Source organism: Argentina anserina, chromosome 5, assembly GCF_933775445.1.
Source record: "Argentina anserina chromosome 5, drPotAnse1.1, whole genome shotgun sequence".
NCBI lineage: Eukaryota > Viridiplantae > Streptophyta > Magnoliopsida > Rosales > Rosaceae > Argentina > Argentina anserina.
The window spans coordinates 642,801-700,949 of record NC_065876.1 but is presented as its reverse complement, the minus strand read 5'-3'; the positions used below and the strand labels follow the sequence as shown (position 1 = coordinate 700,949).

The 58,149-nt window shown below is 39.7% G+C and overlaps 10 protein-coding genes, 1 non-coding gene and 1 pseudogene across 12 annotated transcripts; 6 read left to right on the top strand and 6 right to left on the bottom strand.

The window, feature by feature from the left end:
• Window positions 1–1,098: 1,098 nt before the first annotated feature.
• Window positions 1,099–3,878, bottom strand: LOC126795952 (uncharacterized). The gene is made up of 4 exons (XM_050522681.1): window positions 3,542–3,878; window positions 2,314–3,444; window positions 1,613–1,693; window positions 1,099–1,517 (listed from the first exon to the last, which is right to left on the bottom strand). The coding sequence occupies exons 1-4, from the start codon at window positions 3,725–3,727 to the stop codon at window positions 1,356–1,358; spliced, it is 1,560 nt and encodes a 519-aa protein (XP_050378638.1). The 5' UTR covers window positions 3,728–3,878; the 3' UTR covers window positions 1,099–1,355.
• Window positions 3,879–6,514: 2,636 nt separating this feature from the next.
• LOC126795960 (loganic acid O-methyltransferase-like) lies at window positions 6,515–7,930 on the top strand (annotated as a pseudogene).
• A 1,016-nt stretch (window positions 7,931–8,946) lies between these two features.
• On the top strand, window positions 8,947–13,396 carry LOC126795945 (golgin candidate 2). The gene is made up of 9 exons (XM_050522673.1): window positions 8,947–9,114; window positions 9,293–10,414; window positions 10,752–10,862; window positions 11,021–11,080; window positions 11,716–11,773; window positions 11,998–12,143; window positions 12,417–12,542; window positions 12,835–12,882; window positions 13,020–13,396. Exons 1-9 carry the CDS (start codon window positions 9,061–9,063, stop codon window positions 13,356–13,358), a joined length of 2,064 nt encoding a protein of 687 aa, XP_050378630.1. The 5' UTR covers window positions 8,947–9,060; the 3' UTR covers window positions 13,359–13,396.
• Window positions 13,397–13,651: 255 nt separating this feature from the next.
• LOC126795969 (ras-related protein RABA6b) lies at window positions 13,652–18,252 on the bottom strand. Of its 2 annotated transcripts, none has more exons than XM_050522703.1 (3): window positions 18,111–18,252; window positions 15,174–15,414; window positions 13,652–14,269 (listed from the first exon to the last, which is right to left on the bottom strand). In XM_050522703.1, the coding sequence occupies exons 1-3, from the start codon at window positions 18,133–18,135 to the stop codon at window positions 13,825–13,827; spliced, it is 711 nt and encodes a 236-aa protein (XP_050378660.1). In that variant the 5' UTR covers window positions 18,136–18,252; the 3' UTR covers window positions 13,652–13,824. The 2 variants fall into 2 exon arrangements, with proteins under 2 accessions (XP_050378660.1, XP_050378659.1); XM_050522702.1 differs by lacking the exon at window positions 18,111–18,252 and adding an exon at window positions 15,684–15,722 and having other exon boundaries at window positions 15,174–15,421.
• On the bottom strand, window positions 18,132–18,688 carry LOC126795972 (probable calcium-binding protein CML27). Its single transcript, XM_050522706.1, has one exon. The coding sequence runs from the start codon at window positions 18,639–18,641 to the stop codon at window positions 18,132–18,134; it is 510 nt and encodes a 169-aa protein (XP_050378663.1). The 5' UTR covers window positions 18,642–18,688.
• Window positions 18,689–20,938: 2,250 nt separating this feature from the next.
• LOC126793838 (pentatricopeptide repeat-containing protein At3g18020) lies at window positions 20,939–22,982 on the bottom strand. Its single transcript, XM_050520470.1, is given in 10 exon segments — window positions 20,939–21,330; window positions 21,333–21,367; window positions 21,369–21,646; window positions 21,649–22,188; window positions 22,190–22,264; window positions 22,267–22,656; window positions 22,659–22,740; window positions 22,742–22,804; window positions 22,806–22,880; window positions 22,882–22,982. Coding segments are annotated over 10 exon segments (1,941 nt in total). The 3' UTR covers window positions 20,939–21,028.
• Window positions 22,983–23,116: 134 nt separating this feature from the next.
• Window positions 23,117–23,188, top strand: TRNAG-UCC (transfer RNA glycine (anticodon UCC)). Its single transcript has one exon. It is a non-coding gene; the product is annotated as a tRNA-Gly (tRNA).
• A 971-nt stretch (window positions 23,189–24,159) lies between these two features.
• LOC126795968 (thaumatin-like protein) lies at window positions 24,160–25,215 on the bottom strand. Its single transcript, XM_050522701.1, has 2 exons — window positions 25,098–25,215; window positions 24,160–24,986 (listed from the first exon to the last, which is right to left on the bottom strand). Exons 1-2 carry the CDS (start codon window positions 25,162–25,164, stop codon window positions 24,304–24,306), a joined length of 750 nt encoding a protein of 249 aa, XP_050378658.1. The 5' UTR covers window positions 25,165–25,215; the 3' UTR covers window positions 24,160–24,303.
• Window positions 25,216–29,763: 4,548 nt separating this feature from the next.
• LOC126795957 (WUSCHEL-related homeobox 1) lies at window positions 29,764–31,928 on the top strand. The gene is made up of 4 exons (XM_050522686.1): window positions 29,764–29,983; window positions 30,088–30,396; window positions 30,745–30,851; window positions 31,398–31,928. Exons 1-4 carry the CDS (start codon window positions 29,764–29,766, stop codon window positions 31,926–31,928), a joined length of 1,167 nt encoding a protein of 388 aa, XP_050378643.1.
• A 7,763-nt stretch (window positions 31,929–39,691) lies between these two features.
• LOC126795956 (tubulin beta chain-like) lies at window positions 39,692–41,867 on the top strand. Its single transcript, XM_050522685.1, has 3 exons — window positions 39,692–40,085; window positions 40,748–41,017; window positions 41,185–41,867. Exons 1-3 carry the CDS (start codon window positions 39,692–39,694, stop codon window positions 41,865–41,867), a joined length of 1,347 nt encoding a protein of 448 aa, XP_050378642.1.
• A 6,418-nt stretch (window positions 41,868–48,285) lies between these two features.
• Window positions 48,286–49,560, top strand: LOC126793833 (uncharacterized). Its single transcript, XM_050520464.1, has 5 exons — window positions 48,286–48,302; window positions 48,585–48,826; window positions 48,921–49,043; window positions 49,140–49,256; window positions 49,348–49,560. Exons 2-5 carry the CDS (start codon window positions 48,623–48,625, stop codon window positions 49,558–49,560), a joined length of 657 nt encoding a protein of 218 aa, XP_050376421.1. The 5' UTR covers window positions 48,286–48,302; window positions 48,585–48,622.
• Window positions 49,561–50,729: 1,169 nt separating this feature from the next.
• On the bottom strand, window positions 50,730–54,338 carry LOC126795955 (phosphomethylethanolamine N-methyltransferase-like). The gene is made up of 12 exons (XM_050522684.1): window positions 54,101–54,338; window positions 53,882–53,997; window positions 53,378–53,515; window positions 53,142–53,279; window positions 52,726–52,869; window positions 52,505–52,615; window positions 52,274–52,415; window positions 51,725–52,005; window positions 51,437–51,598; window positions 51,301–51,354; window positions 51,128–51,202; window positions 50,730–51,038 (listed from the first exon to the last, which is right to left on the bottom strand). The coding sequence occupies exons 1-12, from the start codon at window positions 54,120–54,122 to the stop codon at window positions 50,943–50,945; spliced, it is 1,479 nt and encodes a 492-aa protein (XP_050378641.1). The 5' UTR covers window positions 54,123–54,338; the 3' UTR covers window positions 50,730–50,942.
• Window positions 54,339–58,149: the final 3,811 nt, after the last annotated feature.

The following is a 58,149-nucleotide window of genomic DNA, read 5'->3' as shown; positions in this document are numbered from 1 at the left end:
TGGAGCAAGCTATGTTAGTTCTCATAACTCAGTTGTGGAAGCTGAGGCTATGGCTGCTTTGGTTGGGCTCCAAAAGGCGGCAAATATGCATCAAAAGAAGGTTGTGATGGAAGGTGACTATTTGGAGGTGATTGGTGCTCTCAAGGATGACTCTTGTGCTCACGGGAGGTCTGTCATCAGTTTGAAAAAGACTGCTCAGCTCAGTTTGGATTTTGATGAGGTTTTGTGAAATTGGATTTCGTGTGACACTAACCGTTCAACGGATGCTGCAGCAAAGCTTGCAATGGTGGAGTTGTGCTCTTCGGAGTGGGTGGAAACACTCTCAACTTCCCTCTCTCGAGTGTTGAGAAACGATGGCCTGCCAGGTCCGCCCTAATGACTTGGCGCTCTGTTAGTCTGGTTGGAGAGTGTTTGTTTAGTTTTCTTCTTTCTGCTTGTTGCTTATGTTACTCTGTATTTTCCTCTTGCTTGGGCTTCTGTCCATTTTTCTTAATGAAGTTTCGATTTGACCAAAAAAAAACTTTCAAGCTAGAATAATATACGGCTTGAGCAATCCTCATTCCACAACATTCATAATGGAATGCGCTAATACGCTTATTTCATATGTTACAACCATCTTTAAGCCGGCCTGCAACAAGAACCTAGAACGAGGAACCATTTACTCGCAGACCAATGCTCAACACGAGCAAACACCATGGCCTCATTGTGTGTGTCAAATTGAAGCATCAGGAAAAGAAACTTAAATCATTTCATCTGTTTTGGAACTAGGTGCCTCCTACAATTGTCCCTATAACCCTCTCCAATTAAGATGGAAAACCAACTTTCTCCACTAATGGCATAAGTCCATACCTCCCAAAAATTCTGGACCAAATTCCTCTTTAGTTTCGAATTGTCTCCACTTCATCTCATTCACAAGCATTTAGGCATGTGTGCGCGCACACCTCAGTATGCTGTGAAATATTGCATTCATTACACCAATAGATAAATCAAAGTAAACCCTCTCTAAGATTCTAACCCTGCAGATAATATTTTAACTTTCTGAAAAGAGCCTACCAACAATTCTAATAACAGCAAAGGCCTCGAAATTTTATTCAATCAGACAGTAAGATCTTGCATATAAATTGAACCAAAGATGATCAAATATTCTCAAAGTGAATAAAAATCATAACGTACAAGGAACAAATGAGTCGTGGGTCATTCTAAAATTGCACAAACAACAAACTAAATGGACAAGGCCATAATCTCTACCAATAAAGACAGTTAGTTATGCTAACCTCCTATTCGCTTTACAGACCCGTTTTACCTCATATGTGTGTTTCATCTCACAAACAGGTATAACATAAGCAAAGGCTTTCTCAACTTTGGAGTGCCGGCTGCTGAGTTGCAATAATTAACGGGGCACTGATGTCCATGGTTGCAAGCCCTTCTAATTCTTGGATTGCAGCAGCAGCATCAACTGCGCTTCCACTATTCAAGAAAGGTTTTAGCACACCAACAGCTTGAACCACTCTTGATTGCTGCAAACAACGTAGTAATAGCACAAACAACACTGTCATTATAATCAAAACATTCAGGCTGCATATGCAATAGATATTCAGATTACTCCACTTACCAAGTATTCCAGTTTCCTCTTCAATTCTGCGTTTTCAGCTATATATGGATCAGGTGCTGCAGTTATTGCTAGCGATGCATCCTGCGGTCATATAACAAAACAAAAAAAACAATAGCATTAAATTTCAATTACGCAACAGGAGACCAATAATATTCTCACAAGACGAGGAAAAAAAATTAAGAAACAAAAAGATGTATATCAAGTTTCCCTACAACCACGTATAAATGTTGACATTTTTGGATATTATTGAGGTTACAACTGTCAAACTCAACCTGTACATGAGCATTATACGTACACTCCTTACCAAAATGAACTTTCAAATGTCCCTTTCATTGTCTATTTGATCGAACAAAATAATACACACACACACACACACACACACACACATATATATATATATATCACAAACTACAGGATATTATCGACTACTACATTTCTTCCTCTTTTGCTTACTCTCTTCAGAAACATTACATTCCTATTGTCATGTTCAATACCAGCCTAATGTTCATTTCACCAACCACATAATACATTATTAATGCCTCGTAAACCATCAACAATCTTTCTGTTAACTAAATTTCATATACAACTAGCACTAACCTCATGTAGGTGTAATTTATCAAAACAAAAAACTTCACACATTATGGGAACACAACCAATGAGAATTAACAGCTTGGGAAGATAAATAGATAGGAGAGGACTACCTTCCTGGGCCTGCCAACAGGCCTCCCACTCCTACTTAACTTGGGCCGGTCCATCCCGGGAACCAGAGGCGGTCTGCCCCGCGGCTTACCACTGACCCCAGCCACACCAGAAGAGGCAGCAGCTGACTTATCCTTCTTGGGCCGACCTCTGGGCCTTGGTGCCGGTTGTGGCACCACTACATTGGGCCCATTGCTTTGATCAAATGCTCCAATTATAGGCACATTGGTAGCATTATATGGAATAAACACAGTCCTCGGCTCAGCTTTAGAGGGACGTCCTGGCCTCCTCTTCACAATCCCGTTAGGACCCGAAACACTCGAAACCGTCTTGGGTTTAGGAGGACGCCCTGGTCTCTTCTTCGACATCCTAGACCCCGGAGGACGACCCCTGCCCCTCTTGGCTGACACAATTGGGCTGTTCTGCACGATCGCAAGGGCTGCCGGAGCTTTACGCGGCCGGCCAGGTCGCTTCTTGGGCTCCTCTGCGGGCCCCGGGGAAACTAGCATGGGCTGAGAATTGGGCTGCTGCTGAGCAACGGGCTCGGGCAAGGTCTGCGGCAGTGTGGGCTGTGGAAAAGCCTGATAATTGGGCTGGACAATGGGGTGCTGTGGAATGGGAATCGGCATTTGTGGAATAGGAATCGGAATCGAAATCGGCTGTTGGGGAAATGAAATTGAAATCGGCTGCTGAGGAATGGACATTGAAAACGGCTGCTGAGGAATGGGAATCGGCTGCTGGGGAATGGGAATCGGCTGCTGCTGCTGCTGTTGTTGTTGTTGCAACATCTGTTGCTGCAAAATATACTGGTGCGGAATCTGCTGCAGTTCCGGCTTGGGCTTGGGAGGACGGCCGCGGCCACGGGGCTTGTCAGGAGAGGCAGCAGAGGGAGGAGGAGCAGAGTCGATAGGGAGAGGAGGGGGCGGAGCGTCAGATCTGGGAGGACCGGGGATCTTGTAGGACTTCTTGACCATTTCAAGATGACCAGAGTTTTTCAGTCGCTTAAGATGTTGAGTCAACAAGAAATCGTGAGTAGGTGGGAGGCTCGGGTAGAGGTGCTCGATGTACTTAGCTATAGCTCTCCTGCTCGACCCGTCCCTCTCCTTCAACGCTGCAATAGCTCCGTATATCATCTGTATCCATACAAATCAAAACAATTAACAAAAAAAAAGAGAAAAACAGGTTAGAGCTGAGGGGAGTGATGTGTGAGCGAGCTAGCTCAGTGGGTACCTCAGCATAAGGAGGGTGGGTGAAAGTAGGGGCAGCTACTTGAGTGGGGTTGGCAGCTACATGGGCAACCGGGGTGGTGTTGTTATTGTAGTTCGCGGGTTCGACGGCAGTTGGGACGGCGGAGATGGCGGTGGCGGTGGGGAAGGGCGGCTGAGGATAAGGATTGGGAGGAGGTGGTGGGTCCATGGAGGTAAAGTTTAGGACTCTGGAACTGGGACTGGATCGGAGAGGAGCAGAGTAGACTCTTCAGAGAGAGGAGAGAAGATGATGAGTTCGATGGGATTGGGGAGGAGCGTGGAGTGGGGAAGGTCCAATCCCACCGTTGAAATTTGGCTTAGTTTGATTACCCTCTTCTGTCTTTGTCGTTTCTTTTCTTCTTTACTTCATAAAATCTCCGGACAATCTTTATTTTATTGTCTTTGCATTTCGGGCCTTATACTCCAACCCTATTTCTCCACTCTTATCCTTGTGTTTTTGGGATATCCTAGACTTGAGGGTGCTTTCCAATTCTGATGATATTTGGGCCAAAATTCTGTTTTCACTTTCTTAAATTTCTTTCCGTAATAAGGGAAATACAGCCAACAAGCTTAATGAAGCTATAAGATTGAGTGTATTTTGTGGGAATGATGAGTATTAAGTTAACTTACTTTTACTTAAGTGCGTTGTTTTTATTTGGCTACTTCGATAAGTCACTCTAAACATGCACAAATGGAAGAAAAAAAATCAGTGTTCCCAAAGAACCACGTGACAATGTCTAGTGGTCCTCATTACCTGTTATATTTTAACACATGGATTTATTACACTAAAATTATAATTTTATATATTTTTATTATTTGTGAAATGACCTTCATGAGTATTGATAATTTTGAACTATAATTTCAGGTTTATAGTTTAGGGTTTAGGGTATAGGGTTTTAGAGTATATGGTTTAGGGTTTAGGGTGTAGGGTTTTAGAGATTATGGTATTAGAGTGTAGGGTGTATGGTTTTAGAAAGAAACCCAAAATAGTATTTGATAAAATAGCTTAAATATAATTTTTTTTAGTTAGTGTCAAATGTTGATTGAAATGGAATACTAATAAACATTGTCATGTGGTTCTCCGGAAAAACTGAAAAATTCCTGGCACAAATGAACGTGATGTAAAGCATTTTATTATGGCATTTTAGTTAAATTTGTTAATTGTTACTTTCTTAGTAGATCGGTTGTAAAATCAAATATTGACATTTGATTCGCTTAAAGAGGCTATCATAAATTTGTAATCATAGCTACACCATTATAAATGAGTAAAAATATTTGCTTGTATAGGTCTCCTTACGTTGATAGGATAAATAATTTTTTTAAAAAATCAATCTTAAAAAAAATTCAAAATTTAGAGTTTAGAGCTATCAAAAAAATAAATAACTTTATAGCGTTTAAAGTTTATAATTTAGAGTTTAAAGATTATAGATTAAAACTTAAGAGGTTAGAGTTATGATATGATAAAAAATAAATAATTTGATAACACTTAGCATTTAGAGATGTTAGAAAGATACTGTCACGAGCACCAAAATGTACTATTGTCGACAGTAAAAGCTATTACGATGAGATTTTCTGGCAATCTCTGACGATGTCCCAAAAGCTACTACCGAGCCACATAAAATCTACTACTGGGCCAAACAAAAGCTATTATGTATGTCTACTAAAACTACTATTAATCAGAAACAAAACTACTATCAATGAGAAACAACGTTATTACCGTACAAAGCTACTTCCGTACAAAGCTATAGCTACTATCATCATTATCACTATCACTATCAAACAAACCTACTACCAATTACAAACAAAGTTACTACCAACAACAACAAAAGATACTGCCACACGCAAAAAATGATACTAAAAAAAACAAATGTTATGAACAAACAAAGTTGTTTTGCATAGTCACACCGTTGTTAAGAAATCTAGGGGTGGGCAATGGCATAAACCGAATTAAACGAGAAAAACGACCTAATCGAACTGAAAAGATAAAGTTTGGAGAAGGAAGAAAACCGAACCGAAAGTGAGTTAAACAGTTTGAATAGTTTAGGTGATCAAATTGACCGATTTAAAACCAAATCAATTGAATTTAATTTAATGATTTGATAAATAATAAATATTAGTACAAAAAATAAAAAAACATAATATATATAATTATCTAGCCAGTTAATAGAGCGCATGGTTGTTAAGTTCTGGGTCAAGTTTTGAAATTCCAACATTGACATTTTGATGTTTTATTGAAAATATATGCAATTCCCTAGGGGAATATGATATTGTAGTCATTTATTGACATTTTTGATGTTTTGTTGAAAATATATGACATTCCCTAGAGTAATATGAGATTGTAGCTATTCATATGAAGACTAATACAAGAATTGCATTGACATTTCGATGTTTTATTGAAAATATATGCCCCTCCCTAGAGGAATATGAGATTGTAGCTATTCATATGAAGACTAATATAAGAATTGAAGGTAATGTACTGTCCGTGCCATAGGCCATATTGAAGAAAAATTATTATATAATTAGTTACTTATATTTAAATATATATATATATATATTTTATCGCATGCATGTTTACTACAATATTGAAAAATATAATTAGTTGAGTATACTACATGATAATATTAGGTGGTGTTCCGGGGGGAAATTATATTATGTAGTGCTGCATACTATGTAAACTATTTTGTGTGTATGTGCAAAAAAATGTCAATAAAAAAAATTGACCTCATAATATCATAATAACCACGAGATTTTAAAATTTGAATTTAAATGTCAGATGATTATGCAGTCAATCTGCTACATCATCGCCAATCAAACGGAAAAGTCAGAGGATATCGACTTCAAATTTGGTCTCTCTCTCTCAATCACGTGGGAGGTTCTCAATTCATGTTAAGACGGTCTATATATTTGGCTTTGCCTGTAATCACATCTACAAAGAGAAACGTGGTGAGACAGAGAAACAGAAGAACCAAGATGGCAGCAGAGGAAACCGGTAAATGCTCTGAAGCCTATCCAATGAAACCTGGAGATGGCCCCAGCAACTATGCCAACAACTCCATCTTACAGGTTTTTCTGTAATCTCTTTGTAATTAACAGTAACACTTAAACGTGTTCATGCAGTTGTTAGTTTACTAAAAGAATTAACACTGACACTTAACTGGGTTGATTTCCAGAAAGGAGTATTGGATGCAACAAAAGAGATTCTCAATAAGGCAGTTACAGATAGTCTTGACATGGAAATATTTTCATCTGTCAACTCCTTTCACATCGCTGATTTGGGTTGCTCCGTTGGGCCTAATGCATTTTTCGCGGTTCAGAACATACTTGAAGCTGTGATATTCAAGTATCAAAGCCAAGGGCTGAATTCCCATATCCCTGAATTTAAAGTCTTCTTTAATGATCATACCTCTAATGACTTCAATATGCTCTTCAATTCCCTCCCTCAGAATAGGCAATACTATGCTGCGGGTGTCCCTGGTTCTTTCTATGGTCGAATTCTCCCCAGTGCTTCCATCCACTTCTTCCATTCTTCTTGTTCCCTCCATTGGCTTCCTAGAGTGCCAAAAGATGTTACAGACAGCAACTCCCCGGCTTGGAATAAAGGAAGAATACATTACATAGGATCCAAAGATGAAGTAGTGAGGGCTTATAGAGCTCAATATGCAGATGACATGGAATGCTTTTTGCATGCCAGGGCACAAGAGACAGTACCTGGTGGATTGATTCTACTTACTGCTCCAGGCTACTGGGATGATACATCTCTGTCTCATTCACTGTCAAGTGTCATCTATCAAACTTTCCAATCTTGCCTCTTTGACATGGCTAGGAAGGTAAGCATTCACAACCTTTCAAGTACTTGTGGAATTCGGCAGACATTTTTTGTCGCAGCTATAAACGTATCGTTTGTTTATGCAGGGAATTGTCAGCGAGGAGAAAATAGATTCATTTAATGTACCTATTTACTATGTGCGTCCCCAAGACATAGAAGCTGCGGTAGAACGAAATGGATGTTTTAGCATAGAGATATTGAACCACAGAGCTTCTATGATCGAACCAGACGCTATTCCGAAAATAGCAAAGTCTTCGCATCTCATATGAGAGCTGTTTTTGAGGGACTCTTCAAGCAGCATTTCGGAGAAGAAATCTTAGATGAGCTATTCAACTTGTTCCGCAAGAAATTTGAAGATCAGATCTCTGTTATTGATTGGGAGAAGAGAGTGGACATCGTTATTGTTCTTAAGCGCAAGACAAATTGATTTCATCATGCTGTTTTTGATGTTATATAAGTTCTGAACTTCTGTTTTCTAAATATTTGAATAAGTGGCTATTTGCTAATACTTTTCAAAGTACGTTCTTAAATAATTACCCCCTCGGATGTTTCAACTATCTCTTAATGTTCCTATGCCAACTTCATCGTCATTGTGTTCATCATCTTTTCATGGATTTTGACTGATGTTTCCTATGTCATCCTATGACAAACCATTTATGTAAAAGAGTCGGACGACAATGAATTGCCAGATGCATGCAGCTAAACCATACGCTAAAAAACATATGATGAACGCTAAATTGCCTCCGTTGCGTCGAGGCTTTGAGTCTCCATCTTTGACGCTTCACCAAAGAGAGAGAGAGAGATAGCTAATCAGAGGGGATTGTCAGAGGAGATATAGTCGAGCACAACGGCGGCGAAGTTAATAAAATGTCACTAATTAAAATCTCGACTCATAAACCGCATTTTGTTCATTCTTTGCATGGTGCACATGTTTTTAAGTTTTTTACATTTATTTTCATCATACCTCATTAAGGGCGGAGTCAAGATTTTATAATGGGTTGGGTTAGAAGAAAATTTACGATTATTTATGAACTATATATAGAAATTTGACTAATATTTAAAATTTAAATTTTTACACTAAAATTTAGCTAGAAAAACAATTTTTTAGTAATTTAAGGTAGGCTATAGCCGACCGTAGCCCGTGTGTAGCTACGTCCTTGGATCTCACACACTTAATAGTATCAAGCAAAACGATGGTTTCTTAATGCATTGTAAAATTTGAAATCTCTGTTTGTTGAGTTTCTCAAGGAAAACAACCTTCTTTATCTTGATCAAACAAACTGAGATTAATTTTTTTTTCTAGTTAATAAACTGAGATTAATTTGGAAATAAGATGGAGGAAGTGAAGACTAATCAATTTTGTGATACCACGGCGACGTTGGTTTGTTGTTCCATCGTTATCACAGTAGCACACGCGCGTTATGTCTCCCTCGATCTTTAATCCAATACGACCCACCCTAAAATACATGAGTGCATCCCTCTTAATCCAACGGCCACAATACCTCTAAACTTACCCGCCAGTCGCTCTTACCACCCTTCACCCTCCTTCTTCCTCCCAAATCTCAGACCTCCCCTCCTTGATCTCAACAGCGCCAAAACGCTGCGTTTCATACACAATGCTTCTCCAATAGAGCTAGAGCTAGAGCTATTGCTCTCTCTCCTAATTAACTCCGATCATGGCGAATTGGATCTCCTCCAAACTCAAAGCCGCCGAGAGCATCCTCCAACAGGTACGACCACCGCCACTCTCTCTTCCTTCCTTCTCCGATTAAGCGACTCGAATCGGCAATGTTACATTTACTTTCAGTTAGATTTGAAATTCTAGATTTACTATTTTCGTTTTTGTTTTCGGAATAATTACAATAATGATAATGTGAAATTCGCGTGATTCTGCAATCGACGGTTCAGATCGATCAGCAAGCGGCGGAGTCGTTGAAGAAAAACGACAAGCCTTTCGCCGACGGCGACTTGAAGTTGGGAGCTCCGGCAAAAACCGGAGGCAGCGTGCCGCTCAAGGACCAGTTGAAGAAGAAAACCCTAGAAATGAGTGATTATACTGGAAAATTAAGGAGCGATCCGAGTTTTAGTTATGTTAATAGCAGCAATTATAGTAGTATTGTTAATGGAAGCACTAGTAGTAGTAGTAGTAGTAGTAAGGATAAAGAGATTGTTGGAAAGGCGAATTCGAAGCCTCTTAGTGATAGTGACTGGACTCAGCTCCTTAGTGCACCTAGTCCGGCAGCTACTTCTACGTCGAGCCGCGGCAATGGCTTGCCCGGTGTTCGGGGTTTGAGGACGGATAATCGGAGGCAGGGAAGTGCAGGTTCTGGTGCGAATTTGTCGGTGAAGAATCAGAAGATTGGTGGTACTAGTAATGTTGTGAAGTCGGTGCAGAGGGCAGGTTTTGGGGAAGGTAGGAAGCTGAATGGGAGAGTGAGTGATAGAGAGGAGTCTGGTTTTTCAGATTCAGCACGGCGGTCTTCAGCTGGTGGATTGAAGAGTGACGGTAAGGTTGTGAAAGGAGGTGAGCTGGACTATAGGGATGTGGGCGTGGACACTTCAGTTGAAATTAATGGTAAGGGAAGTGAAGACAATGTTGGAGCGTTTGATACAAATGAGCGTTCTTTGGAGGGTCCTTTAGAGTTGGTGAAGAAAAATGAGGAGTTGTCTGACAAGAAGATTGTTGCAGATAATATGAGCAATCAGTTGAGAAGTAGTGCTGTCAGGGGTAAGCATGAGTCCAGTGAAGCGTCTAGGAGTTCTACCTCTGAAGACTTAAAGAGAGGTTTTACTTCAGTAACTGATGGCAGCTCTGAGTCTGACTTGGACTCAGGTTCAAGTTCTGATTCTGAAAGTGAGCATGAGAAGGAGGAAAGGAGAAAACAGAGGCAGAAGATTCTAGCTGAGAAAGCAGCTGCTAAAGCTGTAGAGGCCATTAAAGAGCGGGAAAATACTGTTGCCAGATTGGAAGGGGAGAAGCAGAGCTTGGAGAAAACACTTGAAGCTCAAGTGAAGGAACAAGCACAAGAGGTACCAAATTTATTGAGATCTTCTTGTTCTCATCCTTAGGTTTCTTATTTCCTCTTGTTCCCATGTCAAATTAAGTATTTGGAACTGTTTTGTGTGTGCTTAGAACTGTGCATATCATGTTGATCAGTTTTCTTTCTTAACAAATCAATCCAAGTCTTGAATGTTTCATATAACTATGGTCACTTGTTGATAAGTCTTACATTTTTTTTTATTGTTAATGTGATGTAACACAATGCCGTTTCCTTTCTCACTAATAATTTGTTTACTTGATGAATTCTTGTTGGCTTATCTTATCCCATGAAATGTTAATCCTTATATTAAATCCTTACTGCTTCAGGCTTCAAAGCTACAAATGACTATGATGGAAACCATGGAAGCAGCTGATATAGAGAAGCAGAAACACAATAGTACAAGAATGGAAGCCTTTGTGCGTTTGGCTAAACTTGAGGTGCGACAACCTTTTTCCATCACCTGTATTTTATCTTTTACATTCTAATATCACTGGCTTTTCCCTACATCCAGAAGTAAAAGACTCTTACTCTGTTGAAACTTCAGTTTCTGTATTTAGTTGAATTTTCTTATTACTGAGTGTGAGAATGTTTGCAGACTGCAAATGCTGACCTTGCGAAATCCCTAGCCACTGTGCAGTGGAATCTTGAACAGGAGGTATGGTTATATCTTCATAGATGATTGCTATGGTGAAATAAATATCTGATCATATGTTAAATGTTGTAGGTGAAATAGTATTTGAAAAAACATTCTTACTTATGCTTGGCCCTAAATCCTTACTTATTATTAGCCTCAGTTTTTGTTTGGGGTGTTGAACCTTGCTCTGTTGTATTATGAATGCTTGAATGCAGTGTCTTATACATGTCTCTAAGTCAAAGTGTTGGTAATGTAACATTACTGAATATCTGAAATTATGCTTGAAGGCAATCTTTTTATTTAATATTTGACACGAAAGATAGATTTTCCCAATCCACCCAACTGTTTTATGTTCATATTTTTGCTAGTCTTGTTGGTAATTATATCTGTGTCAACTTATGGTTTTACTCTGTTGTAAACAGTGATAATAATTATATTCAGATTCAGCATTAAAATCAACTTACCGTCTCATAAATTTTCATGTTCTCTTGGTTACACCTCCTGCATTTACAATAATCAGAAATGGTGCCACTTAGTTGGTCAGATTAAACATATTTATCCTTGGGCATGTTCGCAGCTTTATTTAGTCTTATGCAATGTATCATGAGTACTTCTCATAGTTGTGAAATCTTTCCTATTTTATTTGTCTGGTCTAGGTCAATCATGTAGCAGAACTTCGGCGGCAAGTTGAATTAAAAGAAGTTAGCCATGAAGGTATTTTCTCTAAATTAGTAAGTAATGGTTTATGCACAATGGCACTTTGCCCCATGAAGGTTTGGTGGAACGTGTTTCTTTTCCTTCAGACGTGCTTGCAGGGTTCCATCAATGAAACATAAAGCACATAAGACCATGTATAATTTGCATAGAGCAATTTTTTTTTTAAATTTTCTGTTACCGTTATGAACTTATGATAGTATATTTCCTTGAAATTATTGTAGAACTCAAGAGGAAGATCGCTGATATTCATTGGATTGAAACACCGTTAAAGAAAGTAGGAGCCCCAAAAGGACTTGAACTTGAGCGGGAGATTTTGGAGGCAGAGTATGCTATCATAAATGATAAAGTTACAAAGTTGCAAGATAAGGTTTGTGTATTTCCATATAGTTGTGCAAAATTCGCTCATGTTTTTCCCTATCTCCCTTGGTGCTTTGTCTATGTTACATTTATGTAGTTATAGGAAATACGATACATAATCTTGATCCTTCAGTGTGGAATCATGTGTATCTTAGTTGAATTGTCATTTACTCTGATTGGTTTGAGTTTAACCTTTGTATTAATATTTCATATGTTGTATAAATTCGTGATTTTCCATATCACTATCTTAAACAAAGATTTTATCTGTACCTGTACATTTTAGGCAAAGAAGATGGTAGCAAACATTGAAATGGCAAGAAAAGAGATGGAGGATCCAACCGAGTTAGAAATTGAGCTCAAGCGAAGACTTACTCAGATGACTGACCATTTGATTCAGAAACAAGCCCAGGTTTCTGAATTTCAGTGTATAAGTCAATTATTCGTTGATAGTAAAGTCCAAAGTAATCGAAAAATAATGATGTACAAAGTACACCACAGACAAATATTATAGAAGTCAGAGATGCAACAAGATCATTCTATGAAACACCACATGCTAGTATTTACAAAGTATTACACAGCTCTGTCACTTTAAGTGGCCTGTTGTCATTTCGATATTTCTTCTTCTCACGTGAGTCTAGATTGTAATGTACATATCTGTGATTTATTGAAAGAGTATAATATTTTGTTCCTTATTAAACCAGGTTGAGGCTCTCTCCTCAGAGAAGGCAACTCTTCAATTCAGAATCGAGGTATTTCGATTATGCTGATTACTCTCCTGCCGAAATTTCTGCAGAAATTTTGATGTGCAAAATGTGTGGGATAGAAGTATGCTGATAAAATAGAAACAAGACTGAACATCTTAACATGTGATTGTATGTATATGCAGGCAATCTCAAGGTTGGTGGATGAAGGAAAATCAATGACCGACGTTTCTGCTACGTCATCAAAGGACATAGAATCAGGAAGGCCACTATTTGAAGACAGATTCCGTTCAGGCCGGGAGCACCTAGGTTCATTGCTTCAGCAATTGGAGTCCATTTTCATGGCCGGAGCAGTGTTTTTAAGGAGGAATACGACTGCAAGATTATGGTCCTTGGTGTACTTTGTTTGCCTCCATTTCTGGGTTATTTATATTCTTATGTCCCATTCTCAAGCATCAAATGAGATCAAATCTGGGGCAGTCATATCCTTGGAAAACATTAATAACAACACTTCAGGTGTATAGTATTAAGAGGTCTTTCCCCTTCGATTTAAGAGGTCTCTCAAAATGAGTATGGTTTCGTTGCGAAAAGCCTGCATTTGCCGTTGTTGTGCGTAACCGTTCACACTTTTACCGGCTTTCTCGTCCGGAATGCAGATGAAATCATTAATTCTCCTCCCTAAAATAAATCATTGATGGTACTAAGTACTGATGGAACCAGTCACATCTTACATAATTACATTATACTTTTAAACTAGACAGAATATGAACAAATTTGTGTTTGAAAATTTTGTAAGCTTGAACGGGGCCATCATATATAAAGAAGTAAAACCGGAAAATAGGAATCAATAAATCGGATATGAGTATAACCGATCCGAAAGAAATCAACATCAAAATTCTTCCAGTTCTATACAAGCTCTCTCTCTCTCTCTCTCTCTCTCTCTCTCTCTCTCTCTCCACATGGAGTGTATATATGAACTCAGCAAAATTATCATGAGCAACAATAACTAGATTGTTTAGTAGATGTGACTTCATTATCATCATCAATACGTATGATTACTTTTGCAGAGTGAAGACTTGCACTAGTTTGATCGTCCATTTTGGTGTCCATACTCTTTTGGCTCGTTATTTCGTGAATCTTAGAGATCATATCTAAAAACAGTCTCTCAACATTCACATTCTCTAGAGCTGAAGTTTCCATGAAACATATCCCTTCTGCCTCTGCAAAATTTTTACCTTCTTCCTCCGTGACCTCTCTCGAGTGGCTCAAATCTGATTTGTTTCCCACAAGAACAATAACCATATCGGAACTACCATACTCCCGGAGCTCACGCAACCATTTCTCCACATTCTCAAAGGATCTACGCCGTGTTACGTCATACACAAGTATCGAGCCTAGTGCTCCGCGGTAGTATGAACTGGTGATTGCTCTGAATCTGCATCATACATACATTGTTTAGGAAGCAAGAAATGTAAAATGTAAGCTTCCCCAAGTTGGTCTTTCTGTTTAGACTTTAGAATGATGAGCTTGAGCATGCCTATTACATTGGATTAAATTAATACCAAGGCCATAATTCTGTTTCCCATTAGTCCAAAGTGAAAAGAACATGCTTCTACCTCAAGAATCGAAGATCAACATCATAACAGAAAGCAGATGGAAAGTACAGAGAGTTTACTAAACTAGTATATATCCCACGGGTGATGATTTCTTCTTTTTCGTGAACTTATTTTGTTGTCATCTCTTGGCACTTGCCAGTCATCACTAGCAACTAACTAATGAAAGACGTCCTAATCCAAGAAAAGAGAAAATCAAAGGAATTATGTAATTTGCTTTTGAGTATTTAATATACCAATCTTCTTGTTGAACCTTATATGTTCATATTTGCAATTAAAAAAGAATTGAAATTTATCTATATTAAGCAGCTGGTCCCGAGCTGAGAGTGGATTGTATAGTATATTATGTTCAAAGTAACAATAATTAGTATCTTTGAATACTTAATGGGACGAAAACTAAATCATCAAAAAAGGAGGCACGGTTGAGCAGTAGGGTTCATGACTATAATTCACCAGTTGCTTCCAAAGATGGGCAAATCTTTCTGCTGCTAACAGATTTCAGCTAACCGACTAGTGTACGCAGTGATCTAACTTGTTTGATCCAAACAGCAGAGGTTACATAACATAGATCATGAAGGAGGTTGTTTGATGCTTATTAGCTAATATTTGATCAGTTATGCATGGTGTTCATACTTACAACTTGCAAGAAGGTTTTTTGACATACAACTCTGCAACCTCATGAATGAGTACAGAAATTGAACACGATCAAGTTCATGTTTAGCTTACCTTTCTTGGCCGGCAGTGTCCCATATCTGAGCTTTGACGAGTTTATCACCAACCTTGACATTCCGGTAAGCGAATTCGACACCGATGGTTGGCTTGGAATCCAGCCGGAATTCATCTTTGGAAAACCTGGACAGCAAGTTTGATTTCCCAACTCCAGAGTCCCCGATCAAAACCGCCTTGAACAGATAATCACAGTCTTCGTCAGCGGAATCCGCCATGAACACAGATGAGTTCTTCATAACTAATTCCTTAAGCAACAAGAATAAGGAATTAATGAAAGAAGAAGGATATATGAGCAGTTAAGCAATAAATTGTGAAAGGGGAAGAAGAAATGCGTAGGGAAATGAGCTAGAGTCGTGCTCGTTGCTCAAATATATAGATTGTATATATATATATATATATATATATATATATATATATATATATATGTATATATGTGACATGTCCAAATCGAAGCCATGAGGAGGTGAAATCCATTGGCAATAGCTTTTGGAGGTTATTGAGTCGTACATGTGAAACCATCGAAAACGACATTATTGCTGCTGCTCTCATGTTGTCGACCTCATTAAGCTATATCTCTAGCTTAGTGCTCTCCTGTCATGAACAAATTAGCTAATGAAGCAAACAACAAAGCTTCATCTTTACCTAAAGTCTATATTTTCACTGTTCCTAATTATAACTACTTATCCGTCTGTATGTTGGTAACTTGGTATTATATTTTGAAGTTCATAGATGGGATCTATTCATCCAGGTTCCTCGGACTTCATTTTGAAAAAAAAACTAGATTTTTTAAATAAAGATTAGTGATGTTCATTCAGTTATCAATGACCAAAGATCTTCTCATGATGCACTTTTCAATTCAGAATGAAGAATTGAAATTAAATGAATAAATTTTACGTGTTTCAGTCTCAACTTTCAAAATTGTTTGGATTGGTTGTTGCCTTGTTGGATTGCTCTAACTTTCTTACTAAGCAGGAGTTTGGACTGTTATTGATTACTCTTTGGTTTGGTTGGAAGGAGAGGAATCCGACTGTGGTCTGGTGAGTTTAAGTCTCTCTTATGTGGTTCTCTTTTTAAGGCCTGCTAGTGCCTGGGAGAAGGGTGTGAAATCCTCCCTTTGGGGGTGATAGCCGCATTGGACAGAGCTTATAAAAGTAGATATGGGCCTTTAAAAAGATGGGCTGGTTTCTAAACCGGGTCTCCTGGCTTTAATAGACTAATCAAACTTGTTCAGTTTTTCGATCCTTTGCACCCTGTCAGCTGTCTTCGGTTGATCATCATTGTGCTTTAGTGTTCCATTCCGGTGATGTTAATTTCTAGTCGAGGTTCTTCTCTTTGCGGAACTGTGGATTACAATACTTGTAACGCTTCATTCAATATCATCAAAATAATCGTCACTTCTTTACCGAGAAAAACACACAAATAGAAGTCCTCGTCGACAAGCGAACGTGAAACAGAAAGGAACCGGACCACCATCGGTGTTATAGGTTATATCCGGGTGATCTAGATCTCATGGGCATGTGCTGGTACTTCCAAATTCACGATCAGTGTCGCAAAGTTTTGTTTTCATGAGCTAAGGCATTCAAATTTGGGGTCATTATCATTATCCTACTAGCTAAGAAACAAATGGTGAATGCTTCCCTAAAGGCACTTGGTTTAAGCAAAACCATAACCTCTTTTCCCTACACTCCAAATTTTTATCGCAATAAAAGGACCACGATGGTCCCCGGGAATTTCCTTTCCTGGTAAGACCGGGGTTGCCTCAGGATACTACAAAGTACAAACTCTCCACTTGCAAATCTACACCACGCTTTCAAATGTGCCTTCTTTGAACAGCCATAGCCTTATTCCACAAAGATGGCCTATAAAGGCCACCGCTGCCGCATTTGATAAATTCGTCTCAACTATATTTAGAAAACGCTACCAACCCTTTTGACAGTAATAATTCAAGCCAAACTGGTCAAGTGGAACTTAATAAAAACTAGAAGGCTAGACCAAGTCTCTGATTAGAACCTTTTCTACTGAAAGTCTTCTTTTTGCCATCAGTAAAACCGAAGGCAGGGTTCTAAACAATAGATTAGCTATCATAGCATCATCAAATTAGGCCCCCTAAACTATATTGGCAAGATGAGAAAACAACACGTAACTCGCTTGTTCACATATTTGACCCGCATATCACAACTATTGCACATCACTGCCACTAATCCCACAAACTCCAAACACCTCTTTACTTCTCCCGTTCAAAATGCTCAACCTCACCAAATGGAATCCTTCCCACCCCTACACCCAATTGGTACACGAATTCACGAACATGTGCAGATATGAACCCAATTGGAACAAACATTTGCTACGTGATGGGTGACTTGGTTTCTATCTCAACGAATTACGAACTGAAACTACTACCTAATGACCCAATGGTGAAATTAAGAGGCAAACAACGTTGCAATGGCAATGCAAGACGGTCAAAAAGTACTAAGGTTGCAATGCAATGGCAGTTTTGTAGATAAACAAAAGGAGAAGGGTTTCTATGTAATATAGGTCGGTCGACCAATGACATGTTCCTCAGAGTCCCCTATATTACACACAGTATCCAAGGCTCACCGTCCACCACCTTCTTCGGCTCTTCTCCAAAATTAAAATAACAGGAATAAAATCCACAACGCAATAATACCCATCCAACAAAATCACACTCCCAAAATTCAAAGCCACATTTTTAGAGAAATAGTGATTCTGAGTAAAACCATAGGAGATTGATCCACATAACCACATGAACAGAAGGAGCGATTAGTCCCTATTTTTCCAGATCTACGAGAGTATATATACATATATCAAAGCCAGTACCACTATTATTTTCATAGCATTGCGAAATATAAACCCTAATTTCACCGATCGAGTAGTTTCTTGAGATCTAAATTCATCTAGAGATTTGACTACTACCTTGTGGTATGGAGAATAAGCTCATGCGCCGTTAGAAGTAACGGTGCCGGCGGCGTTGTTGCTCATCATCACCTTGAACTCCTCGAAATTCACATTGCCGTCGCCGTCGCCGTCGACGGACTTGATCATGCGGCTGCAGTCCTCGACGGAGCACTTCATCTGGAGGCGGTTGAGGACGAGGTGGAGCTCCTCGGCGGAGATGAGGCCGTTGCGGTCCTGGTCGTAGAGATCGAAGGCGTCCTTGAGCCCGGCGGAGCTGCCGTCGGGGGAGCCGGCCACCCAGAAGGCGTTGAACTCGTCGAGGCAGATGAAGCCGTCGTGGTCGGTGTCGAGGTCGACCATCACGCGCTCGAGCTCGTCCTCGGGGACGTTGGAGCCCAGGGCCTTGAGGACGTTGCCGAGCTCGGAGACGGAGATCTTGCCGTCGCCGTTGGCGTCGAAGCTCTGGAAGACGCGGCGGACCTCGTCGGTGACGACGGGTTTGGAGTGGTCGGCGGCGGCGGCGGGGGTTGGGGTTCCGTTGGAAGCCATAGATGGAATTTGAAGCTCTGAGAAATTGGGTGATTTGGGAGAGAGAAATGAGGGGAGGTTGGGTATATATAGGGAGAGGGTAGAGGTTAGAGGTAGCGCGTTGAGAGGGAAAGGAATTTTGAGCCCCCTGTAAAAGTGCCGCCAAATTATAAATATGGAAAATAAAATAAAATAAATGAGTAAAAGACATAATTTCTCTATTTTCCTTTTTTTTTAATTACATCATCCATCATCCTATTAAAAAAGAATACAACTATACCATTAATACTGATGTTAGAATCGAAATTGATGAGTTTCATAACAATATAATTTTTCCTTATCTTTTACGAAAGTCAATAAGATTTAATTCAGTAAAAACACAAATATAACTCATTCATAATTATCGATAATAAAAGTCATCTCTTGATTATCTAAATTTAGAAAATTACTAAGCTTACAGAGCTAAAAACATACATTTATAATAAATATTATTTATAACAATATCATTTTTCGTTATCTCGTTGCTAAGATGCTACGGGTTTTTTTTTTTTTAAGTCAGGTTTTCTTTTTTTTAAGATTCAACATGTTTCATTATGATACTACAAAACTACTTGTGGTAGTCTTTTCATATGTTTTTCACGTAGAGCTTCTTGAGTTCATCTGCCATTTGGTTTAGTTAGACGAAAGTAGCTAGTACTGAACTCATTTCTTACGAGTAGGATGAAAAGGTTCGTCTGAATGTTTCGTAATAATAACATAATCTTTATAAGCACTGATAATGTTATGTCTTTACATATTAAAATCTTCAATAATGTGAGAAATACCGCATCAGAACATGCATTGTAAAAATTAGCAGTGCCAACACTTTTATCTTGCTGCATACAATACCTACTAACAAACCGGACGAAACAAAATTTACAGATTAAGATTATTCGAATCATTTTAAATAATCAACCACAACCAATATTAATCGTACTTTTAAAAATAAGTGTATTTTATTTTGCTAAAAAATCTTATCCATGATGGAAATAAATTTATTGCTTACTCTCATCCACAACACTTTAAATAAATGACAAATGTATTTTATAATACTAGAATTATAAATTTATTAAGAAAAATAACACTTAATATTTATTTAGAATAGTGAATATAATAAGATAAACAATAAATTTACTTTGATCGATGAACCTCTGAAAAATGAAATTCGAAATGATGTTTTCTAAAGGGGGAGGGAAGAATCTGGGAGTGTCCTTAACAACAATAAATGTGGCGTGTGGGATCAAAGTGATACGCGGTAAAACACTTTGGGGGAAGTTATGTTGAAAGCGATGGCCTGATGGGATATGGTTACATATGGCCACTTCTTTATTGCTTATAAAGCTCAACACATGCTCTCTGCCTGTGAAATGTAATCGTCATCCCACATGTATCAAATCCACATCAAGCTAAATTTACACTGCTTCTTCTAATTTTTGACAAATTGGAAAAATAAGAGTGCGTAACTACGTATTAATCAAAACAAGGGTTGTGAAATAAATCGTTGTGTTTGGTAAATGTACATCGAAGTAATTTACCACTCACGTATTCAAAACTTTCTAGAAATTTGTAAGATGTTTCCAAATTCAAAGACGAGAAGAGTGTTTATAACTCAATTTCACAAGACTAATATCATTTATTAGTCACATTTGCAGTATACTTGACTAAAAGCTTAGGTATGAAAATTATAAGTCATTGATGGCCACACTCGGTTTGGACGCGTTATGTACTGGGAAAGATCAAAGATGGCAACACGTACCTTGTATTACTCTGATGTTGACGGAGAAACAGATATCTCTTCCTGCTTAGACAAAGACTTCCTGTTTATCCATTGACTAGGATACGTACTAGCTAAGAGTAAATTCTGGTATTTTCGAGTCAAGGGTCGTTAGATTAGTTTATTGTGCAAATATACGAGTACGAGTACGCTACAATATAGCGAAAAATATGAACTCAGAGTTTGTGTCTGCAATAAGACATTGCTGCAGGAAGTGCAAGATTGATGATCGTTTTCACTGAATCGGGTAACGCTGATTAAGTTGGATTTGGAAAATTAAGGCCAATCGGTATACAGATGTCACAAAGAGTCGGGTGATGTTCCGAACGAGAGCAAGGTTCTCTGATACACATTTACAATGGAGAGAACTTGAAAACTCATCGACAAAATGCATCAATGATGAATCTAACCAAAATGGTTCTGTGGATTAAGTTTGGAATTATGGATGAGTCCATATGGGGCTGTTGGGAGATATTTATGCAACTCGTATAAGTCAAATCTCTCATCTTTTGGAATAGATCAGTATGTCGATATTCAGATTAATCAACGGTCTGCGAAAAACTTAACCCACTGGCTCTACCTTCTCCTTTGGGCACTAGGAAACGAACCCTCCATTTCCATCCCCAAACTGTTTTCTTGCATTCCCATGAAACTTGTCAAGAATCCTCCAGGTTACAGAATCTGGAGACAGGCCATTTCTTTTCATCTCTTTTACGACTTCATAGGTCTCTTTCTTCATGCCTAATTTATAAGCAGTGTCGATCACAATGTTATAACTGAAGATATTCGGATAGACACCAGAATCTACTAGTTTATAAAGGAAATGACAAGCCTCATCAACATTTCCTGAACGACAAATCCCTTTGATGATGGCTGCATATACAAAATTGTCATGATCTGTGAGGGCCAAATAACGTCATCCCAGAACCTCTTCTAGCTGATCAGACTCACATAACCCATCGATTATAATAGTATAAGTGGTACTGTCGGCAGCCACTCCCTCAAATACCATGCCATTGAAAATCTCCATTGCTTGCTTTCCTTGATTAAGTTTGAACAACCCGCGAAGAAAAGCATTATATGTCACAACATTAGGGCGAAAACCTTTCTGAGGCATTACATCACACAGCATACTGAGAGCTTCTTGTGTTCTTCCAACATTTAACAAACCATTAAAAGTAGTTGTGAAGGTCACTGCATCCGGGGAGCAAAAAATTTACCAGTCGTCAAATCATCCAGTACTTTTAATGCTTCTTCCACTCTCCCCATCTTGCAGAACCCATTGACGACTATGTTCATCGTGATCACATCAGGTTGACATTCTGTTTGGAGCATTGAAACTAGTACATTCAGAAGCTCAGTCGGGTTATCAACAAGACAAAGAGCTCTCAAATAGATATTATACATCCTGATCTTGTCCACCCTTTCCTTCCTCAACATATACTGAAGGAGCTGCCGCGCCTTGTCAACGTCCGATTATCGGCAAAGACCTTCTACTACAGCCTTGTAAGTGTACTTTGACGGCAAGTAACCAAACTCAATTCCCTCCTCAAGCAACTGATAAGCCCTAAAACAACCTCCCTCTCCCCCATTGCTCAGTCCATGCACAATAGTATTATACGACGTAATGCGAGGAACAAACCCCCTATGTCTCATGATTTACACAATTCGCGACGCCGCATGATGCCTTCCGGCTTTACAAAGTGAATCAATCATCTGTCCATAAGCAAACTCCTCACCCACACTCCCCCCCATGCGGCCTACCTTCCGCAATGCCGAAAGCTTCTCGAAAACACTCTTCTCTACACAAGGAATCGATCAAATTTGAAAAAAAGCCGCATTTTTCACAAGCGTATCATCTTCACCCTTCATCGTCTCCCACATTTTCGCCATCAATTCCATAGCACCCCCAACATTACGCATCCGAAGAACACCACGAATCAGCACGCTGTAAGTCATCGAATTCTGCGCCACTCCCCTCTCACGCATTTCATCAAACATCTTCTGTGCATCACCCAGCTCCCCAGCACCGCAGTACCCTCTGATCAACGTCGTGTAGGAAACCGCGTTGGGGCAATGCCCTCGGCTCAACATATCAAACAAAACTCGGTGAGCCACACCGAGCCGCCGGAGCGAGCAGAGCTGATCAATCAGACGGTTGTAATTAACCAAAGAGGCAACAAAGTCAGGGTTCAGCTGACTCAATTCGCGAATAACGCGCGCCACGTGCTGTGCGGGGTTTGGGAATCGAGTAGCCGTGGGATGATGACGTTGCAAGTGCGCTGGTCGGGGATACAATCGGAGTCGGCGGTGGGTTTCTTCGAAGCGGTTGGAGTCGCAGAGAGCGTGGAGGATGGAGCTGAAGTTGAGGGAGGTGGTCGAGGAGGAGGAGGTGGCGGGTGCAGAGGTCGTGGATGGTTTTGGTCCAGTGTTGGGTGTTGTCTATGGTCGAGGTGGTGGGGAGAAGGTGAGGTAGAGTCAGTGGAGTGTGTGAAGAAGAAGGTGAGGGGGATGGTTAGAGTTTTGGGTGAGGGTAGAAATGTGAGCATGCTTTTGGTTCTGGCTCCTGAGGACTGAGGTGTTCTGAGAGATTTGGAACATCAAATACTTGGTTTTTCCGATCAGAGTGAAACAGTTTAGGGCGCGAAGTTGTAAACACTGTGTTACTCGGTTGTTAAGCATCGCGTTTGTAGTCCAACGGTTAGGATAATTGCCTTCCAAGCAATAGACCCGGGTTCGACTCCCGGCAGACGCAATTGATTTTTCTAGTTCAATAATTTGACGATTTTTGACGTTTATCGGTGTGACATCTTGTACTTAGAGTGAGATTTGAAAATTTGAGGTGTACTTCTATTGATAATTTGAATTTTTTTGGTCTTATATGAACAAGCGGCGTCTTTAGTAAATAGATATACAGTAATCGGATCACCAAATTCAGCTAAGTCGGTCACGTAGTTTGTCTGAATTCTTTTGAAACTGAGATGACAAATGTAGCTCAATCGATCTTCCAATTTATGGTTAACTTTAAGAATTTTGTAGGATAGTAAATACTAAATACAATGTCTACTTAAGATGTATTTAGGTATAATGGCGGCACCGGCCTAACCAAATCGAGCATGAAGACATGAATCAAACCAATGTAGTATACTTGTATTGTCTCTCTTGTTGTTCAATTTGATTTACGTTTATGATATCCAAAAGTATAATCCTTTTCATCGTAAGCAACATTAGTCGTGGTATGAAGTATCAATGCATGTATGATGAACATTATTGAAAAAAAAAAAAGCCTGTATGATGAACATTTGCATTAGTCGTGGTAATATTGAAAACGTTCGCATTTGAAATCATGCTTCCTACACTTTTACTCAAGAACCACGTAATTTCATAAATCATGGAAACAGAGCCGGGATCGAGGGGAGAGACGGGCGCATGAACCAAAGAGTAGACCAGAACAGTACTGAAAAGCAATCACAATAACTTGACCAAAAATTGCCGCAAAGTTCAAAAGCTCTAATCGAACCAATCCTATATTAATGGGGATCCATGCACGAGGCGATGACGACCAGGCCCACCCCACCCAGCTGTTTCCCTCCATTTTCATGTTGATGATGATGAAGAATAAAGATGATAATCATTCATACATGTACAATTCAAACTAAGATTTAAGCAGTCATTAATTTTTCTTAATTAATTTCACTAATTGGTAGCTCATAGATTTGATGAACGTAGATACCAAAATGCCGTTCATCTTCTTCGTAGCATACATAAAAACACAGTCATGGAAGCTAAGCAACAGTTGCGAGGTGCAACACTGATCTGAACTACCGGAACTACTTAAATAAACTGGACGGAATTACTATTACTAACTAATCAACGGTGGTGAGGGCAGAAGGTGACAAAATAATTTCCACGGGTGCAAGTAGCAATGCTGGTGGGATCATCATAAGCATAAGAATAAGCTCTCGGGCACGCCGTCTTGAAGATCCGGGAATACGCCGTCGGTTTACACGACTGAGGGGTCCCGTAGCTTCCGGTGCAGCAATACCGAGGCGAGTTGAACGCCGAACAAGCGCTTTTACACGCCACCACTCGCCGGTTGTCGTGTGACCGGACTTGCAGTCCCACCGGACACATCATATTCAGGTCACTGACGCAGCCGGCGTAGCTGCACTTGCCGGAGCCCTTGTAGGGTGTGATGGAGATGGCGAGGTTGTACCCGTCGACGAGGCTGACGTCGTAGAAGTCCTGCTCGTTGCCAAGGGTGATCTCGGCGAGAGTGGCCGGAGGGGTGCCGCCGAGGCCGGAACAGAAGAGGTTGCCACCGCAGTCGCCAGTGGCGCAGCGGCCGCGGCCGGAGGCGTCGAAGGCGCAGCCGTGTCGTCCCCAGAAGCGACCGGACCAGAGAGGTGGGAGCTGGAGGGTGTGAGCCTTGTTGGGTCCGAGAGCGAAGCCGCCTTTGGCGAGGATGGGCTGGCCGGCGCTGGGCTGGATTCCGGGCCAGACCGGGTGGGAGCATTTGTTGATGAACGTCATTGTTGTAGCTGAGACCTCAACTGCAACACAAATCGAGATTTCGAATTAGTGATGAATCTTACTTACGTACATGCATTTTCAATTTGATATAAAGATTTGTGCAAGTGTGAGAACTGAGAAGCTAGCTATACCAAGAATGTGGGAAAATAGGAGAGTGGAGAGGAGGAGAGTGAGGCCAGGCCTCAGCATTGGAGCCATGGGGCTAGTGCTACTTCAAGACTGTGAGAAGAAATTGAATTGGGTTCTCTCTTTCTTGTTTGCAAAGCCCTTCTTGGGTTAGTAGGGGGTTTTTATAAAGAAGAGTAAAGTTAATGGTAGGGTTTATGTTTCTAGATGTGGGGATTTGAGAGCAATGGAAAATGGGAGGAGGCCCTTGATTGAAATTAGACTGGGATTGTATCCAAAATAAATAAATTAGACTGGGATCCTTTTTTGAAACAAGGAGAGGGAAGGAGTGGCAGTACTGTTCAGGGCTATGAGCAATTAGAAGAGAGGAGTGAGTTTAGTGAGTGGGTGGCTGATAGATCTGCCCAAATTTCAAGGAAATGTCAGAAGGGTTAGTGGGAGGGTTTGTCTGCATCCCAGGAAAAAGAAGCCCATGTACTATAATACATTCACATGTTGGGTTGTACCCTGTGAGCCTCTTTTGATTCCAAAACAAAATGGTGGTGCCCAATTAGTCTTTTCAATTTTGCCCTACTATAATTCTTGCCCTCTACGAACTCCAAGATCAGCAATTTGAACAACTAAAGCTCAAAGCTTTTTGGGCAGTTGAATGAAATAGACACAAGGGTTTCTGAGATTAGTCATAGTTGTTATAAAGGAAAAAAAAAAGAAGTCCGGATCATTAAACTACGGGAGCCGAATGAGATAGGATCGACAATAAGATCACTTGAAATAACTCCAAAGACATGAAACGAAAGGAATTTAATAGATGTACATAATGTGTGATTAATATGGGAGGTTAATGCTTTTAATAAGAGCAGAGTTTGTTACACCCATGTGAATGGATCGGCTGAACACTGAAGGGAGCTCATCTTTATTTGGCTCTTTCAAAACGAATTTCTCATTCAGGAGCGTGCTGCCTGCAAAAGAAGAATCTCTGTACGTGTTCATAATTGAGGTCCTCAGACGGGGACTGTAAATATTTTGTTTCTAATGTACATGTACAGGCATTGGCTCAGAAGGATAGTGATCCTCCAATGGCATATTGTGAAATCAACGGCACAGAATGGCCTTGTTACTCTTTTGAATCACATCAGCACCTTTGGTTTGGTGCTTCAGCTAGCAGAAAGAAGCTGCACAGTACCTGAAGCAAGATGATTAAAATATCCTGCTGGGTTAGGTCTTGATGTCTCAGACTTTCAACATGGCTACAGAGAATCTATTAGAATTGCTGTTCGTTTATATTAGTTTTTAGAACATGAAACCAAGTTTAAAAAATGCAGATGTTTTTACTACCGGGCAGAAGATCAGACGGTGCATGGGAAAGGAGAAGGTCTAAGATCTACCACCACCACCACCATTTGTTAATGGACGTTGTGATTCCAGTCAGCGCTCAAAATCTACGGCGATGGTGGCCTCTTCTCGAGCTGTTGACTGTCGTTTTTTTTTTCTCTTCAGTCTGTGGAACCCAAGAAGAATTCAGTGATTTCAGTCTCTTTGGATTAATATATGCTCGAATGTTTTTTTTTTGGTTACACAATAGGCCCAAAGGTCCAGCAAAACAAAGATTGTTCCATAATTTGCCCTCTTAGTTTTTCTAGGTCTAGAGACATTAGCTAAATCATCTATAAGAGCAGAAATAACATGAACACGAGGGTCTTCAAAAATGAATAAGCCAAGAACATGATCAATGTTACATTTAGCAAGAAAATCAGTTGTCATGCTACTTTTCTTGAAGATGTGGTTGATCCTTGTTTCATCCATGGAAGAAATGAAGTGATCAATGACATCCAGCAATGAGAGAACCAAGGGGATGGAGAGATAGATCAGATCTCTTGAGCAAGTTAATCAGAATGTCATAGTCTGACTCAATCTAAAGCCAACTTCAAACCATATTATAAACCCCAAGCTTCAACCTCAATAATGCCACCAACCCCAGGTTGATCTGAAAACCAGTTACCCAATTCCCATCATTATCCCTAATCACACCACCGACACCTATCTTATCTGACCACTTCTAGTACCATCCACATTAAGTTTAAGGAAATGCTAAGGGTTTGATCAAAGAGAACAATATGCTCGAAGGTTTTGAGCAGTGTTGTATAGTATCTCTAATTCCACGAGTGATAGATACCGATACAACTTCTAATGCTCTGATTATAATTTTCTGAAATAATTGATATATTTGAACAGAGAAGCGTGACTTGCCTGGCCAACTAGGGAATCCAAGATTGGGCCATTGGACTTTTTACCCTAGGCTGAGGTAGTTGGGTCAAAAAATTTATGAACCAGGTGTGCCATTGTAATGGTCTGGGCCTGATCGTGTGGTTTGGGCTTGGGGTTGCATCTTAAGAACTGCTAGGGCTTGGGGTTGCAGCTTTAGATTCCTCCTGAAATATGCTGTGACGGATGGTTTGTCAAAAATCTGGAACTACTTGTCCGATGAAAGGGCAGTTACTATGATGGTGTTCTTTAAGCTGGGAAGAACCAATTGGATTTGGGTATAGGTAACCCAAAGATGATTGGTTGGAAGCAATTCTCACACCTATGTAAGATTCGACACTTTCATTTGATTTCTTGGTTGAATTTTGTTGATGCAAACACCCCCATCTACAACTGTTAAAGAATCTGCACCATAGCATACCAGGCAAACCAGTTGCAACTAGAATTTAGTATTTAGGTAGAATATGAATATTCATGAAAGTGATTCTAACGTACTAGGAATATGGCAACAAACGGTTACAGAGGTTTCAGTTGGCTAGCTAGTAATTAGAGAAGGGAAAACCCAGTGGTTTGATTCATTATTTTGCCAACAGGCAAATAGCTCAAAATCACAATTGTGTATCTCTATTGGTTTCCCTTATCAACCTTTATAAACAAATAATAGTGAAGCCATTCTAGAGCTAGTGCAACAGATTCCTGAAGAAAACATTCTCTTCCCTTCGTCACATTTTATATAGGACTTCATTCATATGATTGAGTCATTGACTTCAAAGTAAAAAGAAGAGCTGATATTCTTCATTGACTTATGGATTAAAATATTAGCGTGTGCATTATATGTCATGCATGTTGATCCAAAATGTAGGTTTCAGAAAACACAGATAGGCTAGAAAGAAGCCTGCAGGTCTAGCTCTGTAACATAGCTACCTATAAGAAGATAGGCAGAAAATAATAATTAAACAATAATGGGGGAAATAAATACCGGAAGGAGGGAGAAGGAGACAGAGAGGGTGCAGTAACTCGAGAATTGAGTCATTCCATATAATGATGATCGACAATCTTATTTATACATAATGTCTTCGAGATACATAAAGAGAGTAACTGAGCATTCTGCAATTTCCCTTGCTGTTAATTAGCTGGGGATGGATTCTGATTCAGATTCAGATATATGGACCCAAATAATTACTTGATAGATTTTTGATATAAATGAATAGTAGGGTGACAGTGGCAGGAAGGTAGATTCCAAATGAGAGAGAGAGAGAGAGACACTGTAATTTTGGTGGCACGTAGAGGTGTGTATTCTTCTTCCAACATATCTCACACCCAAAACGACAATTTGTGTAAATTATCTTATTGGCATATATGTATATGATATATCAATGTCTCATATAGAATATGGTTTCATTTAAACGTGATATGATTGTACAATGGAGGAGAAGATGGGATTGGATGATCTCAAATACCAAAAGAATGGAAGAAGCTAGCTAGAGGTAAAATCTAAATGTTTTTGTTTTGGTGGTATGTATTGTGATCGATGTGTATATATACATATACGTATGGACAAAATGCAAAAGGTTTTTTTTTTTTTTTTTAAGGATTGCAGAAGGGTTTTTTAAGAATTTGAAAAGCAGTTTGGATTTAGAATAAGAGTGAAAGGCACCAGACGTGAAGAGAACAATAAATGAGAGGAGGAGGAGTAAAAAAGAGAGGGGTGTGATGAGGCCGGCTTATGATAACCCTCATGATCGTCACGTCGTTTTTCATTTGCGACTCCCAAAAACCCTCCCAGAATTCCACGCTTCCTTCCTCACCCTCGTTCACACTGCTACTACCGTCACCACACTAGCTAACTCATCTCATCTCTTCTCTTCTCTTCTCTCTCTCTCTCTCTCCCTATAGTCATATAGAGTGATCAATCCCCATCTCTGAATGTCTGAAACTCTAATATACATAGCTCAATTCACTGTATCAGCTCACTACCCATTTTCAATTTTCGGTACAATACCCTCCCTCCTTTTCTCTCCTCTCTTTTCTCTTTTCTGGTTAGCTAGCTAGACAGCATCAGTATGTACTAAATATAAACCAAGTCTACATCCTGTGCGAGGTAGTTAGGCTTCACCCTGTTTTAAACACCACCCTCTTCTTCTCCATGTCCCATTTCCCACACCATTCCTAACTTGCATGCTCTGCTTCCTCCTCCTTTTCCCATTTTCGATCAGCACCGTTCTTCTCCAAACTTCAACCCATCCTTTCAAACCATCACTTCACTTTAGTACTACTTACTTATATGTGTCCACCTAAAGATGTCCCTTCATTCCAAGGCTACTATTAGCTTGAGAGTGAGTGAAGCAAGGGTAGAGAGAAGTATATAATTAACTAACCCTAGCCAGCCCGGCCAGACTGGTATCGAACATGTGGATGATGGGATACAATGATGGTGGTGACTTCAACATGATTCCGGAATCCGCCTTCAACAGTCGGAAGGGTCGGCCTTTCGTTCCCAACTGGCCTCTCCCATCTCCTCACAACAATAATACCACCAACAATAGCAACAACAACTGCACTTCACCAAGTACACATGCCCCACCTTGTTTCAGTCGAATTCATGCTGCATCTGTGTATCACCAGTTGGGTAAGCACATGTTATTCGTTTTCATTTGTAGCTGAAAGTACATAACTGTTAGAGTGATGCTTCTTGTGAATTTTGGGTTAACTTTCTGATGAATCTATATCCAGGTGAACAAAGAGGGATGAGAGAGTACAATACTGTGCCGCAGGTAGTGGTGAGCTCGAGATGGAACCCTACGCCCGAGCAATTGAGGGCACTAGAGGAGTTATATCGACGAGGAACTCGAACCCCATCGGCTGAGCAGATTCAGCAAATCACTGCTCAGCTTAGAAGGTACGGAAAGATTGAGGGTAAGAACGTGTTCTATTGGTTCCAGAACCACAAGGCAAGAGAGAGGCAGAAGCGCCGTCGCCAGATGGAATCTCAAGAAGACCTTCAACTCGTGTGTCCAGATCACCAAAAGAAAGAATCTTTAGGTGAGTAATTCATACCCCTAGTATACTTTCCTCTTAGCATATCTTGATGAATATAGAACTGGAGCATCAGTGAACTCTGCCATACCTATAATTAGGTTTCAAACATTGATAGAAAGAAGTAGCTACAGGAGGAGATAGATGATGCATGCTATGAGTTGTGTGAATTATTCTATTATCAACATTAATCTTAAAAGAATTAGCATGCATTGATCAAAGATTAACATTCAAAGCTCCAATTGTTTCAGACCCAAAAACAAGAAAAATTCCAATTGTTTGTTGTTTGAGATCAAAATGAGGAATGTATAAAGTGGTATTCTTTTTGTTTTTCTTTACGAGTACAAAACACAGGCGGGGCAAGTAGGACAATGTATGAAGGTGAAGAGCCCAAGAATTGGACACCCTCTACAAACTTCATGACTACTAGTCTCCAAGATCATCATCAACAACAACAACAGGTCTATTCTATTTCTATACCTGGTTCTGTTCCTGTCTTTGTTTTGTTCTTATCTATCTTTCTTCATAGCAAAGATAAAGCTACTCCACACCCTCCCCTTGCTTTTCCCAACTTGGAATTCCTCAAAGATTCTATCAAAAGTCTAACAAGTAATTAGTTAGAGATTATTTGCTTATCATTATCTGGTATTATTCATGTACGTACATGGGTTTAAAAGGTTAATTAAAAAGCAAGCAGATGTGTATGAAAGAGGAAGAAGAAGACATGAAGAGATGTAGGAAAAGCTTGCTTTGTTTATCGTTGGGAAATGAAAATATGGTTTTGTCTAAAAAGCTGCAATCCTTCCTTTCTGTCGGGGTTAGCTTCTATTGTCTTTGCTCTAAAGGGTTTTGGGTCCTGTGCGTGCTCTAACACTATAGCTTTGCCCTCGTTCTCATTTCTCATTCATGTCGTTTGCCCTCCGATTAGGGCACCGCCCTTCTGATCATCACATTATGTGAAAAATGACATTTGTAGCCCTAACTCTAATGAGTTTTTTCGAGTTTAGGAAACAGTAAAAGCTCAAGCAGAGGGCAGGACGGAAGGATGGGTCCAATTCGATGAGGAAGAATTGCAGCAACTTCAACAACAACAACAGCAAACAAGGAATTCCATGTCTGTAGAAAAGAATGCCACGTGGCAGATGATGCAGTTGTCTTGTCCTCCTCCGCCTACTCCTCCTTGTCTTCCTTCTCTTCATGACCTCACCCACCTCATAAACGCCCCCACTTGTCCGAGAACGACAGTAAGAACGATGGAGATGGACCAAAAGCAGCTCTACAATAACCCTAACAGTAAGACTAGTCCTCCTCATGATCTCAGCATCTTTATAGCTCCATACACTGCCCTTAACGGTCGCCATCTCCACCACCACCGTAAGGATGAAGAAGATCAGTCTCAAACGCTCGAGCTCTTTCCGCTTCGGAGTAATACCTGTGGTGAGAAGGATAAACTTCCAACCGAGAAATTGTCGCAAAATCCTAGTTTCAGCACTGGCTCTAATTACCAGTTTTTTGAGTTCCTCCCATTGAAGAACTGATCATTAACCAGCTGACCACTTTAATTAATTAATATGGTACGCACTACTTTAATTTATAGCTATTAATGTATGTAAGATGTTGATCATGGATGGAAATTAATTGAAACAAATATGCAACTTATTCTGTTTGTTTACTTTGGAAAATCAAGACTCGATCTGGTGTTCTTTTCTTAATTTCCATTATTGATGATGCATGCTGATGTTACATTTCATGGGAGCTGTGTAATAGGTTGCCCTATAATGCATTTGGACAGTGTTGATCGAATCAATGCGAAATAACTCAGATTAAAGAAAAATGCAGAGGTTTATATTCAACAGTACGTCATAGCTAGGCCTTATTTGAGTAACCCTATCACTGGATGTATCATCTCAGTGATTGCATTCAGCATGCATCCATGTATAAGATGTTAATGTCATCATGTGAGGGAGAGAGATAGATCACTGGGTTTCTCGATTAAAGGGAATATTTATTGAATTGATTTCATCAGTGAGCTACTTATAGATCAATGCATCGGAGATGGAGAGGAGTCTGATATTGATTTGTAGAGGATGCAGATTGAGATGTGAAAGAACTTGATGTTGAAGTGACTGGAGATTTAGGTTTAAGAGTTCTCTTGTTTTTTAGTTACATTTTTAGCAAATCATATATAATGATATGATACCCACATTCCATTCAATTAATATCAAGAAAAGGATATGAAAACAGCGGGGTCTCTTTTCTTGACAAGAAAAGGCAAACAGCACCTAGTTACCTTTTATTGAATTGTAAGAAAATCGCTATTACAACTCAAATCAAGTTTAATGTAGTTTTGGGTTGAAAGTAGAAAGTTGAAACTACTTGAGTTGAATGTATACTGAATGCATCAACGTGGAAGCGTCTACCACTTTATTTTAAGAGGAGTGTTAAGGTATCATAATGTTGGCGCTAAAATCGACGTCGCAATCCTAAGTGACTTGTCACATTACATTGTCATATCAATAATTAAAATTATATAAAAATATCATTTTAATTAAAAGACAATCATATCCTTGTTAACCTAACGGTTATAAATTATTATAAAAATAATTCATTTCTTCTACTTCATCACAATAATACTTGTAAAATATAATTAAAAAATTAAAATTTACGAAAATATGCTTGAAATATGTGCGTGCACGCTCGATATATATATATATATATATATATATATATGCACAAAGTATATTTATTTTTAAATTTCAGACGATGTAATATTACTACAATATTTATATTTATTATTATTTAAATGAAAAGTTTTGGTAAGATTCTTTTGGGTTTTTTTAATTAAATATTCTTTTGTTAGGGTATAATCGATTTTAAGGAGATATGTGAGGTAACAAATGTTATTTTTCCTAGAATATACATATCTTAATAAATACCATATTTAATACAATTATGTCGATGGTAATCTGTTTAATGATAAATATGTCAAGATTCATGACTTTCTTATTTAATTAATTTAAAAACAAAATTAATTAATGACTATAATTAATTAATACAATTACCATATAAGCACACACACACACACATATATATATATATCTATATATTCAAGCCTACTTTGTATATATCGTATTTTTTTAATTATATTTTGAAAGCATTTTGAAAAATAAATGATATAAACAAACTACAATTTTTTATATAATAATCTAGAGTCGTTGAATTAATAAGAATATAATTATCTTTTAATTTAAAATGACATTTTGTGATTATTGTAATTATTGACATAGTAAGATGAGGTGACATGTCACGTGGGATTGCAGCGCCGGATCTGGCGTCATATTACGGTACTAAAACATTTTCCTTATTTTAAATAGAAAATTTAAACTCGGTAATTTTTCTAAAGGCTTATGTATCCGTTAATTAATGGTGATTAGTTTTAGATTTATAGAGAACAACGTAGTAAGAACTTCTTACTCTTACCTCTTGTATATACTTCCAGGTTAATTCAACAAAAATGTTTCCGGTCTCTTATACTGTATAAAAAGCTTCTTTCTTGCTTGAATGATTGCCTACATTCATCTTGCGTGCATTTACAAGTTAACATGCTGGGGGAACATGTCCATGAAAATTCATCCATCCCCACAAGACTTAAAGCAACGTACTGCGAAGTAATTGAGATCGTTAGTCGTTGTATCTTTTTTCATTAGTTAGAGCATCTTTGGCATTTTACATAAAAATGAGGAATTTGTAAAATTTTGGTATTTTTTCACTGAAACAGTTTCTCCATCCCATTCTATAAAATAAAGAAAGTGATAAGACAAAGTGCTTACTCCTCCAAATTTGCAGATTCTCTAAAAATATTTGCAGGATGACAATCGTAAATGTTTTATCAATCTCTATGTCTCTCTCCACTTTTCTTTCAATCTCAATGGTTTGAAATATGAAGACATTATTGATCTCTTACCACATTTCTCTCTCTTCAATTAAATTGAGATTATTTTATTATGATAATAAATTAAGATGTTAATTTTATATTATAATAATAAAATAGTGAATCTGCAAATTAGAGAAGTTGTTGGAGTTTGACAATGATTTTTTTGAAGATTTTATAATTTACTTCTCTATAATAGAGAAATTATAGTAAAATTGTTGGAGATGCTCTTATTATAGCAATATATATATATATATATATATGTGTGTGTGTATGGTGCGTCCCAATCAGTAACAGCAAAAACGTATGTTCCATATATCAATCTATAGAAATATATGAAGGTGTCTAGGTCTGCTCTTAATTACAACCAGTGCGTAGTGCGTACGATCAATCGGTTCTCACAACGCTTAAAATAAAGGACGGAAAATTTGCATGTGTCAAGTCAAGTGTCGACTTAATTATGTCTTTCAAGTTTCAAGCATTTGTTGCAATATAAATCCATGTCCTCCCATCGAGCTAGGTAGGGCCGGAATACATGTATTCATAGCATGCGTGAAATTAATCCGCAAGACTACATTGAATTCAATATGTAGTAATAACAACAAAAGTTTTCTAACTTCGCGTGAGAGAAGAACAAAACAACAGTAAGAGAAGACTGAAGAAAGATATCTAAGACAACTTTGTTCCATCTTCACCGCATAAGAACAGTAGTACTGGCTATCTAATATGCTAGCTATATATCTTCCTCAACTTTAACGTATTGGTTTGACTATATGCAAATGTACGTAGAAGATTAATTAACTGTAATATGTTCAAAGCAATCTCAATATCTCATTTATCCGGATCAACTTCGTTAGTTGGTATTAATTTCCTTAACCAATAGATAAATAAGTAACAGTATCTCCATATATATATATATATGTCAGCTTCGATTAATCTGGCCTTCAAGCCACCAAAGTCATAGAGATTTAAAATATACACACACATTGTAGACACAACAAATTTAATGAAGTAAATCATTTTCATTAAATGATTAAATCGACCAAGAACCCGACAAAATTGCACATGTGGCCCAAAAGTCAAAAAAGTCAGTACGAATCCGAATAAAATTCGCGTCAGCACATAAACGGATGATCGTAATCGAAGCTACGTGATTCCGACTTTAATTAGAAATTGAATGTTATTGACGATTGAAATGGTAATCGGACATTTGATTAAATTAATAAATTTTTCTTAACGGTTATAATTAAGTCAATTATTTTCTGATTAATTTAGTTATGAGAATAACTAATTTTAAATTAATAAGAAAATAATATTGATTTAATTATACAATTAAAGAAATTTATTATTTTAGTGTCATTAAAATATTCTACAAAATGGAAGTATTGACACTATAAATACCACCTTCAACATAAAGAGAGGGGGGATTTTTGCCTTGAGAAGAAGAGAGAAAATCACTTGAGCAAGATCACTCTCGACAAAAACCGAAGTCTCTTAAGTCCACGAAGATCACCAAATCCATGAAGAATCGTTAAGCCACCAAATCGCTCGTTCTTTATTAAATCCAAATCCAAACTCAAATCCATGAAGAATCGTCAAGCGGCAAAATCGCTCGTTCTTCATCAAATCCAAATCCAAACTCAAGTCCACGAAGAATCATCAAGCGGTCAAATCGCTCGTTGTTCATCAAATCCAAATCCAAATCAAACTGAAATTCTCAAGATCAAGTGCACGTCACCCTTGAACTAAGTCATATACAGAGATAGAATTAGAGGAGTTCACAAAGATTGTAACCCCGCGCCTTGATATTTAATAAATCACATTTTATTTGTACAAGTGTCTGCATTCTTATTTGTTTTTAAATTATCGTTCTACATATATATATATAGAAGAATATGCATGTATGTCAGATGATATTTGGCCCTTATTTCAATGCATGCATGAAGGATGGGGTAATAATTTAATTGAGAGGTTTAATAAGAGATGGACAAGTGACGAGTGAGAATTGTATTGTCTGTCTGATCGATCATCGATGTATGAGATCGAGTATCTAACGGGACTGACATAGCACACAGGCTACATACACAGTGATACAGGTGCATGCAGATCAGAGAGAAAACAAACGAAAAAGCCAATTAACTTAGAATTGGGAGAGGAGACAAAGCCGACTTAGCTTTATGTCTCGAGCAGAAATGAATTACGAGAAAATCTACGTACTGATCACAATGTTAGCTAATTAATATACCAGATTCATTATAAATACACAATATGTATATACTATCCAAGGGCGGGGATTACATGGATCCAAAACGGTTCCTCGGCAATAAGCAGCATCGTCCCTTTTCTTCTGCCACTGTTTTTCTTCTTCCTTCTGCAAATATAAGCATCGTCCCTTTTCACTGTTTATGTTGCTACTTCCCAAAGCATCGCTCATGGCTTAAGCACTTTAGCTAGCTAGGTGCAGAGTCCAGATACACACAGACAAAAACATATAAGCTAGAAGTTTTCTCACTCACTCACTCACTACTTGGAATAAGAGACAGAGACACAGCCAGCTAGGTTATCTAGTTAGATATGTGTATGGTCTCATATACATTACTGTTCTCTCTGATCGATTCATGCATGCATTGTCTGCTTCATTATTTTTTGCCTCTCATAATCCCTTAAAATCAGGAGCTACGTATATTAACATATATGTTATTCTGGAAACCCTTCTGGACGTACTGGGTTTACGTTTACCTACGTATTGCAACTTTCATACAGTAGGGTGGTTAATGTTAATACCTGAACTACTGGACCCAACATATAAGTCTATTGATTTACTCATCGATCAAATTCAATTTTACTTGGCTAAGCTGTTGGAGCGAGTAGTAGTACGTAGTAGTAGGACAAAATAGTTTGCTAGTATGAGCAGAATAAAATGAAATGGGAGCTGTATACGACTAGCTACGTACTATAACAGTTGTAATATAGTACGTACATTTTATGCCGACACCCGTCCAAATTCCAAATGAATAATTTGTCTTCATTTTAACTCTCATTTCGGACTTTGTGAAGGAATTCCTTTGTCTCTTAACGTTGATTGAGCTCCATTCCACCACTACAGTCCTTCATACAAGTGCCCGGAAAACCCAGATCTTTATTTACCTAGATGATATTATTGTCCTTCATGAATGCAAACAAAATGGTCCCCTAATCTGACAAGAATGTAATTATATTAATATTATAATATGGTCGTTCATTCATCTCTAATCTGACAAGAATGTAATTGTATTCACATGGGAGAGATATTTATTCCTATTTAGATCCCATTTTTGGACCAATAATAGGCAATACTTTAGCATTATTCAACTCACAGAATGAATGTTTGAGCTAGCCATGCTAGTTACAATTAATCGACCCCCGGCCCAGAAGATTAGAGCCGAACCGTAGATTTATCGATACCTTGCAAATCTACAATATTCAAATATACAAGGTAGAAGCTAATTAAAGGAATCCAAAACCCTAACTACATATATATTGGAGTTCGTGGTCAATCAGGCAAGGGCTGCCCTCTAATTTTGAAGGCGGTGCTGTTTTGACCGATCAAGTCTGGCGAGCTCGCTAGTAAGAAATGGAAACAGCACACTAGCTGCAGAGACGACATTGACAATACCTAGGACTGCTTAGACATAGCCATAACATACCAGCTAGTTTAACACAGAAGTGGAGAGACAGCAGACTAGAAATTCACCTCTCTCGGTTAAGTATTTTCATGTCATGTGATTTCTTATTCCAGTACGTGGGATGGTCATTCGTTCTTTGTTGTAATTGTTATGACTCTGAGGTCATCTTCATCGATCTCGATCATCTCTGTGTGTATGGAGACTACTCGTCTCTCTTGTATCTGACACGATATATTTGAATCGGATCTTCATCAAAGTTTCACCCCCTATATGTGAGAAAATAGGTATTATCTTCGTGAGAAGTAGTTGGTTAAAATATGAGAAAAAAAATATTTTTCAATTAATTTATTTAGTTTTGACCATAACACTTTTAGTAGGTTGTTTGTCAGTACAAATCATAATTGAGTATATTTAGAAGTTTACAATTTAGTTAAATTTTTAGGTGTCCGTTTTATAATAGTAGGGATATATGTAAGGTTGGAAATGAAAATCAAGGATCAATCTCAAAACCAAGAAAGTTGAAGTACTCTACCTACATATCTCTTGTATGCCAAAAACGAAATGGGAACTATTTTTATGTCGATAACTAACGAAATGGGAACTTACTTTCCTGGTTTCATACACAAATAAGTATACAAGCTGAAAATAACACACCTTGCCTTATCAGATGAACGGAATCTAAAAGGCCAGAGGGAAAACGAATTTTCAGAATATGATAGAGCAATCGATATCTTGTACGATTTAGATTTTGTGTGTTTTGCCCAACTACTTCTTTATAGTGCATGTCATCATGTCCTTTTGTTTTCGTTCTCTTTGGAAAATATCATTTATTTTGATAACTATGTCGATGAATATATAGTTACTTTCTCTTCTGTTTTATACTTGTATTTCGATCTTATAATTATAACGTGAGTGAAAAGAAAGAGCAACAACTCCATTTTAGGCCAATAAGTTTAGGTTGATGGGACTTGCTGAATTCATGAAAGTACTTGAAAAGAAATGCGCATTGTTGGATAGGATTATTGAAGAAATACCACCATCCAACAAATTTTTTTTTGGAAGTCTATCCAACATAGTTGTTAGTTGTTACTTGCAGATGAAAGTTGCAACTATTGCATGAATCAAAGTATCAAAAAACTTCTTGGCATTGTTCTAGGCTTGAAATGGCTTTGGGTAAGCCCAATAGAGTCCCCTATTGGATCTGGGTTTCCCTATTACGTTTCAAAAATAATAATTTATTTGTTTAAATTTAAAAAATCCATAACGTTGTAATTTACCAAACCGGTATAACTGGGTCTGAGATCATAATTAAGCTATGAAGTTACTGAAGCAATTTAGCCCTAGAAAAAACATCACAAACGCCATTTTGGGCATTATATGGATGGTATTTCTCTAATTCATGCACAATTATAAGTAAAATCAAAGCCAATTTTCAAGAGGTAAGCAAGTAAATGCTTGGCCCTGTTAAGCCGGCAAGACTAAATCAAACAATCACAAATGGCAAACTCTTCACGTCCGAAACTAACCAACCGCCACACCCCACTCACATTTGGTCGGACACTCCTCAGCAGTCAGATTCCTCTCTTCATCCTTCACCGTCTGATCATCTCCCTGCCCCCTCCGTATAAGTAAGTAGAGTAACCATTACCACCACTACTCCCCCTTTCCCTCCAAAAGCTCACTATCAGTTACACGAAACCCCGAAATGAGAGAGATCCTTCACATCCAGGGAGGGCAATGCGGGAACCAAATAGGGTCCAAGTTCTGGGAGGTGGTCTGCGACGAGCACGGCATAGACCCGACCGGAGGGTACAACGGCACCGCCGATATACAGTTGGAGAGAGTCAATGTCTATTACAACGAAGCCAGCGGCGGTCGGTACGTGCCTCGGGCGGTGCTCATGGACTTGGAACCTGGTACCATGGACAGCATTAGGGCCGGGCCGTACGGGCAGATTTTCCGGCCAGATAACTTCGTGTTCGGGCAGTCCGGCGCCGGCAACAACTGGGCGAAAGGGCATTACACGGAAGGCGCAGAGCTCATTGATTCGGTGCTCGATGTTGTTAGGAAGGAGGCTGAGAGTTGTGATTGCTTGCAAGGTACGTACTATATTTCTGTGATCATATATATTGTAACTTGTATTTGATTAGTCTACATGGTTTATATGCGAGAAATAGTTTAGTATAGTGTTCCGTAATATTGAAAACCGAGAGTCAAGAGCGACTGGATTAGTCATTTTTGTATGTAGCATGCACTTGATCATATGTCACACTCCGGAGTTTCGATAGTCTGAATAGCATTGTACTTTCGTGATGAAAACTGATGTGCTTATATCACAGTTTTGAGAACTCGTGTTCTGATGGACTAATGTGTTCTTGTTGTAAATATGATACTATTTGATTAGGGCTTCGATGCCACCAAAAAATTGTTTTTAATCTTTGATATGAAATATATGAGCAAGGCCGCAATACCTGGTTTTGCTCTGTTTTAGTCAAATCCATTAACAAGTTATTGGCAGAAGAGAGAAAAAGACGCATCACATTCTGCAGGATTGGATTTTTCATTTACCATGTTGGAGTTCTAACATACCATAGGTTCTATGACAATGTTCTCCACTTGTTTTATATTGTTGTGGTTAAAACATTACAGAAAGAGCATCTTAAATTGAACTTAATCTAAGATGAAACTCATTTATATATTCCAAGGCTGAAGAAAGACACCTTGACATTGTACTGATGTGGAGCCCCTTTGCTCAATGTAGGATTTCAAGTATGTCATTCACTTGGTGGTGGAACTGGGTCTGGAATGGGAACCCTGCTCATTTCAAAGATCAGAGAAGAATTTCCGGACCGAATGATGCTCACTTTCTCTGTATTTCCATCTCCAAAGGTGTCGGACACCGTCGTGGAGCCTTATAATGCAACGCTTTCTGTTCACCAACTTGTTGAGAATGCGGATGAGTGTATGGTCCTTGACAATGAAGCCCTCTATGATATCTGCTTAAGGACTCTCAAGCTCACCACCCCAAACTGTAAGTTGAATCCACTCTTAACATTCGGTATTATATGCAATTCATCCAGATTAAGTCTCTTTTGTTTTTGAGTACTGCACATAATTATGATTCTATGAATTATTTTCTTGTGATACTGAAAGTTAAGTAGCCTGATTTGGGTAATCTTCGTTCCCTTTTTGTTGCAGTTGGGGATTTGAATCATCTGATCTCGGGAACCATGAGTGGAGTCACTTGTTGTCTACGATTCCCTGGTCAGCTAAATTCAGACCTCCGAAAACTAGCTGTGAACTTAATCCCATTCCCTCGACTACACTTCTTCATGGTGGGATTTGCGCCTCTGACATCAAGAAATTCACAGCAGTACAGCTTCCTAAGTGTCCCGGAACTTACACAACAAATGTGGGATGCGAAGAACATGATGTGCGCAGCTGATCCACGCCACGGCCGTTATCTCACAGCATCAGCCATGTTTAGAGGCAAAATGAGCACAAAAGAAGTTGATGAGCAGATGATGAATGTGCAGAACAAGAACTCCTCCTATTTTGTTGAGTGGATTCCCAACAATGTCAAGTCCAGTGTTTGTGACATACCGCCTAAAGGTCTCACTATGTCTTCAACTTTCATTGGCAACTCCACTTCCATACAAGAAATGTTCCGAAGAGTAAGTGAACAGTTCACAGCCATGTTTAGGAGGAAAGCCTTCTTGCACTGGTACACCGGAGAAGGTATGGACGAGATGGAGTTCACCGAAGCCGAGAGTAACATGAATGATCTCGTTGCGGAATATCAACAGTACCAAGATGCCACGGTTGAGGAAGATGCTGAGTATGAAGAAGACGACCAGGTAGTTGGCATTGCTGAAAATTAAAGGCCTTTCTGTTTTACTAGTTTGCTGTTTCTTTTGATACAACTCATACAAGCAATAATTAACAGATAGTTTCTTTTGCATTGTAATATTATCTTCAACTCTAGTGGATTATATATTAGCCAAGTTAAAGCCATTTTTTTCTTTCTTGACTTGAGGTCAATCATTATTGAACCTTTAACACATGATTTCTTTGATTGACCTCAAGTTTTTTGGACCACCGACCTAAATTAAGGAGTAAATGGAAATCACATGTGCCACACGTTTAGAATTTTCTCCTGGATAAATTAGCTGTTTGTCCTCTTCTCATTTCTAATTGTTCAAACTTCCAACCCCACTCATTTCGGAAGTCACTTATAATTAGAGTCTCTGCAAATCTCATTTCTGCTTCCATGGACTAATTTCAGTTAAGCAAGATAAACAGTGAGGAAAGGCTAAAGTTAAAGAGTTTTCTAGGTCCCCAATTTTCATTCTGTAGGGAAAATTTACTTTTCGGCTTAGAATTTCCTAGTTTGATTCTGTAAGTCTGATCTAGCTTATGCATGGCTTGTTCATCATCAACAATATGGAGAGTGGCAACACTTGACTGTGGTCCAAAAATTTCAAGTTGCTTTAGCAACCCTGCTTCTACGTTCCTCTTCTTCTCCACCACTACCAATTCCAACAAACAGCGGCGTTTCATCGCTTGTTCATTAGATCCCATCTCCACTTCATCAATAACATCTCAGAATGCTTCTCACCAGAACAGAACAGACAAGAAGTCTGTTGAAATTGAAAGATCATATGATGGGACTTTCTCAGTTTTACACAGTGATGAGCACAAACCTTATTTGAAGAGGATCAAGAACAGCAAGAAGGATGAAGCTAAGAATGAAGCAAATAAAGGACTGAAATCTGATTCCAAAAAGCGACGGCCTTTATGGCGAAAGGCTTTCTTTGCATCCAAGAAGATGAGGAGAATTTTGTTTCTCAATGTGATAGGAACCAATCTATAACTAGGGAAAGAGAAAGGGAAATTCAAAAGGGATTCATTTCATTCATGCCCAGAAGGGTTGCAAGATACAGAATAAGTAGATGGCATTCCATCTCTTGCTGAAGAGAACGCAAGACACGTGGTACAGGACCACCATCGTGTCAAGACAAGATAACAGCTAGCTACTACTCTTTCGGTCTAATGGATCAACAAGGAAGAGACATAGTTCTGGGCTATGTCGTGGGTCTGATAGAAGTGATCTTAACAAGGCTGCCCCCCTTGAGTAGCAAGCCGTCCTCGGTTGCTAAAGGTAGGAAATTGCTGCATCACCCACGCTGCGTCTTCCCAAGTAGCATCATCCTGAGAGAGACCAGTCCACAATATCAGCCATTGAGTGATCATTTTACCCTTCTTCTTCACAACCTGAATGTCCAGAACTCTTGCCGGAGTCCAAATTAAGTTTCCATCGTCATCAAAGGCAGGCAAGGTCTGAGAGGTAGGCAGAGTGTCTCCCAAGCGAAGCTTGAGGAGGGAAACATGAAAAATGGGGTGGATCTTAGCAGTAGGGGGTAAGTCCAGCTTGTAAGCGACCTTGCCAACGCGAGCCACAACTCGGAAGGGGCCATAGAACCGCGGAGAGAGTTTGTGAGAGGGCCTTTTGATCACCGAGCGTTGGCGATAGGGGTGTAATTTCAGGAAAACCCAATCGTCCACCTTAAATTCACGCTCGGTGCGAGACTTATCAGCAGCCTGCTTCATCCTATTCTGGGCCAACTCCATGTTAGTCTTAAGGTCCTGCATAAGTTCATCTCTAGAGCGCAGATCCACATCCACGGCTTTAACTGCAGTAGTACCCGGAAGATAACGCTGGATTGTAGGAGGAGGTATGCCATACAGAGCTTGGAACGGGGACATGTTGATTGTGGAGTGGTGGGTGGTATTGTACCACCACTCAGCCCAATGAAGCAACCCGCACCAGTTAGAAGGCTTGTCGGCCACAAAGCAGCGGAGATAATGTTCCAAGCAACGGTTTACAACCTCGGTTTGGCCATCAGATTGCGGATGGTAGGCTGAGCTGCGACACAACTGAGTCCCTTGAAGCTTAAAAAATGCCTCCCAAAAGTGGCTGAGGAAGATGGGGTCTCGATCAGAGACTATGGACCGTGGCATTCCATGAAGCCGGAAAATTTCCTTGAGAAAGAGCTGAGCAACCTGAGATGCCGTGTAAGGGTGGGACAAAGCAACAAAGTGGCCGTACTTCGTTAATCGATCTACCACAACTAAAATGGCGTTGTTACCTTGGGAACGGGGTAGACCGTCGATAAAGTCCATCGAGATGTCACAAAACACTGATTCCGGCACCGGTAATGGTTGTAATAGGCCCGGTGGATTGACTGTCTCATAGTTCTGACGCTGACACTGGTCACAGTGAGCAATGAAAGTCTTTACATCCTTCCTCATACCAGGCCAACGAAAGTTGCGCGACAAACGGACTAAGGTGCGCAAGTACCCCGAATGCCCGGCTTCCAGGGAGGAATGGAACTCGTTGAGAATCTTGGCCCGCCATTCCGACGTCTCCGGAACAAACCAACGGTCCTTATACAGTAGCTGATTGTTCAATAATTTGAAACCTTTCCGGGTTGGTTTCCCTTCAAGAAGAGCCTGTGAAAGAAGCTGACATTCTGGGTCGCGCAAACAAGCTTGATGGATCTGAGCCACACTGTCACAAATGGGGGAGGACACCGATTGGAGGGCGAACAGTTCATGGCGGCGTGAAAGCGCGTCGGCGACCGGATTGAGGTGCCCAGCCCTGTATTCAATCCGATAATCGTATCCGAGAAGCTTTGAGAGCCACTTGTGTTGTGCCGGAGTAGAAATCCTCTGATCCAAGAGGTGTTTCAGGGTTTTATGATCAGTGATGATAGTGAACTGATGACCCAAAAGATATGGCCGCCATTTCTCAACCGCAAACATGATAGCCCGCATTTCTTTCTCGTAGATCGGAAGAGACTGATTACGGGCAGAAAGGCTTTGACTGAGGAAAGCTATTGGGTGTTGTTGTTGGGAGAGGACCGCTCCTATCCCGAGGCCACTTGCGTCAGTTTCTATCACGAAGGGTAAGGAGAAATCCGGCATGGCTAGAACCGGGGCGGTGGTGACTGCAACTTTAAGGCGTTCAAAAGCATCTTCGGCCTGGGGGTTCCACAGAAAATTGTCTTTCTTGAGCATGGAGGTGAGGGGTTGGGCTATGAGCCCAAAATTCTTAACAAAACGCCTATAGTAGCCTGCAAGGCCTAAGAACCCACGAAGCCCTTTAATTGTCTGTGGTTTAGGCCATTCCTGCAAGCAATTTACCTTGTCAGGATCCATAGCCACGCCCTCATGTGATATGATATGGCCCAGATAATTCACTGATGTTTGCGCAAATGAACATTTGGAGAGCTTCAACTTCAAGTGGTTAGTGACGAGGATGTGGAAGACCTCGGTGAGGAGAGTGAGATGGGACTCAAAATCCGAACTATACACCAATATATCATCAAAAAACACAAGTACTCCTTTCCTCAAAAACGGGTGTAATAAGTCATTCATGAGGGCTTGAAAAGTAGAAGGAGCATTAGAGAGTCCGAAGGGCATTACCACGAATTCAAAGTGGCCGTCATGGGTGCGAAAGGCCGTTTTTGGAATGTCATCTTCATGCATACGGATTTGGTGGTACCCGGACCGGAGATCAAGCTTGGTGAAAAAATGAGCACCATGTAATTCATCAAGCAACTCATCGACGACCGGAATTGGGAAACGGTCCTTTACGGTGACCTTATTGAGAGCACGGTAATCAACACAAAACCTCCACGTGCCTTCCTTCTTACGAACCAACAAAACCGGGGAAGAAAAAGGGCTCCGACTCGGGCGAATAAGCCCATTGGTAAGCATGTCTTCCACTTGAGCCTCAAGTTCGGCCTTTTGGGAGTGGGGGTAGCGATATGGTCGAACATTGATTGGGCCTGTATTGGGGAGCAATGGAATTCTGTGGTCATGGGGTCTGGAGGGGGGCAGGGAAGTGGGGGGTTCAAATAAGGTATGAAATTGGGCCAGTAAGTGTGAAATTTCTGGGTCGTATTGTGCCATGGGGGAAACATTTGGGCCTGATGGTGGAGTGCTAGGGTCCAGTTGGGCCGAGGACATGATGGCCAGGAGGGAGGACTGGTCTAAGGGTGGGGTAGGTCGGTTTCGTATTCCCTGTAAAATGTGAGTCACGCCGTCCACCGTAAACATCATAACCTTGTCTCTGAAGTGCCAACCCAGAAGGCCCAAGGTGTCAAACCACTCGGCACCGAGGACTAAGTCACAACCTGGAACAGCCAACAAGAGGAAAGAAGTCTGTAAGTTGTAGCTCTGGATTTGGAGATGCACATTAATAGCGCGGCCGGTAGGGCGCACCGTATGACCGGTGGCTGAAGTAAAACACAAGTCGACGGAAGCCTCAATTGTAAGACCCAATCGACGAGCCACCTCAGGATGGAGGCAATTCATAGCCGCGCCGCAGTCGACAAAAACATTGATAGGGTGGTTATCAATGGTACCCATGAAACGCATCATCTCACCCATAGTGGTGGTGGTGATGGCGTGGAGCGGGGTGATGTCGGAATCAGAGTCTGGTTCTGGCTCTGGTGTATCTTGGGTCAGTGGTGTGCTCTCTAACAATGGGCACTCCAGTAACGCCAACACTGGTTTCTTACAAACATGGTGCTTGTGCCAGACCTCATCGCAACTGTGGCAAAGTCCCTGGGCTCTGCGCTCGCGGTGGTCCTTGTCAGGCCACGACCTATAGGGACCAGTAAGGCGAGGTCGGAACGACGTGGCAGTCGACTGAGAATGGGATGGGGAGTTTGATTGTGGCTGGATGAGGTGGGATGGGTTTTGTTGTGGGGTTGGAGCAGGAGGATTTTGGGTGTATGTGCCAGAGCGAGTGTTGGTTTGCCACGTGTGTGGCCGGGATAGGCGAGCAGCACGTAGGAGAGATTGTTTCAGCTCAAACCGTCGGGCCAAACGCTGAGCATGTGACAGAGACCGGGGCTCAAGGGCGGCGACGTCGAATTGGAGATCCGGCTTCAACCCACCGAGAAATAATGGAAGGAGTTGTGCGTCGGTCCACCCGGCCGCGCGGCAAGATAATTTGGTGAACGCTTTAATAAACTCGTCCACAGATGCAGTTTGCTGGAGCCGAGTGAGGGCGGTGTGGAAATCAGTATCTGTGCCAGCGCTGAAATGCTCCAAAAAAGCCGAGGCAAAGCAAGCCCATGTAGCATGTGGGTTGCGTTGCTCAAAATAACTCATCCACATACAAGCGTCGGGTCCAAAAAAAGAGGCGACGGTGGCTACATGATCGGCTGGAGGAACTCGCTGCGTCTGGAGATAACGTTCAGCCATGTTGAACCAGCCCAGTGCATCTTCCCCGTAAAAGCGAGGTAATTCCATCCGTGGCGGTCGATAGTGATACTCATAGGGGTGTTGCTGAGGATACGGAGTCGGTCCTGGTCCGTGCTGGTGAATGATGGGTGGATGTTGCTGCTGGAAGGGTGAATGATGTGGAGGGGTGGAATAAGTGGGTGGAGCTGAGTAGGGAGGGGTGGCGCCCGTGGAGGTAGGACCTCGGCTAGGTCCGGCAACCCAAGTGGGTGGGTCAGTCGGCGGCGTGGAAGGAGGGTTGAACCAGTCAGGTAAGGGGGAACCGAGCCGAAAGTGAGCCATGACTGTGGCGGCGGCGCCGTGGAAGGCGTGATAGATGCGGTCGTTGCCGGAGTATTAGGAGCCAGCTGGGAAGTGGTTGGGACGGTCGTGGGCGCAGTAGAACTCCCCGGGGTGGGTTCGAGGCGATGGGAGAGCATCTGTTGGAAGGCTGCTGTTTGTTGCGACATGTTGGCGATGCTCTGGGTGAGGACGTCGACTCGGTGGTGCAGGTCCTCTTGTTGAGTGTGAATCAAGTCCACAGAGGCCTGAAACGCAGTATATGGCTCATCCAAACGGAGCGACTGAGCGGGAGGGCTGTGGGGTGGGGAAGGTGGTGGCAGCGGTGTGGTGGTAATTGTTGTCGGAGATGGGGGTAGAGGTGGTGTGCGAGAGTGGTAGTTGGAGGAAACTTGGAGGCCTCTCATCGAAAGAGGTCTCTGATACCAAGATGATAGGAACCAATCTATAACTAGGGAAAGAGAAAGGGAAATTCAAAAGGGATTCATTTCATTCATGCCCAGAAGGGTTGCAAGATACAGAATAAGTAGATGGCATTCCATCTCTTGCTGAAGAGAACGCAAGACACGTGGTACAGGACCACCATCGTGTCAAGACAAGATAACAGCTAGCTACTACTCTTTGGGTCTAATGGATCAACAAGGAAGAGACATAGTTCTGGGCTATGTCGTGGGTCTGATAGAAGTGATCTTAACACAATGCAATCACAATTGTCTATGGTATGTATCTTTTTCCTGGAACAATTTTTCTTGTGAACATAGTAAAGGGTTGCTAAATTTAGCTGATCTGGTTTGCATGAACAAAATTTAATATACTGATATTGTGAGACAAAAATCCCCTCTGTTAGTTATATTATTTATGCCTTAATGAATTGAAAATCTGTGTTGTCTCACTCTGTTAGTTAAAGATTCTACTTGCATACTGTATTGAAGTAGTATCATATTATGTTGAAGTATCTGAAGTCCCAAATTTCTATGAAAAATATTGTGATTGAAATGCAGCTAGTGACATTCCAGTTATTAAGGAAGTTGAAGCTATCATGAACCCAGCAGCCTTCTCAGCGGTTCGGTTTATCATGTCAGCAATTCCATTTCTTCCATTCGTGTTTCGATCAAGAGGTGATGTTCAGACTCGAAATGCAGGAATTGAGTTAGGATTCTGGATCAGTCTAGGCTACCTACTCGAGGCACTTGGTCTACTTACATCTGATGCTGGCCGTGCATCGTTTATTTCCCTCTTCACAGTAAGCAAACTATAATCAACTTTGAGCTATATACATGTGTTTTTGAAATCAAGTTTAGTACATCTTATTGAATCTTGCAGATAAATTTCTACAGGTTATTGTGGTACCTTTGCTTGATGGCTTGTTAGGATCAACCATACCTGCTAGAACCTGGTTTGGAGTTCTCATGTCTGCTCTTGGGGTTGGTATGCTGGAATGCAGCGGATCACCTCCACAAGTAAGCACTCAATGGTTATGTTCTTGATGCTTTGGCCTTAATAATAATCTTAGGGGATCAGAAAAGCTGTAACATGTTCTACTTGATTTTGAACAGGTTGGAGATCTCTTTAACTTCTTGAGTGCGATATTTTTCGGAATTCACATGCTTAGAACTGAGCATATATCTCGAAGCACAAAGAAGGAGAGCTATTTAGCAATTCTCGGATATGAGGTAGTCAATGCAACTTGCAAGTTATCCATTTTCTCTCTGGACAGTTTAGTTTTCCTAGTCTTGTGCTTAAACAATTCCATGGTGTATGTAGGTCTGTGTTGTGGCTTTCTTATCCATAATCTGGGTTTTCATTGGAGGGTGGTTTGATGGTGTCGAAAGTTCCAACCAATTAACATGGACGTGGATAGAGATGTGGGATTGGCTTGTTGCATTTCCATGGATACCTGCACTGTATACTGGTGCATTTTCAACTGGGCTCTGCTTATGGATTGAGGTACAGTTGTTGAACAGACTGAATCTTTAGCACTAGTTTGATGGTTCTTAAAGCCACTGGACTGGTATGCATGCAATGTGGTTCAGTGATCATTATATGTTGAATCCTGATATAAGTTGTTGATGACAACAGATCACAGCGATGCGCGATGTTTCAGCAACAGAAACAGCCATAATATATGGGTTGGAGCCACTGTGGGGAGCTGGATTTGCATGGTTTCTTCTTGGTGAAAGATGGGGAGCACTTGGATGGTTTGGTGCTGCACTTGTGCTTGGTGAGTCTGTCTCTCCATCTTGTTATTTAGCTTTGTAAGAACCTTCATGCAATGACAGAAATTGATCAAAATTAGAGAACAACATCAAAAAGTGTAGATTTCCTCTGGAACTTAACCGGATGCATTTTACTTTAGGTGGAAGCTTAGTGGTGCAGATATTTGGGTCCTCGACATCTGAAGAACTTATAGTTCATGAAGAGAGCAGGGAGAAAGGTGATCTCCTAAGGGTTCCAGTTAACCAGAAATTACAAAATGGTCTGTCTACTTCTCCATTAGTTGTCAGGTCCAAAAAGGATTTAACAGATTTCTCAAAGTGATACTCACAATGCTTGTTCGAGTTAATTTTCTAACATTGTATGTTGTATATATGTATATATATACATAGAAGTTCTAATGTAGAGGACAATAGTGCACCGGCAAAATATTCAGTGATATATATACCTTCTGGTATTGCAGTTGTCTTGAATGAATTGCAGTTCAGTGTAATTTTTGTTTATTTTTTATTAAACCTCTCATACAAATAATAAAAATACACCGACAAAATCGAATATCTCTATCAAAATGCAGTTTAGTGTATAATCAAGTACAGAATATGAATATGAATACTCAGTCAAGTTGTGTGCAGAGAATAGCAACAGAAACAGCAATGATTTATAGGCTGGAGTGGAGTGACTTTGAAGAGCTGATCTTACATGGTTTTGAATGAAAAATTTTGGCATATATTCACTGGAACAGTGCTCATTATTCACTAGTAAACAATAATCTCAGAATTATTATGTCAGCAGAAGCTGTGTCTTAAAACAAGACACAAAGTGAGAACAACTGCAAATTTTCCCTGAAACCAAGGGTCTGAGACTGATCAAATGAAGGAAGGCGATTTAAATCAGGCAAAGAGTGAATTTGATGCAGAGGTTTAAATACAAAATGAGCAAACAAAAACACCAATTCCTTTATTATAAGATGGTAAAAGTTCAAACACTAATAGTTTAAGATGATACCGTGTCTAAACTAAACACACCAACAACTGAATACAATTTTGATAAAAAAAAAAAAACAACTGAGTACAATGTTTTTCAGAGATGCAAATCTAACTCAAGCACAATATTGCATTTGCAGATGCAAAACTTGAGGTGAATAATCATTTCTTGGCAATGAAGAGGCCCCACTTCTGCTCTCCTGAGTTAGTTCTAACCAGCTTGGCCTTCCATCCACCAACTATGTCATTGTAGTCCTCCTAAATATGTTTTGATTGCAAAATAATCAGATAATCATGAATATAACTATCATTGAATTTCAATTTCACAGAGAAACGAGGATACTCACTTCAGAAAAGTCCTTAATGAATGCATCCCTGTCCTTCTCAACAGCACTTAATTCCCGCTGCAGAACTCTTATGAACTACATGTGCCACGAAACAATTTGGTATCAGTTTGACAAGCTCAAACCCACAAATAGTTAATCACAAAGACAAGGAAATATCATTGCACTATGCAGACCTGATCAGTACGATCCTCAGCAATGACATCAACAAAACCAGCATCCGTAAGCATCTGACATTAGTGTAACCATACATGTATTATTTCCTGTCTAAGAATAAATGAGTGGGTTGAGCGGAGACCAATAGGTGCTTACCTGACCATATGCTTTTACATCATGGAGGTCATATCCTCTTTGCTTTATGTACTCAGCAAACTCTGCGGACGGAGTTCCAGAACTCCTACAGTAGTCAGTGATGAGAACTTTACCTCCTGGCTTCAACCACTTGTAAAAGGATCGGAATAGTGCAGGCTTGTCCTGCAATTTTTTTTTTCAATTTCATCCGAGTCATAAGTAACAGTCTACTTTGAGATTTTATCAGTCTGGTAAAGTGACAATATATTCTCTTTCATTGCAAAGGTCTCAGGAAAAATGGGATCTTACTTGAATGTGTAAAATTGTGTCGCGGCTGTATATCACATCAAAGCTGTTGTCTGGGTATGTTTTTGTGGTGCAATCCGCAACTTCAAACTCAACAGCGCATTTGAGTCCAATAGATTGTTCAAGGGCAAAGGAAATCATGTTTACAGAGAGGTCAATGCCAACAACCTCAACATCAAAGGTATTGGCCATGTAAAAGTCGCCTCCCCCAATTCCACAGCCAACATCTAAAACCCTCTGGCCAGGCTTAAGGTCCAACTTCGCCACAAATTCCTTAGTTGTCTCTGCTCAAAAGAGATAGGACCACTCAGAAATAGAAGGTTATACTGCTACAGTACATTCTTACTATTTAAAACTCTGATGCAAGAATCTAATTCAAAAATTGCACAAGTGCTTAGCAATTTGGCCAATGAAATTCCACTCAAACAAAACAGTTAAATACAGTATTTTTCTTTTCAATATATGTATATGAAGTTGTGGAAAATTTAGGCTTTTGTTTCTCTAGCATATGTGTTGAAGCAGAAAAACACAGAATTGACGACGAGTCATTACCAATGCCTCCTGTGCTCACAAATCCCCGTCCAAAGACACGCTCATATCGTAATATGCCATTATTCTTGTACTGGACATTATCTAAGAACTGCTGGAACCCTCTATCATTATGGGAAGCGACCTTCTGCCAGATCCAGCATATCTGTAGTAAAACAAGCATCTTGCTAGTCAGCCTCTATCAGTAGCATGAAAGGAGATTTACTAATTCTAAGGTTTTCTAATTTCATATACCTGATTTTGATTCTTTTTGTTCCGAACATAAGCTCCAATACATTTGCAGCTAACAAGAGAGAGTTCAAAGTAATTCCCAGATTCATCACGCATATGGCATTCCTTAAAGACCTGCAGGAGGCCAGCATTGCAGGAATCTCAGAAAACAATATCTTTCCATATTTATCACTCAACAAAATTGCGAACCTCAAAAAATTGTGAAGAAAGTAGAGGGGACTGACCTTGCTGTAAAATCGGGGTTCTCGGTAATGGGTTGGGTTGTATTTTCGCTTAGAGTCTCCAGATTGGTGGAAACAAGATTCTCTGAAGAAAATGTATCCACCAACCTTCAGCCATTTCATCATCCTTGCGGCCAAATTCTCCACCTGAAAGTGTAAATAAATTTTGATTAGATCAACAATAGGACGCCAGATAAGAAATTGCAAATGATCAAAAAGCATGAACAAGAGATAAAATTTCACACACATAGATAATAATAGTAAAGTCCCCAAGTCTAAGAGCAGTAAAAGGAAATGTTAGTATGCTATCATAGTATGTCCTTAATGTACTCATGGCAGCAGACAAGAAAGAGCACAAAGGGGTATAGCACTAACTTGAAATTTTAGGAATGGAAATAACAGGTGCCTAGAAAAATTACCTCCGTGTCAGAGAGATACATAAGGAGCCAGTTTGAGAATATCAAATCCACTGATTCATCAGAGATCTTCAGGTCGGGGGATGTCACATCAGCGCACATGAACTTGACATTCTTATGGTGTCCATTGATGCTTTCATTCTATAGATAGCATATCAAAAGTTCAATACTTACAAAGAATAGTATGCTCAACATCACTGTGTGCAAACAAAACAGATAATCTTCGTAACGAACAGTACCTTCTTTATCACATTGTTAATAAAGTCCATTGCAATGAGCTGACCAGCCTTTTGGGCTAATTCACCAGTGAAACGACCAATCCCAGCTCCCAGCTCCAAAACCGATTTACCCTCATAGTTCGGGAGCATGGCAAGCACCTGATGTGAACCAGTTAAACCTGATTACTATGTTGACGCACATAATACTGATAATAAAAACCGAAATACTAATTCATTTCAAGAACAATATCTGTAGCTGTTCATTTGATTATGGAAGTTCTTCCGTTTGTTTTCATTTCATGTCACTCCATGCTCACTTGTCATTTGGTTAAACACAGTCGAGATTTAATAAGCCTTTCGCATATTGGTTCATAGGTAAATGATTCGATTCTCTTCATCACTACGTGATCTCGTTCTCAAATCCAATTCCGTTAAATATCATTTTTCCATATAAAATTCATTTTATGTGGTTACACGTCAAAATTAAAATTCAAGAGCAGAGAAATATAGATAAACAAAAACTACCTCAGGCCGCTCTTCTCTGTCGAGATCAGAGGCTTTGGAGTCGAGCATCATAGACTCGACGGTCAACTCCGTCGAGTTCTCCTCCCAGTAACTCTTCTGTATCACTCGCTCTTTTCCTACATACACCACAAAACACGAACAATTCAAATCACAATCCAACTCCACACACACTCTCACAGATCCAAATCAAACTCTTAGGTTCAACACAAAACCCCTTACCGTTTCCATTAGCAGTCGCCATTGTCCAAGTTGGCCGTGTGTGCGTGAGCAGAGAATATCGGATGAGATAGTAACCGAAGTTAGTTGTAGGGGGGAAACGGAAACGAGAATGAAGAGGATGGCCGGCGCTATTTAAGAACCCTCAACGGCAATGCGTGATCTGGAAAAGCTCCTTGATCTGCGGTTCTCTGATCTCCCTCTCTGCTGCATTAGCCTTCCACCTCAGCTCTTCCTTCCTCCGATTTCTATGTGACTTTCAGTTGCTCTCTCGGACCAGTCTTTTTATAGATGAATCCCCGCCCATGGCATTTCCGTAGTTCTTTTTAAATCAAGGGTTTTATTTTGGGAATTGCCGTTTGCTGTTTAATACAGGCCGTTGATTGATTAGGCGGGCGGCCGGGACTCACTGCGGGCCCACGACAGTCAGGGAAGGCGCGAAAAACGGGAGCTGCGAAGCGGACAAGAAATTTCTCGGTGATACTGTAGCACCACGTATGATCACAATTTAACGCCCAATATTTAATTAGGACAATTATATTATAATTATTTTATCAAATAATATTTTAAATTTCTTTCTAAAACCATTTACATTATCCTTAAATATTTTAAATCCTACGTCTTAAATCTTATATTATAAACTATAAATTCTAGTTTAAAATTATTAATACTCATAAAATTTATTTCATAAAATAATAAAAATATATTAAATTATAATTTTAGTATAATAAATTCACATGTTCAAATATAACAGATAAAAAAATACTACTAACTATTAATATTTTGTTTTACATCACTTGGACGAGTGGTGCGCTGCCACGTGGGAATATATGTTTTTTTTGGGTTGGGATCTTCAATTGGGATCTGAATCATCTCGGGGCCGGTAGTACTCAACAACCAGATTCGATATTGGCAAATTATTTATTTCCTATTTTTGTCCTCGGACAAGAGCAAGTGGTGACTGGTGAGTGTGTGAAAGACTGAGAGTGGCCTTCGCAAAGTTTGTTGGATCATGGATTTTGTTTTTTTTTTATTTTTTATTTTTACCAAAAATGAAGAGTTGATTTGATCCATTAATTTCCTAAATGATCCAGGGCAACTTCTCAATCAAGTGGTGTTTTTCCATCAGTGCCTTTCTCTATCGATATAATATTCTATGGTCTTCACTATCTAATCAGTACTGATTATGTGGTGAGTGTGACTACTGAGAAAAGAAACTAATTGCTACATTTTATGATTATTATTGAGCTAAATTATGAACTATAAATTATTATTGCCTATGATGATCCAATTGATTCTCGAAGTATCTATCATAGTCGTTTTCATTGGTGTTAATAGACCAAGTATCTTTTCCTATTGTATAGATAAATTCATGATAAAATTAATTAGTTTGTCCCACATATTATATGGACCATTTATTTTTCCATCAGATTTGGTTTTGAGCTTTAAAATACGTGAAATGAGACAATCTTCTTATGATATATAGATCCAAGATGCAGTTTATTATATTTTTGTATGATATTTAAATACTACATTGAATTGATTGGAGGTCGAACTCATAACCTCAATAGGAAATTGGTGTTTTTAGACCAAATTTCTTTTCGAAGAAATAGACCAAATAGTCCTTGGCAACAAATCCACACTAAAGGAGTCAAAGAAAAGTAAGGGAGCTCCTTATTTAGGTTATTTAGGTGAGTCACACGCTGCATGTTCCTTCATAGTTTGGTGAGTCGACCAGCTATAGAGGCGTGGGTGTCCTCTGTTTTATGGTACCTGTGTGCACGTGTCAGTAATATAGAGTCATCTATAACCTCAAACCCTCCTCAATGGACTTGTTAAATTTACGAAGGTTAAAACCGACTGATCGAGTCTGATTATTGATCCTAGTAAGGTGACAGGCTTGTTGTAAAGGAGCCACCTGTCCCTAGTTTATACAGTTAGCGGCCGCGTGTAGCATGAATAAGAGTTTTTTTCACTAACAGTCCTTCAACTATGGTGTACCTACCAATGTGATACCTCAACTCTCAATCGTACCAATGTGATACCCAGACTCTAGTATTGCTATCATTGAAGTACTTCCGTCAGTTTTTTTCAACTTCTCCGTCATCTTGGTGACGTGGCAAGTACGTGCGGCCCACAAAGAGGGTTAAAAGACAAAATTAACCCCATCTGAGAGGAGCAATGTTTTTCCCGCCTTTTACCTTGAGAAAGACACCCAACAATTCCAATTTTGGCGCTAATTTTCCCTCCCTACTCCTTAATTTGTGTCTCTTATCTAAACTAAAAAACTACCGCCAACCAGTCGACCACAATCTGATAAAACCTAGATCAATCTCATTTTCTATTTTTACCCTAGCACTTGTTAAACTAACAGAATAAATATAGAAATTTATATGAAACATCTCATTTCCACAATCTCATAAGAATATAGAAACACATAACTTAACGAAATTCAAATACATGTTTAAGTACCATTAGTTGCCACCTTTTATGTTGATCTGTCATGATTTTTGCTTGTAAGAACTAATGGTATTTAAACATGTAGTTGAATTTCGTTAAGTTATTTGTTTCTATATTCTTATGAGATTGTGGAAATGAGATGTTCCATATAAATTTCTATATTTATTTTGTTAGTTTAACAAGTGCTAGGGTAAAAGTAGAAAATGAGATTGATCTAGGTTTTATCAGATTGTGGTCGACTAGTTGGCGGTAGTTCTTTAGTTTAGATAAGAGACACAAATTAAGGAGTATGGAGGGAAAATTAGCGCCAAAATTGGAATTGTTGGGTGTATTTCTCAAGGTAAAGGGCGGGAAAAACATTGCTCCTCTCAGATGGGGTTAATTTTGTCTTTTAACCCTCTTTGTGGGCCTCACGTACTTGCCACGTCACCAAGATGACGGAGAAGTTGAAAAAAACTGACGGAAGTACTTTAATGATAGCAATACTAGAGTCTGGGTATCACATTGATACGATTAAGAGTTGAGGTATCACATTGGTAGATACATCAGAATTGAGGGACTGTTGGTGAAAAAAACTCCATGAATAATTGATAAGTTTCCAAAAAGACATGTATAACCTTTGCGTACTTAATAATTTACGAGGGTCATAACTGACTTTATAGGATCATATCCACGGAAATCATAACACGGGGACTTGCGAAAACACGAGAAACAATGCCATTTGTCCGTATAGGTACGTTGACGAATCCCTCGTGTATAATGTAGGTCCCTGTTGGATATCAGATATTTTGTTTAATCATTGCTGTTGTCACCTGGCCCTTGCCACCCTCAATAGCCACCAGAAGTTTACACTTTAGGATCTTGAACTAGCCCAAGCCCAACCGTCACCTTAACGATTCATTAAGGACCAGCCCAATATCTCATTATGGGCCAACATGGACATTGAGTGACTTGACACAGAATGCTTACCATGAGCTCGCTAAGTACGTCTATATCTAAACCAGTTAATAAATACTTTTCTCATGATATATATACGTTCTGGTGCCTGGATCATTTCATGTTAAGCATCCATAAGGCTTATCAATCTTAGTTGATAAACCTTACGGATGCTTACCAAGAACTAATCGAGCTCACCAACGTCTATTTTTTCTAGTCACTATCCTTAATGCATTCATAATATTAAGCTTCTGATCGTCTTTTCCAATTAGCTGTATTGCAGAGACCAGGAATCAGTACTACAAACGTAAGTGCATTTAGATTTTAGAGGTTCAAACTCTTATTACCAGTTAGTGTGCACTTAATTTAACTTCTAGTGTGGCCCAATGGACTTGGTGCGAGTCCATAAGACAACTAACTTTGAGAGACGTCAGGCCCTGAAGACGCAACAAATCCATGATACTGATGGGCTGGCATAAGTGCATAACCCGAAGGATTAACAATCTATTAGCCTAGTCTAAGCCATAGTCAATTTCGGGCGTCCACGAGTTCAATACTATGAGAAATTTCTCAATTTCCAACAAATTAAAGCTACTTAGAAAGTTGGAAGTGCACACATCCACCGTCGATAAGGTAGTAAGGTACCATCCAATGTA

Bases quoted from the DNA above. Each gene is read 5' to 3' on its own strand.
- LOC126795952 (XM_050522681.1), bottom strand. From the start codon at position 3,727: ATGGACCCACCACCTCCTCCCAATCCTTATCCTCAGCCGCCCTTCCCC. The intron at 1,694-2,313 runs GTAGTCCTCTCC...ATATGACCGCAG, and splicing joins CTGTTGGCAGGCCCAGGAAG to GATGCATCGCTAGCAATAAC. The intron at 1,518-1,612 runs GTAAGTGGAGTA...CGTTGTTTGCAG, and splicing joins AGAGGAAACTGGAATACTTG to CAATCAAGAGTGGTTCAAGC.
- LOC126795945 (XM_050522673.1), top strand. From the start codon at position 9,061: ATGGCGAATTGGATCTCCTCCAAACTCAAAGCCGCCGAGAGCATCCTC. The intron at 9,115-9,292 runs GTACGACCACCG...TCGACGGTTCAG, and splicing joins CCGAGAGCATCCTCCAACAG to ATCGATCAGCAAGCGGCGGA. The intron at 10,415-10,751 runs GTACCAAATTTA...TTACTGCTTCAG, and splicing joins TGAAGGAACAAGCACAAGAG to GCTTCAAAGCTACAAATGAC.
- LOC126795969 (XM_050522702.1), bottom strand. From the start codon at position 15,707: ATGTCGTTTTCGATGGTTTCACAT. The intron at 15,422-15,683 runs GTACGACTCAAT...TTGTTGCTTAAG, and splicing joins CGTTTTCGATGGTTTCACAT to GAATTAGTTATGAAGAACTC. The intron at 14,270-15,173 runs GTAAGCTAAACA...TGTATGATGCAG, and splicing joins GACACTGCCGGCCAAGAAAG to ATTCAGAGCAATCACCAGTT.
- LOC126795972 (XM_050522706.1), bottom strand. From the start codon at position 18,641: ATGGCTTCCAACGGAACCCCAACCCCCGCCGCCGCCGCCGACCACTCC.
- LOC126795968 (XM_050522701.1), bottom strand. From the start codon at position 25,164: ATGGCTCCAATGCTGAGGCCTGGCCTCACTCTCCTCCTCTCCACTCTC. The intron at 24,987-25,097 runs GTATAGCTAGCT...TTTGTGTTGCAG, and splicing joins CCTATTTTCCCACATTCTTG to TTGAGGTCTCAGCTACAACA.
- LOC126795957 (XM_050522686.1), top strand. From the start codon at position 29,764: ATGTGGATGATGGGATACAATGATGGTGGTGACTTCAACATGATTCCG. The intron at 30,397-30,744 runs GTGAGTAATTCA...TACAAAACACAG, and splicing joins CCAAAAGAAAGAATCTTTAG to GCGGGGCAAGTAGGACAATG. The intron at 30,852-31,397 runs GTCTATTCTATT...TTTCGAGTTTAG, and splicing joins ATCATCAACAACAACAACAG to GAAACAGTAAAAGCTCAAGC.
- LOC126795956 (XM_050522685.1), top strand. From the start codon at position 39,692: ATGAGAGAGATCCTTCACATCCAGGGAGGGCAATGCGGGAACCAAATA. The intron at 40,086-40,747 runs GTACGTACTATA...TGCTCAATGTAG, and splicing joins GAGTTGTGATTGCTTGCAAG to GATTTCAAGTATGTCATTCA. The intron at 41,018-41,184 runs GTAAGTTGAATC...TTTTTGTTGCAG, and splicing joins CAAGCTCACCACCCCAAACT to TTGGGGATTTGAATCATCTG.
- LOC126793833 (XM_050520464.1), top strand. From the start codon at position 48,623: ATGAACCCAGCAGCCTTCTCAGCGGTTCGGTTTATCATGTCAGCAATT. The intron at 48,827-48,920 runs GTAAGCAAACTA...AAATTTCTACAG, and splicing joins CGTTTATTTCCCTCTTCACA to GTTATTGTGGTACCTTTGCT. The intron at 49,257-49,347 runs GTAGTCAATGCA...TGGTGTATGTAG, and splicing joins TAGCAATTCTCGGATATGAG to GTCTGTGTTGTGGCTTTCTT.
- LOC126795955 (XM_050522684.1), bottom strand. From the start codon at position 54,122: ATGGCGACTGCTAATGGAAACG. The intron at 53,516-53,881 runs GTAGTTTTTGTT...GGTTCACATCAG, and splicing joins ACAGAGAAGAGCGGCCTGAG to GTGCTTGCCATGCTCCCGAA. The intron at 52,416-52,504 runs GTATATGAAATT...GTTTTACTACAG, and splicing joins ACAAAAAGAATCAAAATCAG to ATATGCTGGATCTGGCAGAA.